Here is a 67,211-nt window from a genome sequence, read left to right on the forward strand (position 1 = left end):
GGCTGTGTGGCTCCTGCAGGGTGGAGGTGCTATGGGTGTGTGATACTGTGAAATAGATATTTGGTCTTCACCCTGTTTCCTGGCATAACTCTTAAAATCCTTAAAATCTCCAAAGTGATGTCCTTTGATATATGATTGACTGACAGCTGGCAGTCCCTATGTAGCTTCTGGATGGGGGCTGGTCACCAAAGCAGAATTAAAGGGTTGGAACTTTCAGCCTCAGCCCCCAACCTCCAGGGAGGGAAGAGGTACTGAAGGTTAAGTTGATCACCAGTGTCCAGTGGTTTAATCAACCGTGCCTATGTAATGAAGCTTCCCTAAAAACCCAAAAGGGCAGGGTTTGGAGAGCTTCCAGATAGCTGAACATGTGGAGGCTTACAGGAAGGTAAACAAGAGTGCATCCTGTGCCCAGAGGGTGGCGCACCACAGCTCCATGTGGACATCACTCCCAGGCTCTGGACCCTTTCAGACCTCACCCTATGTATGTCTTCATGGCTGGTTATTTGTATCCTTTATAATATTCCCTGTAGTAAACTGGTAAGTGTGTTTCCTTGAGTTCTGTGAGCTGCTCTAGCAAACTAGTTGAACCCAAACGCAAGAAGGGGGTCATGTGCAGCACAATTTATAGCTGGTCAGTAAGAAATACAGGAAAAACCACTTGGGACTTAACAATTGGCATCAGAAGTGGAGGCAATGACTGGGCACCATGGCACATGCCTGTAATCCCAGCACTTTCAGAGGCGAGGCAGAAGGATCCCTTGAGGCCAAGGGTTCAAAACCAGCCTGTGCAACATAGCGAGACCCTGTCTCTATTTAAAAAAAAAAAAAAAGGCATTTTTTTAAAGAAGTAGAGTACAGTCTTGGGGAATGAGCCCTCAACCTATGAGACCTGGCACTATTTCCAATTAGATAGCGTCAGAATTGAATTGGAGGCCACCCAGCTGGTGTCCACTATAGAGCTGATTGCTTGCCTGGTGTGTGGGGGTTTTCCCACACACACACGTTTGGTCACAGAAGTCTTCTGTGTTGATTGTTTTTGAGTGAGAAAATAGAAACACTTTGAATGTGTTTTCCCCTCCCATGGTGGGAAACAAAATTCTGGTTAGTAAGCTTTCCCAAGTGAAGCATCCACATCATCTTGGCTTCCTCCTCCACAATGGTGCCTTCCCTTCCCTGGGGCACAGAGAACAGTGTGGCCCTGTTGTACTTCCAGCTGGCCTCCATTACGGAGAGTTAAGGGCACTCACCCCCTGCACTGGGGCCCAGCTGGCGGTATGATTCTCCAGCACCAGGCTTCCCTTTGCTCAGCATATCCACATGACTGGGCATTTGGACCTGTGCAGCACCTCCCTCAGTGTAGAAAAAGGCACCTCAGAAGTGGGAATAACCTGATGTGGAAAAATACTGATATGAAACCGGAAGCTCTTAGGCTAATTTCTCCCTCTTCCTTCTTCCTCAAGTCCAGGCCATGCCTGATTTGCATGCTAACCAGAAGCCTTGGCCAACCCTGCCCCTGGGAAAATTAGGAGGGGCAGAGAGCCCTGTGTGTGTGCAGAAAAGCCTGCAACTACAGCCAGCTAGATGCTGGGGCATTTGGCTTCAACTATGGTGTCTCTGTTCTCCCATCTGAGCCCCACAAGCTCTGCCTTTAGAAGCTTCCATGTGTTTCCCTATGGGAGAAATAGTGTTGACTGCTGCAAATAAGTCTGAAGGCCACCCTATGAACAAAGAAATAGGACAGCTCTAATGTCCCTTATAAAACCTATCTCAAAAATTAGGAAAGAAGTGGGAACAGGAGTGGAGCAGGGTGCAGTGGCTCACGCCTGTAATCCTAGCACTTTGGGAGGCTGAGGCAGGAGGACTGCTTGCCCAGGAGTTCAAGACCATGCACCTGTGGCCACGCTACTCAGGAGGCTGAGGCAGGAGGACTGCTTGAGCCTGGGAGGTCAAGGCTGCAGTGAGCTATGATGGTGCCACTGTACTCCAGCCTGGCAACCGAGCAAGACTCTGTCTCAGAGAAAAAAAAAAAAGGCTGGAGCAATTGCAAACTGGCCCACTCCCTGCTGGGAAGCAAAGAAAAACATTTGCTGGAAGTTGCATTCTGTTATTAAAAAGTAGCTGAGGCCAGGTGTGGTGGCTCACACCTGTAATCTCAGTACTTTGGGAGGCTGGGGCAGGAGGATCACTTGAGGCCAGGAGCTTGAGATCAGCCTGGGCAACATAGTGAGACCCCGTCTCTATTTTTTAAAAGATTTCAAAAATATATTTAAAAAACAGAAGACCAGCTGATATGCGTGATTTGTATTGTGGACAATATTGTCTCTCAAAAAGCAAAGGAAGCTGCAAGAGGAACTAATAAGTAAGCCTTAATTCTGACCAACAAAGAAGAATGGCTTGGTGATGTGGAAGTAACCAAATCTTGGGGGAAAGTAATAGCATACTCTAGAGGGAAATGCTGGTCTTAATGGACATCTCCCACCAGAAATCCAGGATGACAGATAAAGTCAGGAGGAAAGGTAGAGACGGTTCCATGACTTAAGACCCTAACATAGAGAACTGGCATTGCTAGAGCACCTATATGTGTCAGTATTGAGTGCCTTGCTCAAACATTTTATTTTTATTTAATGTGAGGAGGGGGATTTTGTGTTTTTTGGGCTTTGTTTTGTTTTTTTTTTTCTGAGACAGAGTCTCACTCTGTCACTCAGGCTAGAGTGCAGTGGTGCAATCTTGACTCACTGCAACCCCTGCCTCTTGGGTTCAAGCAATTTTTGTGCTTCAGCCTCCCAAGAAGCTGGGATTACAGGCATGCACCACCACAACTGGCTAATGTTTTTGTTTATTTGTTTTTAGACAGAGTCTCATTCTGTCACCAGGCTGGAGTGCAGTGGCATGATCTCGGCTCACTGCAACCTCCGCCTCCGGGTTCAAGCAATTTTCCTGCCTCAGCCTCCTGAGTAGCTGGGATTACAGGCGCATGCTATCATGCCGGACTAATTTTTGTATTTTTAGTAGAGACGTGGTTTCACCATGTTGATCAGGCTGGTCTCGAACTCCTGACCTCATGATCTGCCCGCCTCGGCCTCCCAAAGTGCTAGGATTACAGGCGTGAGCCACCGCACCTAGCACCTGGCTGATGTTTTGTACTTTTAGTAGAGATGGGGTTTCACCATGTTGGCCGGGCTGGTCTCAAACTCCTGGAACTCAGGTAACCCACCCACCTTGGCCTCCCAAAGTGCTGGGATTACAGGTGTGAGCCACTGCACCCGGCTGTTTTTGTTTTGTTATTTGAGACAGGATCTCCCCCTGTTGCCCAGGCTGGAGTGTAGTGGCACAATCACAGCTCACTGCCGCCTTGACCTCCCAGGCTCAAGTGATCCTCCCACCTCAACCTTCAAACAACATTTTAGAGGCATTTTCTGCACTTACAGATGAGGCTATATACAGGTTCAGAGGCCAAGTCATGGAATTTAGGGAGCTGGGAATCAAACCCAAGTCAGTGTCACTCTAAACCTCATGTTCTTTGATATGACACTTCTTCCATTCAGAAGTAGTGATGGTGAGGCCAGGTGCAGTGGCTCACACATGTAATCCCAGCACTTTGGGAGGCCGAGGTGGGCGGATCACAAGGTAAGGAGATCGAGACCATGCTGGCTAACACGGTGAAACCTATCTCTACTAAAAATACAAAAAAAAAATTAGCCAGGCATGGTGGCACACGCCTGTAGTCCCAGCTACTCGGGAGGCTGAGGCAGGAGAATCACTTGAACCTAGGAGGCGGAGTTGCAGTGAGCCAAGATTGTGCCACTGCACTCCAGCCTGGATGACAGTGTGAGCCTCTGTCTCAAAAAAAAAAAAAAAAAAAAATTAGCCAGGCGTGGTGGTGGGCACCTGTAATCTCATCTACTCGGGAGGCTGAGGCAGAAGAATCGCTTGAACCTGGGAGGCACAGGTTTCAGTGAGCCAAGATGGCACCACCGCACTCCAGCCTGGGCAAGAGTGTGAGACTGTGTCTCAAAAATAATAAATAAATAAATAAATGTAGTGGTGGTGGTATAGTAACCCTCCAAAGCTAAACACATTTTCTATAGCTTCTCATGTGAAATAAAAGGCTAAGCACCTGAGGAAACAGGTTATTACCTAGTGAGCTCAGAGTTTAGTAAAGTTTATAAAAACTGGAAACAGATGCCCACGACCAAGAAAAATATGTGAATTTTCTACGCACATAATGATATGAGAAAGAACAAAACATAGAATGAGCTACAATGGGCATTCCTCCCCACCCCACCACCAAATAGAAAAAAATACTAGGAACAACAAAAGTTGTGGTTATTGGAGCCATGGGTATTTACCTTTGTTGAGGGCTCACTGGTTGGAAGACAAGTGGCTGTGAATGAGCAGAGCCACTCAGCCCCAGGGCTCCCATTGAGAAGGAGCCTGTAATCCCAGCTACTCAGGAGGGTGAGGCAGGAGAATCGCTTGAACCCGGGAGGCAGAGGTTGCAGTGAGCTGAGATTGTGCCACTGCACTCTAGCCTGGGCAACAGAGCGAGACTGTCTCAAAAAAAAAAAAAAAAAAATAGACCGGGCACGGTGGCTCACGCCTGTAATCCCAGCATTTTGGGAGGCCGAGGCGGGCAGATCACAAGTTCAGGAGTTCAAGACCAGCCTAACCAACATGGTGAAACCCCTTCTCTACTAAAAATACAAAAATTAGCTGGGTGTGGTGGTGGGCGCCTGTAATCCCAGCTACTCTGGAGGCTGAGGCAGGAGAATCACTTGAAACTGGAAAGTGGAGGTTGCAGTGAGCCGAGATCACGCCACCACGCTCTAGCCTGGGCAACAGAGTGAGAATCTGTCTCAAAAAATAATAATAATTTTAAAAAATAAGTAAAAGGAAAAATTATTGATACCCCCTATAAATCTGCTCCTCTCTGTGTGCCCCACATCACTAAAGGACAATTCCATTCTTTTTTATGCCAAAACCCCCTCTTTTCTCACATCCTACATCTAATCCTCAGCAAGTCTTGTTACTTCTATCTTTAAATCTATCTAGAATTGCGATTACTTCCCACCACGTTTATCATCCACTAGCACCCAAGCCTCAGCCACTGTCTGTTGGACTACTAGTCTCCCTCCTTCCTTATAGGTCCTTGCATTCGATGGTCTTTACATAGCAGCTAAATGGATCCTTATTTGTTTGTTTGAGACGGTCTCGCTCTGTTGCCCAGGCCGGAGTACAGTGGTGCAATTTAGGCTCACTGCAATCTTCACCTCCTGGGCTCATGCAATTCTCTGACCTCAGACTCCTGAGTAGCTGGGAATACAGATGCATGCCACCACACCCAGCTAATCTTTGCATTTTTTGTAGAGAAGGGATTTTACCATGTTACCCAGGCTGGTCTCAAACTCATGGGCTCAAGCAATCCACCTGCCTCGGCCTCTCAAAGTGCTGGGATTACAGGCATGCAGCCCAAATGGATCCTTTTAAGACACGTTATACCCCAGCCTGGACAACACAGCAAGACCCTGTCTCAAAAAAAAAAAATCTAAAAGCTAAAAAAACTAGGCTGGGCAATGGACCTCACATTGAGAGGTCAATGTGGGCAGATCACTTGAGCGCAGAAGTTTGAGACCAGCCTGGGCAACATGGTGAAACTCGTCTCTACAAAAAAATGCAAAAATTAGCTGGGCCTGGTGGCAGGTACCTGTAGTCCTAGCTACTCAGGAGGCTAAGGTGGGATGATCGCTCGAGCCCAGGAGTTTGAGGTCGCAGTGAGCTATGACCACACCACTGCACACCACTTTGAGTAACAGAGTGAGAGCCCCTCTCAAAAAAAAAAAAAAAAAAAAAAAAAAGATACATTATGCAATTTTCACTCCACTGCTCAGAACTCTCTCACAGCTTTCCATCTTGATCAGAACAAAATCCAAAGTTATTACTTTATTCCACCTACTAACCTTCTTGCTGTTCCTCAAATATGCCAAACACTTGTATCAGAGCTTGGCCCTACTGTTCCCTCCACCTGGAACGCTCTTTCTCCAGATATTCCCCATGACTCACTCCCTTACTTTTTCAAGTCATTGTTTAATTGTTACTTCATCAGAGAGTCCTGCTTTGACTGATACCTAGAAAATCCTTGGCCGGGCGCGGTGGCTCAAGCCTGTAATCCCAGCACTTTGGGAGGCCGAGACGGACGGATCACAAGGTCAGGAGATCGAGACCATCCTGGCTAACACGGTGAAACCCCGTCTCTACTAAAAAATGCAAAAAAACTAGCCGGGCGGGTTGGCGGGCGCCTGTAGTCCCAGCTACTCGGGAGGCTGAGGTAGGAGAATGGCGTAAACCCGGGAGGCGGAGCTTGCAGTGAGCTGAGATCCGGCCACTGCACCCCAGCCTGGGCGACAGAGCAAGACTCCGTCTCAAAAAAAAAAAAAAAAAAGAAAGAAAAGAAAATCCTTGTCACTGTCTAATCCCTTACCTACTTAATTTTTCTCTGTAACACTTATTACCAACTGATATATATCTGTTGGAGTTTTGTCTGCAAGCAGCGGTGTTTAATGGAGTGGGCTCTCACTATTTATTGGTAAATAAATGGAATAAATTTGGGGTGCATCTGCTCTGGGCTAGGCATTGTGCTAGGGCTGGGTGTAGAAACAGATGATCATTAGGATGAAAATTAGTGAAACATGCAATGAAGAAGTTTTTTTTTTTTTTTTTGAGATGGTGTCTCACTCTGTTTTCCAGGCTGGAGCACAGTGGCGTGATCTCAGCTCACTGCAACCTCCGCCTCCCAGATTCAAATGATTCTCCTGCCTCAGCCTCCCTAGTAGCTGGGACTACAGTTGCCCACCACCACATCCAGCTAATTTTTATACTTTTAGTAGGGACAGGGTTTCACCATGTTGGCCAGGCTGGTCTCGAACTCCTGACCTCAAGTGATCCACCCGCCTTGGCCTCCCAAAGTGCTGAGATTATAGGTGTGAGTCACTGTGCCCAGCCTAACAAAGAGGTTTCTTAAGCCCAGATAGAGGAGGCTCTAGCAAATGACAAGCTATTTTGAGTTAGTTTAAAATCTCCAGGCTAACATGCATTAGGAATTGATGAATCTGACAGAGGGGCACACGGGAGCTCATTATACTATTCTCTCCACTCTTCTTTTTTTGAGACGGCGTCTGTCTGTCACCCAGCCTGGATGGAGCGCGGTGGCACGAACATGGCTCACAGCAGCCTCAACTTCCTGGGCTTGAGCAATCCTCCCACCTCAGCCTTCCAAGTAGCTAGGACTACAGGCACTCACCATCACATCTAGCTAACTTAAGTAGAGATGAGGTCTCCCTATGTTGCCAGGGTGATCTCAAACTCCTGAGCCCAAGTGATCCGCCTGCCTCAGCCTCCCAAAGTGAAAATCTTTGTATGTTTGAAATGTTCGCTAATAAAGGTCTTCTTTTTTTAATCTTTAGATAAATTACAGCTTAGACTCTTGTAACTAAAATAGCTCAACCCTTAGGGGTGCTTTTAGAGATGTTGTGGGGACTCGAAGAATCCATGCCAATTTTGGTGGCAATTTGTGAGCACTTTGAAAGGATAGACGTGATCAGTGGTAACCAGCACGGGTTTACTAAGTTAGAGTATACCAAGCTGAATTTCCTCCATTTTTAATTTTATTTTTAAATTTTTATTTATTTATTTAGAGACCTAGTTATGAGACTGGCTAAGTTTTATATTTTTTGAGACGGGGTTTCACCATGTTGCCAAGGCTGGTCTCGAACTCCTGGGCTCAAATGATCCACAAGCCTTGGCTTCCCAAAGTGCTGAGATTACAGGTGTGGGCCACCATGTCTGGCCTTAGTCCATTTTAAATAGGGTTAGGAATCTGACTTACCGGAGAAATGTAGTAGACAACATATCTGGATTTCAGCAAATTGTTTGGCAGAATCTTACGATATTTGTTTGAGAGGCCCACAGTAAGGTGGAAAGGGCTGCTTTGTTTTATATAAATTTAGGGGAAAGAGCTTCATCCTGGAGTCAACAGATTGGGTTTGAATCCTGGCTCTGCCCCTTCCTAGCTGTGTGTTTGGTTACTCCACCTCTCTGAGCCTTGATTTCTTCATCAGTAAAGGTAATATTCACCTCCTAGGGTTGTTGGGAGGGAGAATGAGAACTTCTAAAGTACTCGAACCTAGTGCCTGGGACACTATATTTGCAGGCAAGATGAAGGAGGGTGGGGAAGTAATAGGAAACAGACAGCCCAGATCGAGAGCCATAATAGTCTCTCTTTACTTAGTGCCAGTGCAGGCCTGTGATTCTGTTCTTAAAAACGTCTGGGGCAAGCTGCAGGAAAGATCCCAGATAGCCTATGTTCTACCATAAGCCTAAGGGAGGAGGACTCCAGGCATGGAGATTACTCATGGCACCTGCTAAGGAGAAACGCTACTGACCAGAGAGAGGTCCACTCATGTTCTCGATACTTGGTGAATTCCTGTCCTGACCTCACTGCCTCTAGAAGTGTTCAGGTGGAAACTGGAAGGTCTATAAGAGGCAATTTGGCAGGACACAGTGGCTCACGTCTGTAATCCAAGCATTTTGGAAGGCCAAAGTAGGAGGACCACTTAAGCCCAGGAGTTTAAGACCAGCCTAGGCAACGTAGCGAGATCCATCTCCACTAAAAATTTAAAAATTTGCCAGGTGTGGTGGTGTGCACCTGTAGTCCCAGCTACTCAGGAGAGTGAGAGAATCAGTGCACCCCGGAGTTCGAGGTTGCAGTGAGCCATGATCGCGCCACTGTACTCCAGGCCTGGGTGACAGAGACACTGTCTCAAAAACATAAATAAATAAAATAGGCCGTGTGCGGTGGCTCACGACTGTAATCCCAACGTTTCGGAAGGCGGAGGCCAGCGGATCACCTGAGGACAGGAGTTCGAGACCAGCCTGACCAACATGGTAAAACCCCAACTCTACTAAAAATACATAAATTAGCCGGGCTTGGTGGTGGGCACTGTAATCCCAGATACTCGGGAGGCTGCGGCAGGAGAATGGTTTGAATCCAAGAGGCAGAGGTTGCAGTGAGCCAAAAGCGCCTCACTGCATTCCAGTCTGAGACTAAAAAAAAGAGGCGATTTCCCACATCGGTGGAAATTTGAGCTGTTTAAACTCTGGATGCCTTTTTCAGTTCTAATATTCCAGATCTCCGTGGTGGATAAACACTTAATTTCCCTTCTCCTGCGCAGAGCTGCTGAGTCCTGGCCCGCTGGGAACCTATCACTTCTATAAAAGTCCGAGGTCCGGACTGTCTCTCCCGGAACCCTGAGGCTGATGAGACAGAGCGAGACAGGGGCCTGGGCCAAATGGAGTCTCCTCGCGGCCTCATGAAGGCCGCCAGAGGGCGCCCGGGACCGACCGCAAAAGCAACTTCCTTCCTCTTCCGCTAACTTCCCGGCAGCCCGCCGCTCAGGGTGGGGGCCCCGAGGGCTGGGGCCGTCGGCTTCCCCCTGGGGTTCCCCCGCTTCGGAGAAAGTCAAGCATTAGGCGCAGCCAAAGCCGAGCTGCAGCGGAAGCTCCCGGCCCAAGGTGGCGCTGGGTCAGCGGGTACCTTCTCGGCAGTCCCCTAGCCGGCCGAACTAGTGGCCTGTCGCCCCGCTAGTGGCCTGTCGCGCCTGGTGGCCGGTCGCCCCGCTCCCTGCCCTGAGTGAGCCTGTCCCCTCTCAGGGGCGCGCCCGAGTCGCTCCGGGTTGGCTGTGCCAGTCCAGAGTTAAACTTTCAGCCAATGAAAAAGGGCGCAAGGCGTGACGCACGGAAACGTCATGGGAATTCCCCCCTCCGGGGGGCCGAGAAGGGGCTTTCCCGGCCCCAAGCCCTGCTGGCCGGCGAGTTGTCGCGACCGGTCCCAGGTGGGTCGGGCGCGGAGAGAAGCCGCAACCAGAGCCGCCGCCACGGTGAGTGGCTGGATTCAGACCCCTGGGTGGCCGGGACAAGAGAAGAGCGGGAGGAGGGCCTTTAGCGGACAGCGCCGGGGGCTGGAGAGCAGCAGCGGCACACATCCGGAAAGGGCACGCAGGCAACGACACTCAGATCCACGTCGACATCCTTGTACAAAGACACACGGACCCGTACGTACACCTGTACCTGTGCTGGCGCACACACGGCAGCTTCCGTGCAGTCGCACTCGCACACACATGCACACGGAGACGTGCCCACCGGTGCACTGGTGCCTGCACCCACACCCTTCACGCACAAACTCAAGATACGCTCACTTGTGTCTATACATCAAGACAGGCGCTGACACACACCCACACTGAGAAGCTCGGGACTCACCTGTCTACACACATGCTCGCTTGCACACTCATGTTGACGCCATGGACACACAACATGCACCCAAGCACTAGAGCCGAAACACACTTGTGGAGCTGTGATGGAGACACACGCTTGTATTGGGTGGGGAGCGTGCAGAGGTCTCCCTGTCGCCTGCGTGCCCAGAGCCGGTGCGGTGTGGGACCAGCTGCTGTTGCGAGGTTTGGGAAAGAGAAAAGAGGAGCCGGAGGAGAAGACACTTTTCCCGCGGCCCCAGAATCGTGTTCTCGGGGCAGAACCCCGGGGCCTCCCACAGGAAAGAGCCCCCGCCTACAGGCTGTTCGAAGGGGAGGCCGTCAGACAGCAGGAATGTCCCCCCAAAAGCCCCCGGGGTTTATCAGCCGTGGCCTCCCTCCTGGCAGAAATTCCCAAGGTTGCTCCAGACCGGGGGAGGGGAGCGGGAGGCGGACTTGGCCCCAGACTGCCAACCTCCCCACGGCCGTGAGGGACCCTCCTGTTCCCTGCCCTGGAGGGAGGAGGGGGCTTAACCCCCACCGCGGCTCCCCGGATTCTCCTCTCCCTCTACCCGCTGAAAAGCAGCGGGAACCCGCAGACGGGTGAGGACCTCCCGCCCCTCCCGTCGTGAGGGCGGGGCCACTGGCGTCATTTCCAGGCCCGCCCCCTCCGGCCCCGCCTCCCCTTGGTATTTTCGGGACTTTCCTAAGCTGCTCTAACTTTCCTGCCCCTTCCCCGGCCAAGCCCAACTCCGGATCTCGCTCTCCACCGGATCTCACCCGCCACACCCGGACGGGCGGCTGGAGGAGGTCGGACCGTCCCCCAAATCTGGGCCCCCATCTCCCGCCCACCCCCATTTAGATCTGACCCCCTCCCCCACGCCACTCCTCCCAACTTTAGGCGGGCGCCTAAAATTCTGGGAAGCAGAACCTGGCCGGAGCCACTAGACAGAGCCGGGCCTAGCCCAGAGACATGGAGAGTTGCTACAACCCAGTGAGTCACGCTGCCTGCCCCTGACCCGGCCGGCCGCCCCCCGTGTCTGTCCACCTGTCTGCCCGAGCCCCCTCTGCTGCCATACACCTGCATGCTCGCAGATGCTCTCAGCCTACCAGTCTGTCCATCTGTCTACAACTCTGCCTCCAAAAGGAGCTTTCTCTTGGGCCTGAGGAGGAGGGGGAGTGACCACTGAGGACTTGGAGATGGGAGGTGGGGCCGTGGGGGGGGCGCTGAGAGTTGGATGCCACCCCCAGTCTGTCTCCAAACCAGGGTCTGGATGGCATTATTGAATATGATGATTTCAAATTGAACTCCTCCATTATGGAACCCAAGGAGCCAGCCCCAGAGACAGGTCAGTAAGTTCACTAACCTCCTCTAGTCCTAAAGGTAGGGGGAGGGAGAGCATGTGCCTTCTGCCTGGGGGAAGGGCTGGGAGATAGTGGCTCAGCAAGGTCTCCCTGTCCCCAGCTGATGGCCCCTACCTGGTGATCGTGGAACAGCCTAAGCAGGTGAGTAAGCAAAAGGGAGGGTATGGAATGGCTTCAGCTTTGGGGACAAATGGGGTAGTGGTAGCTGGCAGGCCATGGAGGAGCCATTGCCCAAGGAGGCCACAGGGGATTGGATGGTCACTGCTGCTGATCAGAGTGCTGTAGTTGTGGTTCAGAGCGGATACTACCAGGCACTGTGGTCACTGCTGGCCGGGGTGGTCTTCCCTGATCACAATGCTACTCTGCCCTTGGACCTTCAGAGAGGCTTCCGATTTCGATATGGCTGTGAAGGCCCCTCCCACGGAGGACTGCCCGGTGCCTCCAGTGAGAAGGGCCGAAAGACCTATCCCACTGTCAAGGTGAGCCAGGATGGTGCTGGAGGGTTGGCTAAGTGGACAGCACGCCCAAGGCACTGACAGTCCCTGCCTCTCCTAGATTTGTAACTACGAGGGACCAGCCAAGATCGAGGTAGACCTGGTAACACACAGTGACCCACCTCGTGCTCATGCCCACAGTCTGGTGGGCAAGCAATGCTCGGAGCTGGGGATCTGCGCCGTTTCTGTGGGGCCCAAGGACATGACTGCCCAGTAGGTGCCCTCTACCCCTGGCCCCCACTGATATGCCCCTCACTCTCTGCCAGTCCTAAGCCCCAGCCCACCTCCATGAGCTTAGCATCTGACCAAGGGGAGAGAGGTAGGTTGGCCCCAAACCCAAGGGCCCAAGTAGAAACTCCAGTGGCTTCCCTGAGGAAGTAGGGCTGAGCTGAGCCCTGACAATGGGAAAGGCACCTCAGGAAGAAAGAACTGCACGGCCAAAGGCCTCCGATTCTCCCGTCTCCTCAGATTTAACAACCTGGGTGTCCTGCACGTGACTAAGAAGAACATGATGGGAACTATGATACAAAAACTTCAGAGGCAGCGGCTCCGCTCTAGGCCCCAGGGCCTTACGGGTATGGGTGCGGTGGGGGGAGGGTCATGGGAGGTGCTCAAGGAAGGAGCAGGGAGGGAGAAGCCCAGGGGTCACACATGTACCCACTGCCCAGAGGCCGAGCAGCGGGAGCTGGAGCAGGAGGCCAAAGAACTGAAGAAGGTGATGGATCTGAGTATAGTGCGGCTGCGCTTCTCTGCCTTCCTTAGAGCCAGTGATGGCTCCTTCTCCCTGCCCCTGAAGCCAGTCATTTCCCAGCCCATCCATGACAGCAGTGAGTATCCTGACTACCTGGGGTGCCAGGCCTGGTGGCAGAGGTGGCACGAGGGGTGACCTTAAGCTGTGGAGTCAAACAGGCCCGGGTTTCAGAACCTGGCCCTGCCACATAGATGCTGAGTGATCCTGAGCAAGTCATTTCCTCCCCCTGAAGCTTCTATCTTTAGTAAATGCGAATATTGGGTGGTTCCTGCAGCTCCAGGGGTTGCTAAGATAAGGAATACAGAGCACCCAGCTCCTTAAATGTGGCCATGGCTATTGCATCATCTCAGCTAATCCATATCCCACCCCATAGAGTCTCCGGGGGCATCAAACCTGAAGATTTCTCGAATGGACAAGACAGCAGGCTCTGTGCGGGGTGGTGATGAAGTTTATCTGCTTTGTGACAAGGTGCAGAAAGGTGAGACTGGAGCCCAGGCTGGGCGCCAAGGACATCGAATATAAGACTGGGGCCAGGGAAGCTCTAGGATAAATGGCCCCGGAGATTCCACCGGGAGCTGCGGCCAAGCTTCCGTTTTCCTTGTAGATGACATTGAGGTTCGGTTCTATGAGGATGATGAGAATGGATGGCAGGCCTTTGGGGACTTCTCTCCCACAGATGTGCATAAACAGGTATCCAGGGCTAGGGCCCAGGCTGGGGGCTAAATTAGGCTAAGGACTCACTGACACCCTGTGTCTCCCTGTACCCCCCAGTATGCCATTGTGTTCCGGACACCCCCCTATCACAAGATGAAGATTGAGCGGCCCGTAACAGTGTTCCTGCAACTGAAACGCAAGCGAGGAGGGGACGTGTCTGATTCCAAACAGTTCACCTATTACCCTCTGGTGGAAGGTGGAGCTGGGCTGAGGACCCCAGGGGGATGGTGGGGGGCCAGGCTGGGCTAGAAGGTCCCAAGAGCTAGATGTGGGGATGCATGAGCCAAGTCAGGAGTGTGGAGGGTCTGAGGAGGTGCTTCCTAGGAGCCAGCCTGAGGGCTCTTCTGGGAAGGGCCCCTGAGGCATGACACAATAATTGGGCTCAATCTCATTTTCCTCTGCCCCCAGACAAGGAAGAGGTGCAGCGGAAGCGGAGGAAGGCCTTGCCCACCTTCTCCCAGCCCTTCGGGGGTGGCTCCCACATGGGTGGAGGCTCTGGAGGTGCAGCGGGGGGCTATGGAGGAGCTGGAGGAGGTGAGGGGGTGCTGATGGAGGGAGGGGTAAAGGCAAGAGAAGCTGTGGAGGAAAAAACCAGGGAGAGGCCAGGCGTGGTGGCTCACGCCTGTAATCCCAGTACTTTGGGAGGCCAAGGCAAGCGGATTACCTGAGATCAGGAGTTCGAGACCAGCCTGGCCAACAGGGTGAAACCTCATCTGTACTAAAAATACAAAAATTAGCTGGGCATGGTGGCAGGCGCCTGTAATCCCAGCTACTCGGGAAGCTGAGGCTGGAGAATCGCTTGAACCCGGGAAACAGAGGTTGCAGTGAGCCGAGATCGCACCACTGCACTCCAGGCTGGGCAATAAGAGCAAAACTCCATCTCAAAAAAAAAAAACAAAAACAAAAACAAAACTGGGAGAGTCCTGGCTGGTGCCCGCTTCCCACAGCCCTGCCTGTACCCACAGGTGGCAGCCTCGGTTTCTTCCCCTCCTCCCTGGCCTACAGCCCCTACCAGTCCGGCGCGGGCCCCATGGGCTGCTACCCGGGAGGCGGGGGCGGGGCGCAGATGGCCGCCTCGGTGCCCGGCAGGGACTCCGGAGAGGAAGCCGCGGAGCCGAGCGCCCCCTCCAGGACCCCCCAGTGCGAGCCGCAGGCCCCTGAGATGCTGCAGCGAGGTATGGCGTCCAGGGCACGGACGGTCGGGGCGCTGGGGCTGAGGACCCAGCTCTGACCCACGCCCTCTGTCGCCCCCAGCCCGAGAGTACAACGCGCGACTGTTTTGCCTGGCGCAGCGCAGCGCCCGGGCCCTACTCGACTACGGCGTCACCGCGGACGCGCGCGCGCTGCTGGCGGGACAGCGCCACCTGCTGACGGCGCAGGACGAGAACGGAGACACGTAGGCAACAGAGGGCCTGGCGGACGCGGCGCGGGGTGGGGTGGGGGCAGGAAAGGGACCGGCACAGAGCCGGGCTCTGCAGTTTTCGGACACACCAGGCTTCAAGTCCGGCCTCTCTGTTCACCAGCTCTGTTCAAGATGCTTGGTCTCTCCAAATTTCAGTTTTGTCGACCGTGCAAGGGGTACAGTTATAGCACTTACCTACCTCAAAAGGTGCTAGGAAACGTTAAGTGCAGGCACAGCGATGCCCTGGGCCACGTGCTGGGTTCCACGGGCCCCAGCGAGGGAGTCTATGAGGGCGGTGGGGCTTTGAGAGCGAAGGATGCTCTGAGTGGCTGGGCCAGACTCTCGCTCCCCAACCCCCAGACCGCTGCACCTGGCCATCATCCATGGGCAGACCAGTGTCATTGAGCAGATAGCCTATGTCATCCACCACGCCCAGGACCTCGGCGTCGTCAACCTCACCAACCACCTGCACCAGGTGCGGGGGCGCCTACTGGGGAGGTGGGAGGGGTTGGAAGGCAGGTGGGTCTCGGGTCTGGCTCACCCTGCTTTCATCCCCAGACGCCCCTGCACCTGGCGGTGATCACCAGGCAGACGAGTGTGGTGAGCTTTCTGCTGCGGGTGGGTGCAGACCCAGCTCTGCTGGATCGGCATGGAGACTCAGCCATGCATCTGGCGCTGCGGGCAGGCGCTGGTGCCCCTGAGCTGCTGCGTGCACTGCTTCAGAGTGGAGCTCCTGCTGTGCCCCAGCTGTTGCATATGCCTGACTTTGAGGGTGAGCTCCCCATCTCACCTGACTAGGGGGCAGGTGGGGACCAGGGAGGGTGTCTGACCAGTGTGCAGAATGGACTATGAGGTGTCAAGGTTGAATGGTCAGGGCTGGCCCAAGGACCGCCTTAAGGGTCATAGCTGCAGGTTGAGTATCCTGCATCCTTAGGATTGTATCCAGTACACCTGGCGGTCCGAGCCCGAAGCCCTGAGTGCCTGGATCTGCTGGTGGACAGTGGGGCTGAAGTGGAGGCCACAGAACGGCAAGGGGGGCGAACAGCCTTGCATCTAGCCACCGAGATGGAGGAACTGGGGTTGGTCACCCATCTGGTCACCAAGGTGGGACTGAGGATTGTGGAAGGAGTGGGACCAAGGGTGGTGGAGGGGCCAAAGACGGTGAAGCGGGGGCTGGCTAGGGGGACCATGCTGTGGTGTCAACCCTTGCCTCTCGCACCCCCAGCTCCGGGCCAACGTGAATGCTCGCACCTTTGCGGGAAACACACCCCTGCACCTGGCCGCTGGACTGGGGTACCCGACCCTCACCCGCCTCCTTCTGAAGGCTGGTCAGTCTCACCCTCAGGGGCACTTGAACAGGGTGAGGGGAAGGGAAAGAGGTGCCTCCCGGTCCTCCCACTTTGCAGTCCTTAATGTGGGCCCCCACCAAACCTCCCCATGACGGCCTCCCTCTCCCAGGTGCTGACATCCATGCTGAAAACGAGGAGCCCCTGTGCCCGCTGCCTTCACCCCCTACCTCTGATAGCGACTCGGACACTGAAGGGCCTGAGAAGGACACCCGAAGCAGCTTCCGGGGCCACACGCCTCTTGACCTCACTTGCAGCACCAAGGTGAGGCCAGCCTGGAACTAGAAGCGCTCTGAGTGACGGGGTCCAGAGTATCTGGACTTAAAGACACGGGCTTAAGGACGAGGTGGGAGGTAGTCAGAGCGGCGGCTGTCTCCCCAGGTGAAGACCTTGCTGATAAATGCCGCTCAGAATACCATGGAGCCACCCCTGACCCCGCCCAGCCCTGCAGGTGAGGAGCATCAAGCATCCCCAGCCCAATTCCTCAAACAGAAATTCTTCTCCTTCAGGACCCTCTGAAAGAGGCCTCCCTTTCTCTACCCTCAGCCCCATCCATCACCCCTCGTGGTCCTGTCTGTCGCTTACCTTGGGAGAAAGGCAGTGTTCAGGTGTCCATGTCCCCACCCAACTCTGGAGGTAAATGACATGTCTATGTGTCCCCCTCAGGGCCGGGACTGTCACTTGGTGATACAGCTCTGCAGAACCTGGAGCAGCTGCTAGACGGGCCAGAAGCCCAGGGCAGCTGGGCAGAGCTGGCAGAGCGTCTGGGGCTGCGCAGCCTGGTGGACACGTACCGACAGACGGCCTCGCCCAGCGGCAGCCTCCTGCGCAGTTATGAGGTGGGTTGGCCTTCGCCCTGCCCCCTCCCCATCCTCCTTTCCCGATCTGAGTCCAGGTGCCTCCTTGGCCCCAGGGCTTCCGAGCATACACCCTAACATGACTCAGACCTCATCCCGCTGTTTTTTTTCAGCTGGCTGGCGGAGACATGGCAGGTCTGCTGGAGGCCCTGTCTGATATGGGCCTAGAGGAGGGAGTGAGGCTGCTGAGGGGTCCAGAGACCCGAGACAAGCTGCCCAGCACAGGTAAAGGGGCATCCCTGGAAGGGGGATCTGGGCTTGGAGGGTGGGAGGCCTGAGTCCTTGACTATCCCATTCCTGTCCCCATTTACCCCCAGCAGAGGTGAAGGAAGACAGTGCATACGGGAGCCAGTCAGTGGAGCAGGAGGCAGAGAAGCTGGGCCCACCCCCTGAGCCGCCAGGAGGGCTCTGCCACGGGCACCCCCAGCCTCAGGTGCACTGACTTGCTGCCCGCCACCACCCCCCTTCCTGCACCCCCTGTACAGTGTCCCCACCTATTTCAAATCTTATTTAACACCCCACACCCACCCCTCAGTTGGGACAAATAAAGGATTCTCATGGGAAGGGGAGGACCCCTCCTTCCCAACTTATGGCAGCCCCTGATGTGACTCTTGTCCCTGGAACCAGCTACCCATCCTGCCCACACGCCAGGCATGGTGAGAAGAGAAGGATGAGGCCCAGCCAGCAAGTCCAGAGCAATTTTAATGGGGGTGGAGGCTGTACAAAGGGCAAGGCCCACTGAAGCGGGGAAAGCCAGGTCGTGCTGCCCCCGGCCCAGGTATGGGGCCTTGGCATGGACGCCCTTCCTCCACCTCCAGCAAGAGAGAGGGTGAGCCCTTGGGGAGGAAGGAGGGGAAACCAGCTCAGCCCCAAATCCTGGTCTCTGTCCAAGCCAGGCCCCAGGACAGAGGGGGGACTGCTGGTGTCAGGGTGGGGTGGTCTCAGCAGAAAGCAGAAATGGCATCAGGCCTCTCCCACACAAAAAAAAAGCATCAAAAGTTCAGGGGCGCTAGCCCCTCCCACCCCCGCCCACCCTGTACGAAAAAGTGCAAAACATTATCACAAAAAGGGGCTCTCGGACGTGCCCCTAGCCTAGGCTCCTGAGGCCCAGGCCCCAGCCCTGCCCTGCCCCGGACACCGCGTCCGGCGCGGTCGGGCCCTAGACCGGGAGGCCCTCGTGGGTGGCCCGAGGCCGGCCCGGGCTCAGGCAGGGCCATGTCATCCTGCAGGTGCCCAGCAGGCACCCCCCACCCCAAACCTCATCTCAGGGCTTCCGCCGCCCACTGCCTGCCCCTGGCCGAGGCTCTGAGCTGTGACGCTGAGCCCGGGGCTGGCTGGAGGGTTTGGACTGCAGGGAGGGACTGGAGTGAGAAGGAGGGAGTCCGTCCTCTGTGCTCCCGGCCTGGGCTAGTGCTGCCTCCACTGCATCCAGCTCCTCGCTGCCTGCCTTCAGCTTGACCCGAAGCAGCGCTGCATAGGTGCTATAGCGGGATTTCTGAGGCAGAGGGGCAGGAGCTGTGAAAGCCTGTTCTCTGCCTTCTGCCCACCCCCGCATCTGGGCCAGGGAGGGCTGCCAGCAGGGCAGGAGATGGCAGGTGCCCGGCCAGGACTGTGGGATGGTCCCATGCAGGCTGGTACCCTCTCTGGGCTCTCCTGGGACCATCATCTGTAACCTAATGTGTCTTGAGCCTTTACTAGAGCTGGGGAAATGGCACGCTTGACATACGCCTCACCTCGAAACCCCAGTGGGTGTCAAATGTTATCCTTCTTGCACAGAGGAGGAAACTGAGGCTTAGATTAAGCAACCTGCCCAAGGACCTCCAGCCGGTTCCACTCTTAGAGTTCATGCCCTTCACCCTAGTGTGGGCCTGCGTGTGTGGACAGAGGCGCAGGCAGGGAGGCTCACCTCAAACTCCAGGTAGGCCTCCTTCTGCCGCTGCTCTTCAGCCTCCTTGCCCCGGCCCTTCTTGCCCAGCTGGGCGGCTCGGTGCTCCCGCAGCTCACTTGCCATGGCCTTCAGCTTGGCCTCGTGGGTCCGCACCTGTTCCTCCTAGTGGCCAGGGGGAGGCATGGCCATGGTCACTCTGCCCTATATAGTGCCTCTGTGCAGATTTTTAAAAAGATGCCCCTTCCTTTGGACAAACAAACACTATGTTTGGGTTCCCAGCTGGCAAGTGGGACCCAGTGGGGGCTGGATTTCAGCCCCTGCTCACCCCTGTGGCCAGCATCCTGGTGCAGGGGACATCTCCACGATCATACACAGCAGCCTTGAGTGCAGTGGGCCTGAGCCTAACCCCCTCCATCCCACTGGCACCAGGTGGACAGAGCTGGGGCTACCTGGGAGAGGCGGGTGGCAGCGCTGGGCAGGAGAGGGCGGCTGAACTTCTTTTGGGAGCTAACAGCAGCTGGGAAGGGGGGCGCAGAGAACATAGCGGCTACTACATTGATGCGCGTGATCCAGGACTGCATCTGCTCCAGGCTCCTGGGGAGAAATCACAGCCCCTTGGGACCTGGGCCCAGGGTTTCTGTCCCAGGATGCCAGTCCTGGCTCAAGTGTGGCCTGAGAAGGAATGAAATCCAGAGACAGGGAGGGGAGCAGGATGGGAGGTGGGGGAAGGGGTCCAGGATGGGCAGGAGGAGGGCACTCACGGGGCCTGGAAGAGGAAGACCCGCCAGTCAGCTGTGCGCAGGTAGAAGACATGGGGCCTCTTGCTGTAGTCACTGGCACGAGTGGCCAGGGCATGGTGGATGCTGATGGCATTCTTGAGCTCCGTCTCTGAAAGGGCCTTCCCAGGCTTGTACTCCTCCTGCAGGGGTGCCCATCTTATCCTGGCCCCAAAAGCAGCCTGGCCCAGCCCCACCTACTCCCACCCATCCATCACCCACCAGCCAACTCAGTCCCGGCCCCAGCCCCCTGGCCTGGCCCCACACCTTCTGCAGGTAGAGGATCATGCCCTTGAGGATCCCGTGGAAGCTCTTCCAGCCCCGCTTGCCCCGAGGTGCTGCAGAGAGAAAAGACAGGTCAGGGGACCCTGGAACAGGCCCACTCCCATCCATCCCCCAGACGCCACCCCCCCCGCCACTCAGCCACGTACTCTTCCTGCAGTCAGGGTCTGCGTGCACCTTTCGCACCAGGGCCCCGTGCTTGTAGACAGCAGCCCCAGGCTCGGGAGTCAGGTCCAGGAAAGGGCTGGAGCCGCTGCCACTGCCCCCGCTGATCCGCTTGATGACCTTGGGGTTGGGGTCGGCCAACTCAGACAGAGAGCGTCTCAGCTCCTCCTCGTCTCTGCAGGTGTGATCACCTCAGAGGGGGCTGGCCGTGGAGCCGTGACCCCCGCTTCAGTTCTGGCCTCTGCCTGCCCTGGAAAAGCTCCCCCAGTGTTTGTGGCTTGGGGGGCTCAACCTGAGGGTCCTGTCATGTCTCCAGCCTCAGATCACACCTCCCCAATGTGTGGTTCTGCCCCCTCAGAGCAGGGCACTTCCCTCAGAGTTCCCCAGCCTCGAGCTACCACTGTCCCTTCCTCCTATCAAGTAGGGCCAGCACTATCCTCTCCATTGCTGCACACCCGCAGCCCTCACACCCTTCTCCACCAGGACATCCCCAGGTCTGCCTCTGCTAGCTCAACCACATCCAGCCCCGGGCTTTGCTCATGGCTTGTGGCTAAATGGTAGCAGATGGAAGAAGTAGCTTCCTAGTGCCACCCCCACCCCAACCCCATACATCCTGGTCTACAGGCTCAGTCAAAGAAAAAATCGGATTCTATCTTGTCACTCCCTTGCTCAAGAACCTGCAGTAGCTCCCTGTTGCCTCTCATATGGAGCCTATACTGCATCTCCCCCAACACTGTTTTTCTCCATCCCAGCCAGGCCTGCCTTCATTGGTTCCCCACCCCATACTCATTTCAGCCACCACACCTTTGCCTCCCAAATTCCAACTTCCCCTTTCCTCTTCCCAAATGCTGCCCCAACTTCATGGCCCCAGTCTCAACCCTCCAAAAGCCTTCCCCAATCACCCCCTGTACCCTAATCCTGAGCTGTGCCTCCCCTGAGATCTCCAGTGACTGGGAACTCCCAGCTAACTGGGCAGTGAGGGAGTCTCAGTGGATAAAAGCAAATGTGAGTGATCTATGAACTGTGAAAATAAGACCTCTACCCTCAGACTGGGGACCCCAAGGCCCAAACTGGATTTCTTCCCTCAGACTAGGCTCTTCCAAGACATACTTATGAGTCTCTATGTTTCTGTTTTCTTTTCTTTTTTTTCTTTTTTTTCTTTTTTTTTTTTTTGAGACAGAGTCTCGCTCTGTCACCCAGGCTGGAGTGCTGTGGCGCAATCTCGGCTCACTGCAAGTTCTGCCTCCCGGGTTCACACCATTCTCCTGCCTCCGCCTCCAGAGTAGCTGGGACTACAGGTGCCTGCCACCATGCCCGGCTAATTTTTTTGTATTTTTAGTAGAGACGGGGTTTCACCGTGTTAGCCAGGATGGTGTCGATCTCCTGACCTCGTGATCCTCCAGCTTCGGCCTCCCAAAGTGCTGGGATTACAGGCGTGAGCCACCGCGCCCGACCTTTTTTTTTTTTTTTTTTTTTTGAGACGGAGTCTTGCTCTGTTGCCCAGGCTGGAGTGCAGTGGTGCAATCTCGGCTCACTACAAGCTCCGCCTCCCGGGTTCACACCATTCTCCTGCCTCAGCCTCCTGAGTAACTGGGACTACAGGTGCCCGCCACCACGCCCGGCTAATTTTTTGTGTTTGCAGTAGAGACAGGGTTTCATCATGTTAGCTAGGATGGTCTCAATCTCCTGACCTCGTGATCCACCTGCCTTGGCCTCCCAAAGTGCTAGGATTACAGGCATGAGCCACCGCGCACGGCTGAGTCTCTATGTTTCTATTGGAGGCTGCCAAGAACAGACAGCATGGTTACTTGTTTTGTTCTGTGACATCTGGGCTCCCTAGGACCTGAGAGGGCCTCTTGTGCTGCTGGTCAAGGCCCTGCTTCCAGAGGCTTCTGCTTTTCCACTAGGGTTGCCAGGGGACCTCCCTTTGATGTTTCAGCACCTCTCTTCCCACCCCAACCCACTTGTCATAACAACCCAGCTAGAGACAAGATACAGAACCCCAAATTCAGGCAGACATCTCCAAAGAAGGAAGTGAGGCAGCCTCACTGCCTCTCATGGCCTCTCACTCTCCTCCCCTGCCCCACCCAGGGCCCACCCCAGCTCTCTCAGCCTCCCCAGGCAGCCCCTTCCCCATGCCCCATCTTAGCCCCACCACGCAGCCCCGGGACTCACATGGCCCACTGCAGCTTCTCATTCTTGATGGAGCTGTACAAGGCCTGGGGGGTGGGGGAAACAAATTAGGGGGTTGTGGGTCAGTACCCCAGTGTCAGAGCTTAGAGCCTTCCCCTCTCACTTGGGAGATGAGCCAGAACTAAGGGCAAAGGGCAGCAGGATATAATGACCAAGAACACAGGCTCCAGAATGGAGACCCAGGCCCGGCTCCACCACCTGAGCTGCATGACTTTGGGCAAGTATCCATGGAGAGGAACAAACGTAGTAACATGTGGGCACAGGCAGTTAGCACAGGGCATCCCGGCACAAGGCTGACGCACAGTAAATGGTTGTTGCTATTATTATCTTTATTGTTGTTAAGGGGCTGTCCTGCTCAGATCCTGGGCTGGAGAAGCACAGCCCTGGAGGGAATGGGGAAAAGCAGCCCAAGAAATTCCCCTTCCCCCAACCATGCGCTCTGGCCTGTTTCCACAGGATGAGCCCACACATAGCATATGGGGAAACTGCGACCCCAGGATAGAGGACTCGCCCTCTCAGCACCTTTCTTCACTAATAGAGAGCACACTATCATGGCTCCCAACACCAAGACAAGCTGAGGCCTCCCCCTAACCCTGACAGCCCCAACAAGCCAAATGCCAGGGTGGTCCAGCGCCCTGCCCATGTGCACACTTTCTCACCAGAGAGCAAACACTCATCTAAAAAGCAGTGGTTTTAGCTTCCAATTCCTGCATAGCCCAAACTCTGTGTGATGTGAACCAGCCACTTCCCCTCTATCCAGCTGGCCTGGGGACATTTGGGGGTTCCGGGGTGGTCAGAAGAGAGAACAGGCTCCAGAAGTGGCATGGGGTCCCCTCTTCTCTGGAGTGGCCTGGAACATGGGTCCACGCCAGCGCCTCCAACTGTGGGGGTACTTCCGTCAGCCTGTCCGTGAGTGGGTGTGTCCCCAGCATGTGCATGTTGGGCTAAGTGTGTGGCGTGTGATGCTGCCTGCATGTGAGCTGGGTGCAGTGGTGACGTTGGCAACTTCCCTGTGATGGGACACAGCCTCCCCTTCACTCCTCCCAACAAACCAGTCTCTGACTCTCTCACTGCCCACGGCCATGCCCAGCCACACGGCAAACCAGGCATCCCAACTGGGCACACACTGTTCACACCCTTGTCTGGGGATGGGTGTACCCCACAGCCTCCAACCCCCGCTCCACCGCCCCCAGCACAACCAAGGCAAATCAACACATAGACCTTCCAGCACACACCCAGTCAAAACCCAGCATGGCTCAGACCCTTAATCCTCACTCACCAACTCTCTGGCCAGAAAGCGGAAGCGTCCACCAACATCCAACCTGCAATCCTTGCCTCCAGCCTTCTAGTTCACCCCTGCCCTGTCTCAGGACCCCTTCGGCGCACCACCACACCTCCTTCGAGGGCCCCGAACCCCATCGGTGGGCCGCAAGTCATATTCAATCTAGAAAACCCTCTTCGGTTTGTGAGGCCCACCTTGGTCCCAGGGTCTGTGCCCTCCCTGCCCCCCAGCCCGTGCCCACCTCTGGCTGCCCCTGACCTCTGTCCCTACCAGCCTACCAGGCTCTGCCCGCGGTTCGCGCCGCCCTCGGTGCCTCCCTCAAGCCTCCCCCTCAGTCGCCCCCCAGCCTGGCGTGGGCCGCGGCCCCAACGCCCTCACCGCCTTTTTCTTCTTGCGGCTCTGCAGGCGGCTGACCACCAGGTCGGTGTAGAGCACCGGCTTGAGGCTGCGCGAGCGCTGCGGCCAGCCGTAGCACAGGGTCTCCGCGCCGCGGTGGGTGCGCCCGTAGCGCACGGAGCACAGCGAGCGCGAGCGCAGCCGCCCGGCGCTGCTGTGGATGCTGTTGACGCCGATCATGCTGGCCCGGCCGGCGCGCCGAGGCCCCCGGCCATGCCCCCGCCCGCCCTCGGCCCCCGGGCCGCCCGGACGGCCCGCGGACCGCTCCCCCGACAGCCAGCGCGAGCGGCGCGGCCTGGCCCGAGCCGGCCCGGCTCTCAGGGACGCACGGAGTGCGCGGCGGTGGCGGCGCTGTCTGCTCTGCGGCTGGGCTACAGCGGGAGGGGGGCACCGACGGGAAGGGGAGGGCGAGGGCGGGGGGCGGGGATCGCATGAAATGGAGGCGCCGGATCGCGAAGGGGGCCCTCCCCGCGCGGCCACTGGGAGGAGCCTGGGGAGGCCAGCGTGGGTGGCAGCTCCGGGGAGGCTGGGAGCGCCGCTATGCCTGGGGCTGTGACGCTGGGCGGACCCAGCAGGGTCTGGAACTCCCTTCTGGCTCGTCTGGGTTGGGGTGGTGGGAGGCGAGAGGCCGGACCGCTTCCCTGCGGCCCTTTTCCACTGAGCCAAGAGGGACCCCGAGGGAGGACCAAGGCAGGGAAGGAGCAGCCCCGACTTCATGCAGCTCACCCGCAGATACCCCCCATATATAGATCCCAAGTCACGTAACACACCTCGATTCTGACGTACACCCCAACAAACCAGACGCACCAGTTCACGGTCACCCCAACTCGCAGACACTACCCATTCAAATGGACACTTCAAAACTTACAATCTTTAGCTCACAAACATACACCCCCTACTCAGAGGCATATGGCATACCTCAGACACGGCCAATTCGAAGATGTACACCCCACCACACATAAACATCCAGCCTACACCCCAACTCAGACACACACTCTAAATCGTAAGCCCTAAAACACAAACACACCAAGCCATACAAACCCTTGATTCACGACGCCCGGGCACACAGATGCAACTCAACTCAAGCATACACCCCAGCTCACCATGGACTTTCCCTCTCGGATACACCCCAAACTCAGAAGCCCAGCACCCCAAGCTCACAGACACGCCCTGGGACACTCCTGTGCTGTTACATGTATGTAGTGGCGCAGAGACACCTTTGTCCAAGCCTGGGGGTTTCTTCAAGTGAGTCCAGGCCTCCCTGGATAAACTACCACCACATCAGGGAGAAGAGTGAACCCATTGGACGAGCCGTTCCCTTCTCCCACCGGTACCAGCCCCTACGTATCTGACCCCTCAGTTGTGGGTCATGGAGCTGGCGCCTGGGAACGGGGCCTGCTCACAGGGAGCCAGAAAGCAGTTTCTAGCTCCAGCTTTGCGCTAACTCGCTGCCAGACCTTGGAAAAGCTTAGTCCATCTCAGTCCCCTCTCCCTCTGGGTCCCTGCAGCGCAGCAGCACCAGGAGGGTCTTTTTGGCTGTCCACGCGGCGGGGGAGCAGTGTGGAGTGTACCCCCACCCAATCCCGGCCCTGTGCAGGGACCCCCGCAACTCCCGCCTTCCACCCCAGCACACACTGGAGGAGGGGAACTGATGAAGGCAAATGCAGGGGCCTGGGCCGCCTGCTCGCGTGTTTTCCAGAACCGGGTCCCCTCCCCCGCCGCGCGCAGCCGCGACCGCACGCATGTGCGCCATGTTCCGGGAGAGCCTGCGCGTGGGGCCGGGGGAGGGGGTGGTCCCCAGGCTGAGTCACGAGAGCCCAGGCTCCCGCGGCAGTAGCGGGGGCGGCAAGCCCCAGCCCTGCCCTCCCTTGGACTCCGGACTCTGTCGCCGACTGGGTCCTCCATCCTTCCCCTCCAGCAACTTCTACCCTGCCCCGCCCCCCACCTTGAGCAGCTCCCTAGGGAAGTCGCCGCCGTCATTGAGGCCCTCCAGGTTCCCGATGAAGTCCCCGCAGGTCATGCGCTTCCCGATGTTCTAAGGGAGGCAACAGAAGCCTGTGAGTTTGGAGGGCCCTTGGCCTCCCAGGTCCTGAATGTCTGGCCAGGGGTTTGTTTTCTGGCTCCTGCCCGCCCGGCCCCCACTCACGTGGCCGTGGAGATCGGTGTTGAGCAGCATGAGCGCACAGGTCAGAGTGTGGGCGCCGTCTAGGGGAGAGCTGACTTTCAGCCTTGGCTGCCTCCCAGGGACCCTTCCCACAGCCATATTCCCCAACCTCCCAGTTCATCTCCACCTGCTTTGGCCGGCAACCTCCTACCTCCTGAACTCCATTAGTGAACCCTCCCTACAAAGAGCTCCTCTTCCAACAGATCCCTCAGCAAGGACCTAGCCCTCTTCTCAGGATCCGTCCCTGGCTCCCTCAGGTACTGAGGGCTGCCCACTAGTTGCCCCAACGTTCCCTTGCCTCTAAGCCTGGACCACAAGAAAGTGAACCACAGCACAGTCCTGTAGACCAGGGCAGTCAAACAGAAACCCCACTCCAGCCAAGCACTGGCCTGCACAGGCATGCAAACTCCTGCCTCTTCACAGCACACTCAACCCTAGCAATATGCCTGCCCACATGTATAGTTCCACATACATGCAGCCATGACAGCACTGTCTGCACACATGCAAGTTCACATGCCTACACATATGTATATCTATTCCCTGCTGTACACACACTCATGCTCTTGTACACACACACAGGGCCCAGCCCATTTTGCCTCTGTGGCCAGCTAAGAACCCCCCTGCTCTCGGAACTCCTCACCCTCTGAGGACAGGGCTTCAGGATTGCACTGGAAGTATCGCTGGGAGAAGTGGGCCAGCACGCGCTCTCGTTCCTGGGTCTCACCCATTAAGGCCAGCTCCTTCAGAAACACCCTGGGGAAGGGGCAAGAGAGGGCTGCCTAGCAACCAGGAGTTTCTGGCCTCTGTCTCTGGGGTGACAGGTGGCTTTGAGAGTAGAGCAGCTGGGGTGGGAAGGGGAGGAAAGAAAGGGGATGAGGGTATGCACCCTGACCATTCACCCATCACCCCTACCCAAGGTCCCTTTACCAGGCAGCTCTGGACCTTGGTCATGCCCAGCCAGCTTGGGAAGGGTGAGGTCAGGACAGCTTGTGGGGGACAGAGGGGCTCAGAGGAGGCATCCTGGGGCCCTAACATGAAGCCTGGAGAGTGGGGGCTGTCCTCCAAAGGGTCAACACCCACCTGAGAGCTTGGTCCAGAGTCATGCCCGTGAAGACAAAGAACTTGAGGTACTCCCCAGCCACCAGTTTGCTGAAGTCATTGCTGTGGGCAGGATAGAGAGACAGGTAGGGTCTCAAGGGGAAGCGCAGGGGGTCAGGTGGGGATTACCCAATGACCTGGGGACATTAGATGGAGAGCTGCCTTCAGGATGCACTCCCTCTGCCCCCATCCTCAGTCCCAGCCTAGTGGCTTTACTTCTTGCCAAGGTGCCGGGCCACATCAGCCTTCCTGAAGCCGTCTAGTCGGTACAGTCTCTTGGCCAGGCGCTGTGCAGCCTCCAGGTCTGCTTTCTGCCCATTGGACAAGGTGTCTGTGCTTCCCAGGGCCAGCCGCTCTGTGCTGTCCAGCTCTGAGTCTGAGTCGGACACCAGCTGGCTCAGGGGTGGTTCGCTGCCGGGATAGAACACCAGCTCAGGCTGGGGCAGGGTCCTTAGGAGCCATCCAGACCCTCCTTCTGCCTCCAGGCGCAGAAGGTGGAGAAGGGGAGGGAGTGGAGGGACATGGGAAAGCATTCTTCTTTTTCCCTGGGAAGGAGATTAGATTCTCTCCATCAGCCTACTCTATCATTACCACCTCTCTGTGGAAGTCCTGCCTTAAATCTAACCCACATCCATCTTGCTGCTGTGGGAGTTCTGGTTGCTTCCCCAAGCTCCCAGGGGCCTACATTTGCTATTAGATGTAGATTATCTGTTCCCACCTTGGCCCTACACAGAAAATAGTCCTTTGTCTCTTAGACTATGGACAAAGGTGGAATAGATGGGCTACTACGGAGGAACTGTGGAGGGTCAGGGAAAGATTTGAGGGCAGCAGGGATACTGGTCCGAAGGCTTTCCCCCTCCTGCCTTTTAGGGAGAGGAGCCTGTCCTTGGTGCTCCCCCCTCTACCCACACAGAAGCAGGCTCTGGAGTTAGGGGGTTAAGGGTCAGGGTGCGCACCCTCATTCCCTTTCTCTCCTCCCCTTCCCACCCCAGCTGCTCTACTCGCAAAGCCACCTGTCACCCTAGAGACAGAGGCCGGAAACTCCTGGTTGCTAGGCAACCCTGTCTCCCTGGCCACCCCCTCCTGTTGCCATGGCTTCCATGACTGAGAGGGTAGCTGGCAGAGGGGAGAGCAGAAAGGTTAGACTGTGAAAGGACTTCCTGGAGCTGGACGAGAGATGCCTGATTGGGCAGGGGCGACATGGGAGGGAGGCAGTGGGAGAGGCTGGTGGCTGCATCTTTGGTGAAGCTTCCAGGCTGGGTGGGGGTAAGGTCACAAGAATTCTGAACAGGCTAAAGACTCTGCAAAGGGAAGAAAGAGCCCTCCAGGAGAGCAAGAAGGGTATTCTCCAGGGATCCTTCAATGCTGAATCATGCTTTCTCAAGCCACTGGACTTGAGACCAAGAGAGGCGCTGTGAGGGACTCCCCCTCACAGCTAATGGCAGTAGTCCTCCAAATGGGAAAACAGGATCTGCATCCCCTAACCACCCCTACTCAGGGGTCAGGAATATAAACTAATCCTCACACTCAGGATCTGTCCCTTACAGCAGCTGTTTCTGGAGCCCTGGGGGCCTCAAGTCTGAGGGACAAAAGGAATTACTTACCTCCCAAGGGGTGCTGCACCCAGCCCAAGGCTGTCCTCTGAGTGGCAGGGACTAGGGGGCTCCCTCCCTGGGGCCAGCTTGGCTCTGGCCTCTGCCTCCTCCTCCTCCCCTCTCTGTGTCCAAGGACCATCAGCAGCAGAGCTGGTACCAGAATCCGGTTCAAGAGGGGCAAGTGGGGCGGGAGCTGGTGGGTCAGGCCGGGGGGCAGGGGGTTGGGGAGGCAGCTCAAAGGTGAAGAAGGGGCTCTGGGTTGGGCCAGGTGAGGCCAAGGCCTCCAGCGAGGCGAGGCTGGTATAGGAGGTGCCTTTGGCCCGGTGTGACTCCAGGATGGCTTCAAACACACAACTGAAAGAGTCAGGCCCATCAGCCGAGGGGCTGGTCCCAGGTAGAAAGGGCACAGGTGACTTGAGAGGCATCCGGCTCCCTGGCCTGCAGGGGCAGGGAGAATCTCTGATTAGGGGCCCAGATTACAGGGCTCGGGCAGAATTTCACTGAACTCTCACACTGACTCTGCTTAGGGGATTATCATCTCCTTTTCACTGGCTCCTGCCCACTAACAAAAAAGAGCCTCCAGGGTAGGGGACCAAGCTATTCAGTGCCCCCTGAGGCACACCAGCCCTACCAGTCCCCAGCACCCAGTCCCCTCCCTCCCTGCTAATCTCCCTTTCTCCTCATTTTCCCTGATCCGCTTCCCTCCTGCCATCCCATTTCTATTTCTGGCAACATCTTAGGAGAAGATGAGGCTCCAAGCGACACTGGGGTGTGAGACGGAAAGGAATGTCCCCACACTCCCCACTCTCCCACCAGGATCCGGACTCATGCTCCTGTGATCCTGGGCTTGACTGCGGCCTTTGGCCTCTCACCCTGCCCCCTGTTCTGCTTGAACCCCTGGCCTCTTTGCTTCCCACATCCCCAGTGTTCTGCCAAGCCTCAGGCCACCATGCCCACACCCATCTCTATCCCAAGCCCTTTGAGCCCCGCTCTGCCTGTATGCCAATGGGAAGCCACTTCCTTCTCCCACTCCCCCACTCACCGGGCCCCGTCAGAGGCCTCAAACACCTCGTCATCCACATCTTCTTCCCCGCCTGCCTCATCCTCGTCCTCATCCTCATTGCCACTGCCGAGGCTGGGATGAGGGTCAGGGCGTAGGCCGGGCCGTGGGGCAGGTGGGTGGGCAGTGCCTGGTGGACCCTCAGAGCTGGGCTGACTTTCAATGGCCGAGTCAGCCTCCTCCCGCTCAGCCAGCACCTCATCGATGTCAGTCTCGCGGTAGCACCTCAGGGGCACCGTGTCCAGGTCTGTCTCTGAGTACTTGGCCGCTTGCCCCACAGCCACCCCAGAGCCCTGCCTTGAGCCCACCCCAGGTGGAGATGGGGGGGCCTGCTCTGGGGGCTTAGCACCTGTAGTGTGCATAGGCATCCAGGTCAGGAGGTTATCCACGTCAGCTCCCTGTCCTAATTCTGCTGTAGGAGCTCTGCCCACTGCCTCATATTGGCAGGAAGTTCTCTCACTGTCTAGCCACCATTCCTCCTGCTACAAACTTAGCTTGTTCCTGGTGCCAGTGGAGCTCATTTAAAATCAAGTTCTTGTCAAATGGCTTTGAGGAACTGGGGGAAGACCAGTCTTTTTCTTTCTCTCTTTCTCTCTCTCTCTCTTTCTTTCTTTTTTGAGACAGGGTCTCACTGTGTCACGCTGAAGTGCAGTGGTGCAATTATAACTCACTGCAGCCTTGATCGCCTGGACTCAAGGGATCCTCCCAACCCAGCGTCCCCAGTAGTTGGGACTATAAGTGCACACCACTACATCCAGCTAATTAAATTTTTTGTAGAGACTCGCTATGTTGCCCAGGCTGGTCTTGGATTGCTGGCTTTGAGCAATCCTCCTGCCTTGGCCTCCCAAAATGCTGGGGCCACTGAGCCCTGCTGAGCCTCTTTTCTACTCCATGGAATGCCCCTCAATATCCTGCCGTCCCCTCCCTCCATTACTCAGCTTCCTCCAGGTGTCCCACCCAGTCCCTATCCTCCAGCCTCCCATCATAGCGCAGATGGAAAGATTGAGGCCTGGGGAGACATTGGCTGACTCAAGAGCCAATTCCAAGGATTAGGGGAAGTTTGAAGGAGGGCTCCCTACTGAGTCTCAGCTGCTGTGGGGAAGGTCCTGCCCTGTTCTCTCTGCCTCAGTCCCAGGCCTTACCTGAGCTGGGGGGGTCCAAGGAGCCATAGAAGAATTCCCATTTGGCTCGAGCGATTCTCTGGGCATGAGAGGAAACTTCCCGGGGGGAGGACCAGGTATCCCCCTGAGCCAAGGAGGGAGACACAGGCACCCAGAGATAAAACCAGACATACAAGGACACAAGAATATGGGACAGAAACAGAAATTAAAACATGCAGGGACAGAGATGGAGGTGCAGAGACACAGAGACAAACACAGAGGGCAAGAGAGAGGCAGATTTAGGACAGATTAAAGGATTCAGAGTGAACAGCAGACAAGCCCATGTCTGATAGGAGGTTAAGCCTTGCCCCTACACTGGGGGCCCCGGGAGCCCAGGGGAAGTTGCATACCTGGTTCAGGAATCCAGTGTCAGCAGGTCCTCTGAAGAGTGTGGCCAGGCGCTCAGGGGGGCCCCCAAGCCCATTGGGGAGAGAGGAGTAAAGGCCATCTGCTCCAACCTGGGGTGGGGCTGGCGGCCCATGTACAAGGTTCCGGCTGCCAGGTAGGGCGGAGCCTCCTCTGGCGGGGAGTGGGTCTGATGTGGATGCTTCCAGCCGTAACTTCCGGTTGGAGCCAGGCCCAAGGGCTGGGGTGGGCCTGGGAGGAGAAACCCCCCCCAGATCCCAGCTCCGACTCAAGCCCCCGGGAGCAGGTAGCCCATTCAGTGGCCTCACACTGGCCTTCTCCACAAAGCGGAAGATGACCACAGAGCTCTGGGCCCCGGGTGGGGGCTGCCCAGTGGGTGAAGAGGGTGCCCAGGGTGAGGGAGCAACACGGGGTGAGGGGGGGCCACGCAGAGGTGTACAGGGTGCTGTCACACGTCCCAGTTCCCGGCCTCGAGGACCTGGACCTGCCACTCGCCGTAGCAAGGAGCCTGTGCTGCCATACATGCTGGCTGGGGGGCTCTGGGGCACTGGGCCTTCGGGGAGCCAGCGGCGTGGGCATCGTGGTGGGGAGATGGCACAGTCGCCTTCCGAGCAGAAGCGCATGGCACCCTGGGCCATGCTGGGGCCGGGGGTCAGGCTGGGGGGGCAGGGATGGCGAGGCCAGGCGGGGAGTAAGGGGGCTGCATGCTCTTCAGACAGGCCTGTAAAAGAGGAAGGGGAGCATGGGGTGAACTGCCAAGGAGTTAGATGGACAGGACAGCAGAGATAGGGAAGGGAAGGTTGGCTGGGACCTCTGAGTACCAGGGGCCTAGCTCATCCTGGTAATATGGGATCACTGATCCCACGCCTGGGGGCTACTTCCATAGAGGCCTGAGGAGAAAAGAGTTATACACCCGGTGGGCCCCTGGCTCCTTTCCTTCTGCCTGGGGCCCTGAGCATCACCCTGGGAGGACAGAGGAAGCAACTTCAGAAGTTGAGTGAGCCCGGAGTTCTTATGGCACTTTGGAGCTACTTCTGGAATGGGGGAAGTTGGTACTCCACCCTTTGGAGAAGGGGTGTCAGCCAGCTGTCACCATCATACCACCCTGTGACCCCTATAGTCTCTCTTATGGAGGCTTCTCACTCAGGGAAGGGAAACTCAGGCCTCCTGGAAGGAGAGGGAAGAAGAACAGGGGTTATATAGGGATGCTGAAGGGCTGAGAGGCACAGCATGGAAGTGGGGAGAAAGGCCTGAGCAGAGGGTCCTACCCCCAATATATACATACTGAATGGGAAAGGGACATTCTTCTTCTTCTTCTTCTTCTTTTTTTTTTTTTTTCGAGATAGAGTTTCACCCCTGTGACCAGGCTGGAGTGGAATGGTGCTATCTCGGCTCACTGCAACCTCTGCCTCCCAGGTTCAAGTGATTCTCTTGCCTCAGACTCCCGAATAGCTGGGATTACAGGCACCCACCACTACGCCTGGCTAATTTTTGTATTTTTAGTAGAGACAGAGTTTCACCATGTTGTCCAGGCTGGTTTTGAACTCCTGACGTCAGGAGATCCACCTGCCTCCGCCTCCCAAAGTGCTGGGATTATAGGCGTGAGCCACCGCACCCGGCCAGGGACATTCTTTCCTTCATACAGGTACAGACAGGCACACACATACACAGACACACATGCACACACACACATACATAAGGACAAATATGTCAGTACACAGTTAAACACATTCATAGGCAACACCCTCTGGCACACACAGACACAGACACACACACACTGCTCAAAGACACACCCTCATGCACTCTCATAGTCATAACAAATATGTGTGTAATGAAAAGGCACATGCTTGTTTTACACACACACCATCATCAAACAGGAAGACACAAAGAGGTACCCAAATATATACACAGGCTGTCATTCTCCAGTGCACACAGAGGTCCAGGTGTATCAGACACTCACAGAGACCTACTGCTCACAGTCACATACACATACAGATGTACACATACAGATGTACACACTCAAGCAGGGACACACACCCTCCCCTCCCCCCCACCTACTAGGGTCTCTTGAGGGGAATCTGCATCATATTCCTCTCCTCTCCCTCTCTCCCCAGGGGTAAGACAGATCCCATCCGGGAGAGACCAGAACCAGGTAAAGGGGCCTCTGGTGGCAATGCAGGGGAGGGGCAGAGGTCAGGAGTAGCAACCCTGCCAGGCAGGTTCTGGAAGCTCAACGGGGTCCCAGCGCATACCCGGCGCAGCCCCAACTCAATGCCACCTCAGTACTCACCGCTGCTCGCCCAGAGCTGGGACCGAGGAGAGACAGAGGAGAGGCTGGGCCCAGCTGAGCTGTGAAGGCAGCGCAGCTCCCGTTTGCTCCAGGCCCGCCCGCCTCTCAGTCCCTCCCCCTACCCCCTACGCGCCGCTCAGGCAACGCTAATCCCCCCCAACCCCCGCCCTCTCCCAGGGCCCGGAGCCCCGGAGGCTGCCAGCCCCCTTGGTCGCTAGGTCCCCGCTGGGCTCTCCCGCCAACCTAAGACCCGCCCCAGACAAGGAGGAGGGCGCATGGAACCCCTGGTTCTATTCCCCAGACCCTGACGTGCCCCACCCCACTTGTGTCCACGTCTGTCTCGCCCACCGCCCCTTGAGCCACACGTAAGGCCCGGCTGCACACGCGTGTCCCGCTCCAGACCCCACGCGTGTCCCTAGGAGGCTGCCACATGACCTGTTACATGCCACACGCGCTCCCGCCCCCACGAGCACGCGGCCGCGCCAAGCACACGGTATGGGTGTAGACTGGACCCGCCCCCTAAATCCAGGAGACCATCAACTATGGAAAGGAGATCTAGGGAACACCGTCTTGAACCCGCCAGGGGTTTTGAGTCTCGGACCCAGGAGACCCAACCGTGACCACCCCCCCAGGATGCAGCAGGGGGATGTTAAATCAGATTTCAGGAAGAACTTCCTTGCTGCCTGAGTTAGGTGTCGTCACGCCTGCCCAGGGGTAAGAGATGACCTAGGGACTGGAAGACGTGGGCGACAGGCAACCCTTGTGCCCTTGGCCAGGGTAGAAGGGGACCCTGCTATTTTAAGAAAGAGCCGCTCGAGTTACTATGGCAACTACTCTCTTTGGGAGGGCCAGGGAGGGCAGATGGTGACCTCGGAAGGAAGAAGGGGTCTGTTCGGGCAGTCAGGGGGCGCGAGGACGTGCGAGGCGGGGGCGCGCGGGGCTCACCGCGGGGAGGGGCGGCGCGGACTCCGCGTGGTGCTGAAGGGGACAGCGCCAGATTTGTCGCACTGCGCAGGCGCAGAGGCGCGAACAAAGAGGGGAGGGGGACGAGGCGCGCGGCCGGAGGTGGTGCGCGCTCACGTGGCTCTATCTTTGCAGGGGTCAGTCCTCCCAGCTACCCCCTCCCTAAGCAGGCTGAGGAAGAAGAGGTAGCAAGCCCTCACCTAACTTGACCCCTTTTTTGTCCTTCCGCGCCACTGGCTTCTCCCTTCTCGCTGCCTTGCGGGGTGGGGAAACGTGGAAGGAATTCTGGGAAAACCAGATGTCTGGGTTCTCTATTCCCGTCTGGCTTCATTCTGGACAAGGCGCTTCCTCTCCGGGGCCTCGGTTTCCCCATCTTTAAAATGGAGAGATAGCATAGACCTGCCCACCTTTCAGAGGTGCCCGAAGCCCTGACGAGATAACAGATGAGAAGTGGTTTTCATTGTGATGAGCCAGCTGAAGCGGTTGCACCGAAGGAACGCCAGACCGTCAGCGGTGCAGCGGCCCTCGCGTCCTTCACATCCCCCCATACTCATCCCGTGGATGATGGGGGAAGGCACTACCCCTGGGGTCCCCCGGAGCGGATCCTGGGACTGGGACGTGGGGACGCGGTGAGAGGCAGTCTTGAAGCCGAGTCCAGAGGTCTGGGGCGTCACTGCCCCAGGGCGGACCCAGCCTCAGACCCTACAACTAAACCCAAGGCCAGCCGAGAAGCACTACTCCTGGCGGGCTGAGCTGAGCTCTCCTTCTTCTCAGGACTCTGGACCTTTGGAGGAAATGAAAGGGACCCAGTTGGACATATAGTCTTTATTTGCGCCCCCTACGTCTCTCTTCCCCCGGCAGAAACGCGGCCCAAACTGTTACGAAGTGGAAGAGGCTGGATAGCTCTTCACAATTAATCAGGAATGGGAGGTTTGAGCAGGTTTACTTGATGAGGGAAAAATTATAGCCTCGCCCATTCATTCATTATTTCAACAATTACTTATTGAACACCTGTTACGTGGCAGACAGTAAGAGCCTGGATAGTTTCTCTCCGTTTTTCAAAGTCGCTAAACGCGACCAGAGGGCAGAGGCGAGGCCGGTAACCTAGGAGTCCTGGCTCCGCCCCCTCCGCGTTTGGCCTTGCCTGCTCCTTCCATCATCACTTCACTCAGAGGCGGCTACTGGCCCAAGAGGACGACAGAAGCCAGTCTCTGATGCCCACCGCATTCTCCAGCTTCGGGCCTCAAGCTCTGTAGCTGAGAAGGCGAGGCCTAATGTTACACCACCGGTCTGTTCCGCCTGTGTTTTGGGGTGTACCCGAAAAACTTTCAGATTGGATCCTCGGTGACACGGCACTCGATTGAATAGGTCTATCTCTACAGCCCAAGGAGGCGGGTTTGGCACGGCCACTCCAAGGCCAAAGCGAGGAAATCTTACTGCGCACGCGCAATATACAGCCGATGGAGCCACCGATGGAGCCGTCCGGAGGGGAGCAAGAGCCCGGGGCCGTCAGGTACCGAGTACCGGAGGGGCCGAGAGAGGGAAGACGAACCTGCGGGAGGGTATCCGAGCCGGGGCTGGGTCTGGGGGCCGCTCTTGGGAACTGGGGCGCAGGAGCATAACGGAGGTGGACTCGCAGGTAATAGTGGCCTCGGGACGCCGGTGCCAACGCCCCTTTACTCGCAGGCTCCTGGACCTGCCCTGGGAAGATGTGCTGCTCCCACACGTCCTGAACCGGGTCCCGCTGTGCCAGCTGCTCCGGCTGCAGCGCGTTAGCCGGGCCTTCCGGGCGCTGGTGCAGCTTCACCTGGCCGGGCTGCGTCGCTTCGATGCAGCGCAGGTGAGCCGGGGGCTGAAGCCCCGCCCCTGCCTGGGTACCGCCCCGCCTCTAGCCCAGCCCCCAGCCCCGCAGTATACCCTTCTGGACCCCCTTGGGCCGCCGGGGCTGCCCGGGGAGGGATCCACGCAGCAGGGAGTACTCCCAAAGGGCAAGTACTGGGTAGCGACTCAGAGGGAGAGTGAGGTCTCTCCTGGGAGAGCAGGAGGCTGCCAGAAAAGAACTCAGGGGCGCATAGGCGGCTGAGGAGTGCAGGACGGGCTGAGAGTTGGGGTGCCTCCCCGCCCGCAGGTGGGTCTGCAGATCCCGCGGGCCGCATTGGCCCGGCTGCTGCGGGACGCCGAGGGGCTGCAGGAGCTGGCGCTGGCGCCGTGTCACGAATGGTTGTCAGACGAGGACCTGGTGCCGGTGCTGGCGCGTAATCCGCAGCTGCGGAGTGTGGCGCTGGGCGGTTGCGGGCAACTGAGTCGTCGGGCGCTTGGGGCGCTGGCCGAGGGCTGCCCACGCCTGCAGCGCCTGTCGCTCGCGCACTGTGACTGGGTGGACGGGCTGGCGCTGCGCGGCCTCGCTGACCGCTGCCCGGCCCTGGAGGAGCTGGATCTCACCGCCTGCCGCCAGCTCAAGGACGAGGCCATCGTGTACCTGGCGCAGAGGCGCGGCGCTGGCCTCCGCAGCCTCTCTCTGGCCGTCAACGCCAACGTGGGGGACGCCGCGGTTCAAGAGTTGGCTCGGAACTGCCCAGAACTCCAGCACCTTGACCTCACCGGCTGCCTCCGCGTCGGAAGCGACGGTGTCAGGTGCCTGGGCCTGATGGGGCGGGAGGAGGGCAGTCACTTAGCCTCTGCTGGTATGGGGCGGGCTGTAGTTGTTAAAAGCTCGGACTGAGGCTTCTGAATCTTCCTGCAAACCACAGCACCCCCATTCTGAACAGAAAGGGCCTCTAGGGTTGCCTAGGCCAGAGAGCCCATAGTTTAAAAACTTTTTTGAACCAATATTTACACATTGGGAGATTTCACATAGAAAGTCGACTTCTGGCTTTTCTTCAACAAGCGGGAAACCTTGCAATCCTAGGTGGAGCTGAGGGCCGAGTTCCCCTCCTTAAATGAGACGGGAAGTCTCCAGCTCACTGGAAGCCAATCCAGGTGCCTCCCTTGTGTAGGGACGGAAAAAGTATGCCCCTGCCCCGAGCTGGAGGGAGACTGGGATTTTGCCAGAGCCAGTCCGAGGCTGAGTGAGCCCGGGCTCCCACCTTACCCCACCAAGGGTGTGGTGGCTTCATGCCCCTAGCCTCACCCTGCTCCTCCCTCAGGACATTGGCCGAGTACTGCCCCGCGCTGCGCTCGCTGCGGGTGCGGCACTGCCACCATGTGGCGGAGTCCAGCCTGAGCCGCTTGCGGAAGCGCGGCGTGGACATCGACGTGGAGCCGCCGCTGCACCAGGCCCTGGTGCTGCTGCAGGATATGGCTGGCTTCGCACCTTTTGTCAACCTGCAGGTCTGACGCGCCTGCCAATCGGAGCACAGCTGGACTGTGTGGCTGGGGCCTGACACTGAGCTGTAGGGAACCTGAACTGTGGGGACCTCTGGTGAGAGGCCAGTGCCCTGCCCCACCCTGGAGCTTCAAATAAAGAGCTTTTTACCCCCTCTTGCCTGGTGCTGCCCTGTTGAAGATAGGGGATTCGAAGTTGGGGAGGAAAAGTCAGACAGGCATAGTATCCCAGTCTTGAGGCAGAAATGACCAGAATGCACTCACACCTTCCTTGGGCCACCTTTACTGTGCCCATGGAGGCAGCTCCGAGAGTAGGTTAACACTATGGAGCAAAGAAATAGAGAAGGGGGACAGGAGTTAGGGGGCCCCTGTGTAGGGGTATAGGGCTCCTGCATCCCTCTGGGATCTGAGCCTAGAAGGCTCGGGCAGAGTCCGGCGAGTGCCTCAATGGAAGCGGTACTTTCTGGCCGGCTTGAGGTTGATGTATGTGGCTTTCATCTCCTCGGCCTCAGGGTTCCGCACGTCTTTGAATCGCTCCCCTTTGGTGCTCACTACCTGGTTGTCGATGTATCGGATCAGCTTCTTGGGGGCCTGTCAGGCAATCAGGCAGTGAGTGGCAGAAGCCAGGAGCCAGTCCCACCCATTCCACATCCCCAGCAACCCTTAACTCTCTCACCTCCTTGGGAGCCATGGGCCGGTGAACCTTCTGATCCTCTGCGCTATCCACCATCATATACCTGTCAAAAACTGGCTGGGTGAAGCTCCTGTCACCCTGGGAAGACCCTCTAGGGCCCAGCCCAGCCCAGGCCAGCTCAGACTCACTTCTGCAGGATGAAGGACTTCAGCTCATCCTTTTGGGGGCCTCTGAGGCGTCTGGGCAGGTCCTGCAGAGAGGGGAGGCCTGGTCTAGGCCCAAGGGCACCAGCAGGGGAAACAGATGGGGATAGGCAGGGGTTGGGGCTTAACTCCAAGGTGGAATGTAGCTGAGGCTACATGGTAGAGGGTGCTGGGAGAAGATACCTGGTTGGGGCCCTCCCAGGCTGCAGGCCCCTCTTCCTTCCCCTCTACCAGCATCTGCACAGCTTCTTCCAAGTCCCCCCGAGCTTTGGCCAGCACCCACTGGGCCTGCTCCACTGAACAGGTAGGGAACACCTCCAGGAGTACATCCACCCCTGGCAGAAGCTCCTCCTCAGCTCCAGTTGCCTAAGGGTACAAACATTAACAAGAGGCAATACTTCCCCCTTTCCAGCCCCCTGGGTCCCTCATCAGTACCCTTCTCTACCAGTACCTCATCTTGGGTGTCCGCAGCAGCAGCAGCAGCAGCAGCAGCAGCAGCAGCAGACCTAGTCTCTTCTTTGAGCATTTCGGGCCGCTGCAGGGGCTCTGGGGAGATAGGCACCTGACCTTGGACACCAGAGCTCTGTGGTTGCAGGTTCTCTTAAATAGGCAAAGAGAACATCAGGTTTGCCAAGGCTCTGGGGAGCAGGGAGTTGGGGGGAGGGGTAGCGGGGTTATGAATCACCCAGGTGCCTAGAGCTCCAGACTCACCTTTGTTCCTGGCATCGCTCAGCTGCCCTGAGAGCTTCTGCATCATGTCCCCTATTGTGCCCCTGAAAAGATGAGGGTGGTGAGAGGATGACTCTGCCCACCCCATAATCAGCCAGCCCCTTCCTCCTCCTGGCCCCAGCCAAAACCTACCTGGGGATGTGGGCGAAGCCAGGCACATAGGCCTCCATCATCTCAGTGAAGGCCTCCATATCGAAGTTCTCCTCTGATGGGCCCGAGGGGCCCAGGTCCTCCAGGACCCCAAGCACATAGGAGAAGATGACCTCATCCAAGCCACTGCAGGAAGGGAACAGGACAAGCCCTGGGTAGGATACTGGATGCCTCCAGCACCCCCACCTGTCCTGAGACTCCAGCCCTCAGCTTCATAGGTCTATAAGCTAGACCTTCATCCTTGAGGCCAGAGAGTATAACCCCCTCCCTCAGAGCTATGGTTTCCCATCTGCCCAACAAAGGTGACAGGGACAGGATGAGAAGTAAGGCCTTCAGCAAATCCTAATCAGCCCTCCTGCCATCTTTCCATCGGCCAGGACCTATAGTACTGCCTGGCAGCTCCAGCTCTGGGCACTGACATGAACCTTCTCGGGGAGCCGTCTCTACCTGAGGTCGGCCTCCGGGAGGTGCTTCTGGACAAAGGCAAGGAGCGCTGCACTGACGATCCTCTCCAGCTCCATGCTCTCTCTTCTGAAGGGACACAGACAGACAGGATGGCCAGGCCCTCTTCTGCCTTCCCCTACCCACTGGGCCCGGGGGCAGTGGCTCCTCCCTCCGGGCCTGCCATGGAGCCATCTGTTGATGCTGCCCTCTATTCCCCGAAGCAGAACCATGCCCCCTCCTCCGCCCATCTCACCTCCTCCAGCCTGAGACAGGACAGGGCACTGTGTCTGGAGACAGCCTCTAGAGGAGGTGCCCCCCACCTCTCCCCATCCCCCTACCCCATTCCCCAGCATCAGTCCCAGACCTTCTGGCAAGGTCTTGGGGTCACATGCCTCCTGGCTCAGGAATCCCATCACTGAGGGAGCCCCTTGGCTCCCAAGTCCAACCACAAGGGGCCCCATTGTCCAGCCCCTCAAGGAGCAGCCTCAGGACCAAGCACAGCCCTTCCCCCACCCAGAACAGGCCACCCACCCTCTGCACAAAGGGGCTTTTCTGGCTCTGGGGCCCAGATAGAAGGGGAAGCCTTTCATGGATTCTCTCCTCTCACCCAGTCCCTGCCCTTCCCGCAGCTTGGGGCTATCTGCAGAGCACTTTCCATCCTCCTCCCCAAGGCCTGTGGAGCCCACAGATCTGGCCCTTTCCCAACTCTCCAGCCTCTCCAGTCCCTCCTCGCTGGCTCGCTCCCGCCCCACCTTGCTGTCCCTCAGACTTGCTGAGCTTCCTTCTGTTTGTGTCCTGCAGGACCTCCATGGCTCGTCCAGTCACTCCTCAGGGCTCCGCTCAAATGTTACCTCCTCAGAGAGCCCTTCCCTGTCTAACCTACGGCAAATAAGTCTTCTCCATGCTCCTTAACCCTACATAGCACTTACTACCGTTAACAATATTTTGTGCTTATTTGCCTATTGTCTGTCTGCCCCCATAAAATGGAAGCTCCAAAGCAAGGTGGGGATGAGGGGGACACTGTCTTATTCATGAGTGTAACCCTAGCACCTAGTCAAATGCCCACACTGGCTAGGTGCTGAATACATACTTGTTGACATGCTCCATTCCCATCTACATGCTTTTGACTCCCAAAAGTCTGTTTGGGAGTCAGGAGCATGTGGGTGGTAATGAATGGCTCCAGACCCATAGGTCCAAATGGCAGCTCATCGTCTCACTCAGAAAGTTCAGAGGCACCACCAGTTCCACACACCTCACACTCATGATAGACTACCGATCTGCACACATCCCCCCTCCAAACACACATCTGCTTCATCAGCTGACACCACTCAGCTGCCAAAGCTGAAACCTGGGGATTACCCTTGATTTTGCCTTCTTTCACCCCTACCAGTCAATCACCAAGTCTGTCAATTCTACTTCCTTCTTTCCTTCTCCGCATGCTATCCACTTCTCCCTATCTTGAGTCTGGCTTCTGCTCCAAAATCTCCACCAAAATTTTTTCTTTTTCTTTTTCTTTTTTGAGACAGGGTCTGGCTCTGTCACCCAGGCTGGAGTACAGTGGCATGATCTCGGCTCACTGCAACCTCCATCTCCCTGGCTCAAGCCATCCTCCTGCCTTAGCTTCCGGAGTAGCTGGGACTACAGGGGTACACCACCTACTATTTTTTGTTGTTGTTGTTGTTTGTTTTAGTAGAGATGCAGTTTTGCCATGTTTTGAGTCCAGGGTTCAAGACCCAGGCTGGTCTCGAACTCCTGGACTTAAAGTCCAGCCTTGGCCTCCCAAAGTGCTGGGATTACAGCCATGAGTCACCCCGTGCCCGGCCTCAAAATTTAGACTGAGGTTGTCAGTTACTTTTTCCAGGTTTTGGTCTAATTAGGTTGAACCATATGAGCTTACCAATTTTGTCTGGTTTTGATCTACAAAAAAAGAGGGGGCAATTTCTCATGGTTTCACCTATTTGCCCTTTCAGCAGCTCCAACTTTGGTTTCTGAGACACCATTCTTTCCTGGTTTCCTTCTACCTCTCTGGCCATTTCGTGGAAGGCCCTTTCTCTGTCCCCTTCTCTGCTGCCCTCTAAATGTGGGAGTTCCTCACATGCAAAGCTGCTGCTTCTTCTCACTGCAGCACTCTCTCTCTCTGGAAGATCTCATCTGGGCCCACATCTTTAAGTACCAATGCCATGTCATCAATTCCCAAATGTCTAGTCCTCTAGTCCAGTCTCCTCTGAGCCACAGGCTTGGACATCTACCTCCCTAACACTGCCACATGTGTTTTACAGGCATCTCACGCTTAGCGTGTCCCAGACGTTCTCTCAAATGCTTTACTCCTCCAAGGCCATCCTCAGTAAATGCATGTCCAGGCACTGGGCTGTTCCTGCCACAAATATGGGAATTATCCTTGACACCATCCTACCCCTTGCTTTCCCTCATCCAATCAGTCACCAAGCCCTAATCATTATCTCTTGCCACATCTATTTCTCTCCATCTCTACTCCCACTCTTCTCCATTTTTTGCCTGCAAGGGCTTCCTAACCCTTCTCCCCACTCCATCTTTCCCCCAACAACCTATTGTCCACACCACAGCTGTGTGATCTTTACAAAAAAATCGTATCTTTTTCTGCTTAAAATCTATCAATGCCTTCCTGCTACCCTTCAGGGAAGTCCAGAATCTTTTCATGGCTTTCCACTGCAGGCCTTACCTTGTCTGTATCTCTCTCCAGCTTCACCATGCATCATATCTTTCTGGATCATCTCCCTCCCTCCACCCTGGCTTTTTTTTTTTTTTCTGAGACAGAGTCTCGCTCTGTCGCCCAGGCTGGAGTGCGGTGGCGCAATCTCGGCTCACTGCAAGTTTCGCCTCCCGGGTTCACGCCATTCTCCTGCCTCAGCCTCCCGAGTAGCTGGGACTACAGGCGCCCGACACCACGCCCGGCTAATTTTTTGTATTTTTAGTAGAGACGGGGTTTCACCATGTTAGCCAGGATGGTCTCCATCTTCTGACCTTGTGATCCACCTGCCTCGGCCTCCCAAAGTGCTGGGATTACAGGTGTGAGCCACCGCGCCAGGCCGCTTTTTTTGTTTGTTTGTTTGTTTGTCTTGTTTTGTTTTTGAGACAATGCCTCACCCTGTCGCCCAGGCTGGAGTGCAGTAGCGCCATCTTGGCTCACTGTAACCTCTACCGCCTGGGTTCAAGAGATTCTCCTGCCTCAGCCTCCCGAGTAACTGGGATTACAGACATGTGCCACCACACCTGGCTAATTTTTTAGCCAGGTATTTCTAGTATTTCTAGTAGAGACAGTGTTTCACCATGTTGACCAGGTAGGTCTCAAACTCCTGACCTGAGGTGATCCACCCGCCTTGGCCTCTCAAAGTGTTGGGATTACAGGTGTGACAAAGCACCTGGCCCCACCCTGGCTTTCTTTCAGTTTGCCTCAAGCTCTTTCATGGCAAGGTAGTGTGCCTTCTGAGCCTTCTGCCCCATCATCTGAGCGAGACGATGAGCTGCCACTTGGACCTATGGGTCTGGAGCCATTCATTACCACCCACACGCTCCTGACTCCTAAACAGACTTTTGGGAGTCAAAAGCATGTAGATGGGAATGGAACATGTCAACAAGTATGTATGGAGCACCTATCCAGTGCGCGCATTTTTCTAGGTGCTAGGGCTACACAAACTATTTCTTCTGCCTGGGTATCCTTCTGCCTCCACCTCTTCACTTATTGTCACTCTGTCTGATCTTTTGGGTCTCATTTCAAAATTCCCTTCCTTGGCTGGACACGGTACCTCATACCTGTCCAGCCTCACAAATTCCAGCACTTTGGGAGGCTGAGGCAGGAGGATCGTTTGAGCTCAGGAGTTTAAGACCAGCCTGGGCAACACAGCAAGACTCCATCTCTCTTTTTGGGGAAAAATATTTTTAGGCTGGGCACAGTGGCTCATGCCTCTAATCCCAGCACTTTGCGAGGCCGAGTGGGTCAGATCATGAGGTCAGGAGATCAAGACCATCTTGGCTAACACAGTGAAACCCCGTCTCTACTAAAAATACAAAAATTAGCCAGGCGTGGTGGCATGCGCCTATAGTCCCAGCTACTCAGGAGGCTGAGGCAGGAGAATGGGGTGAACCTGGGGGGCGGAGGTTGCAGTGAGCTGAGATGGCGCCACTACACTCCAGCCTGGACAACAGAGCAAGACTTCGTCCCCCAACACCCCCCCCAAAAAAAAATGAAAAAAATTTTTTTTTTTTGAGACAGAGTCTCCCTCTGTTACCCAGGCTGGAGTGCAGTGGCCGGATCTCAGCTCACTGCAAGCTCCGCCTCCCGGGTTTACGCCATTCTCCTACCTCAGCCTCCTGAGTAGCTGGGACTACAGGCGCCCGCCACCGCGCCCGGCTAGTTTTTTTTTTTTGTATTTTTTTAGTAGAGACGGAGTTTCACTGTGTTAGCCAGGATGGTCTCGATCTCCTGACCTTGTGATCCGCCCGTCTCGGCCTCCCAAAGTGCTGGGATTACAGGCTTGAGCCACCGCGCCCAGCCTGTAAGAAAAATATTTTTAAATAAAAATAATTCCCTTCCTCAAGGGACACTACCCCTGACCTAGAACTGGTTTGGTCCCTGCCATATTACACTCTCTATGCAGGCTATGTTTTCTGACTAGCAGCACCTTTCACAGCCATAATTATTATTTGGACAACGTTTAATGTTTCTTCCAGTTGTCTCATGAAGCAGGGACTACACACTGGGCTGACATTCACCAATGTATACTCAGCATCTCTCATGAAGTGAGCACTCAATAAACAGTTACACCTCAATTTACCTATAAAGAAATGAAGTTCAGTGTGTTTAATGACTTGCCCAGAGTCACCTGGCTTGACTGCAGTAGACAGATTTAAATCCAGGTCACCTAGTTCAGCATCTATTCCAGGGGCTACTCTGGGGAAGGGAGGATATCAAGACTTTCAAGTTGGGACAGGGCTATCTTCTATGCTCACAGTTGCCTGGTCCCCTGAGTGGTAACAGAGTTGCTCATAGCACAGGGGTTACTTTGGAAAGCAGGACTCCCAGCCTACAAGGGGGATGCATGCCACCTGCTCCAGAGCCCTCATGGGCCCTGAGGAAGAGCAGAATGGCTCAGCCCAGGCATACTAGATCCCATCATGCAGCTCCCTCAGGGTAGAGCCACCTCAAGGGACCTACCTCCTCGACCTGGGTTACATCACCCTTGAATCCTGGGCTGTCAGTTGCATGGTAGCCTCTGCTGGGACAAAGGCCCATGGCTGCTGCATGAAAGCCCAGTTTCTTTCTTTCTTTTTTTTTTTCTGAGATGGAGTCTTTCTCTGTCACCCAGGCTGGAGTGCAATGGCACGATCTCAGGTTCACGCCATTCTCCTGCCTTAGCCTCCCGAGTAGCTGGGACTACAGGCGCCAGCTAATTTGTTGTATTTTTAGTAGAGACGGGGTTTCACTGTGTTAGCCAGGATGGTCTCGATCTCCTGACCTTGTGATCCACCCGCCTCTGCCTCCCAAAGTGCTGGGATTACAGGCATGAGCCACCGCGCCCGGCTTCATTTTTTTTTTTTTTTTTTTTTGAGACGCAGTTTCGCTCTTGTTGCCCAGGCTGGAGTACAATGGTGTGAACCTGGGAGGTTCAAGCAATTCTCCTGCCTCAGCCTCCTGAGTAGCTGGGATTACAGGCGCCCACCACAAGGCCCAGCTAATTTTTTGTATTTTTAGTAGAGATGGGTTTTCACCATGTTGGTCAGGCTAGTCTTGAACTCCTGACCTCAGGTGATCTTCCCACCTCAGCCTCCGAAAGTGCTGGGATTACAGGCGTGAGCTACCACACCCAGCTGAAAGCCCAGTTTCTTTTTTTTCTTTCCTTTTTTTTTTTTTTTTTTTTTTTTTTTGAGACAGAGAGGTTCACTCTTGTTGCCCAGACTAGAGTGCAATGGCGTGATCTCTGCTCACCGCAACCTACGCCTCCTGGGTTCAAGTGATTTTCCTGCCTCAGCCTCCTGAGTAGCTGGGATTACTGGCATGCACCACCATGCTTGGCTAATTTTGTATTTTTAGTAGAGACGGGGTTTCTCCATGTTGGTCAGGCTGGTCTCAAACTCCCGACCTCCGGTGATCTGCCCGCCTCGGCCTCCCAAAGTGCTGGAATTACAGGTATGAGCCACCAGGCCCGGCCTGAAAGCCCAGTTTCTAGGGAAGAAGCTTCTCAGGGATGTGTCTCATGCTTCTGGGTTTTTAGCCAAGGCCTGGGGGCCAGGGAATTTTTAGGAAACTCTTCCCTGTCTCCAAATAAAAAGACTTGCTCCCCTAAGCTTTTCTCTAGTTTGTCTTCCAAGGGAACATCCTCCCTCCCTCCTCCTGTTCTTGGTCCACCCAAACTTCACCCAGGCTTCTAAGCTCTTTTACCCTTCCCCATTCTCGCTAGCCTTCCTCAGCACATCCTTCCTACTCAGGGGCTCCTATAATACTTCTCCCAGCATAGCCCCTGCGTTGGGGAAGACCTGGTCTGCCAGACTGGTTTCCTAATTAGCACCTAAGCAGCCAGCCTTCTCCAGGGTAAGAACATGATTTCCATGAGACATTTCAAATTCCAGATGTAGCCCACAGAATCCCATTACTTCTAGGGGGCCCCAAATTAGGGATCATAGGTTGATGGTGTCTACTAAATGTGACTGTCATCCTGTCATGAGTCCTGCCTAAATGCCTCTGATGATGGTAATATTAGCATTTATTGCCTCTGCTTACTAGGCATTGTCCTAAGCACTTTTACATGTATTAACTTACCTAATCCTTACAATAACTCTAAACGTAGATATGTTTTATTTTATTTTATTTGTTTGTTTGTTTTGTTTATTTGAGACGGAGTCTCGCTCTGCCATCCAGGCTGGAGTGCAGTGGCGTGATCTCGTCTCACTGCAACCTCCACCTCCCTGGTTAAGCAATGCCCCTGCCTCAGCCTCCCGAGTAGCTGGGATTACAGTCCCATGCCACCATGCCTGGCTAATTTTTTTGGTATTTTTTAGTAGAGACGGGGTTTCACCATGTTGGCCAGACTGGTCTCGACCCCCTGACCTCAGGCAATCCGCCCACCTCGGCCTCCCAAAGTGCTGGGATTACAGGCATGAGCCACTGCGCCTGGCAGTATTATCCCCATTTTACCCGAAAGAAAATGAAGGCACTGTGAGGTTAAGTAACTTGCCCAAGGTCACAGGGCAAGTTAATGGCAGATTTACACCCAGGCTGTCTGGCTGCAGAACCCTCACTGTTAACCACCGCACTACCTCATCTCTCACGATGCAAACTGTGTGGCCCCATCCTATATTCAGAACTTCCTCTCCTGCCTCGCTGGCTATATTGCTTATTTCAGAATCTTTGCTCACACCATTCTCCCAGCTCAGAGCATCTTTGCCTCTGCCTCTCCAAATCTCATTCTGCAGGACTCACTTCCTTTCTGCAGCCAACCCTAACTGCCCCATCTTCACTGCTCCCAGCTGACCTGGGAGCTTCCCAAGAGAAGCACAGGCCTGGACCCTCCAGATGCTAGGTAGAGACACTGTGGACAAATTTAAGTGAGACTGGGGTAAGAAGTACTATGGTACTCCCTTGGGGTGGGGAGGTGCTTAAAGTGGAGGGAGAGCAGGCCATGTGGGAGGAGGAATCCTGGGAGCTAGTGTGAAAGGAGTCCTAGCGAACTTCTCAGGGAGGCACCAAGGGGTCTAGCATGGAGGTCTTCAATGCTTCTCCCAGCCCCTGTGAAGCCCGGTTCTTGAGGCCCTGGACCCATAACGCAGGCCCCAGAGGATATAATTGTCCCCTGATTCCCGAGTCAGACCTTAGAGGCATCAAGGACATTGAGGAGAACAAGGGATCCCTACATCCAAAGTCAGGCGGGAACACAAACAGGGAGGGCGAGCACAGGAAGTGGGACCGCGATGAGGGACGACCCCTGAAGCAGCAGCTCCCTAAACCCGCTAGCGGGACACCCGTAAGCGTCCAGAATAGTGCGCCCGAGGGCACGGGGATGCGGCTGTGGCCTTGCAGGACACATGACGAGGCAGGCCTGAGGTAACTGGTTGTTCCTTGATACAGGCCACGGCGAGAATCAGAGATGGGGGTCCGGTGGGCCCCGGGGGGGTACCGTGGGGGAACACACTGGACGGGTACCCTGGGTCAGCGCTCTCCGCGACTCTCCTAGCCCTGGGCCGGGGGCCGGAGGGGAAATCACCTGCTCCGTCGGGCGCCGCCGGCGACTTGTCCCGCGCGGTGCAGCTCTCATCCCCCAGCCCCACCAACGAGATCAAAGGCGGGGCCCAGAGCGGTTCCCTTCCAGAGGCGCCGTGGCGGCCATGTTTGAGAAGGGCATATTGCCCACAACAGGGCGGAGCTTCTGATCTAATTCTCAAGCGTCCCAGGGCTATCGACGGGCTCCCGCGGCGGCCAGTTTTGTTGCGCGTAAGGAGGCGTTAGAAGTGAAGGTCTTAGGCCGGGCGCGGTGGCTCAAGCCTGTAATCCCAGCACTTTGGGAGGCCGAGGCGGGTGGATCACGAGGTCAGGAGATCGAGACTATCCTGGCTAACATGGTGAAACCCCGTCTCTACTAAAAATACAAAAAAACTAGCCGGGCGTGGTGGCGGGCGCCTGTAGTCTCAGCTACTTGGGAGGCTGAGGCGGGAGAATGGCGTGAACCCAGGAGGCGGAGCTTGCAGTGAGCCGAGATCACGCCACTGCACTCCAGCCTGGGAGCACAGCAAGACTCCGTCTCAACAAAAAAAAAAAAAAAAAAAAAAAGAAGTGAAGGTCTTGAGAGGGGGTGGAGTCGAAGTGGGTAGGACTGCATCCCCGCCTTGTTCCTTCTCATCCATCAGAGACCTTTCTCTTTCTCCTCTCTCTCTCCCTTTCTTCTTTTTCTTCTTCTTCTTTCTTCTTCTTCTTTTTCTTCTTCTTTCTTCTTTTTTTCTTCTTTCTTCCTCTTTTTCTTTCTTCTTTCCTCTTTTTCTTTCTCCTTCTTTCTTTCTTCTTTCTTCTTCTTCTTCTTTTTTCTTTCTTCTTTCCCCTTTCTTCTTCTTTCTCCTTTCTTCTTTCTTCTTCTTCGGAGGGAGGCTCGCACTGTCGCCCGGGCTGGAGTGCAGTGGTGGGATGTCGGCTCACTGTAACCTCCGCCTCCCAGGTTCAAGAGATTCTCCTGCCTCAGCCTCCCTAGTAGCTGGGATTACAGCCAGGCTGGTCTCGAACTCCTGACCTTGTGATTCGCCTGCCTCGCCCTCCCAAAGTGCTGAGGATTACAGGCATGAGCCACCCTGCCTGGCCTCTTTTCTTTTTTTCTTTGTTTTCCTTTCTTTCCTTCTCTTTCCTTTCCTTCCTTCCTTCTCGTTCTTTTTTTTTTTTTTTTTTTTTTTCTTGCTGTTACAGCCCCGGGCTGGAGTGCAGGTTCATGAGCGCGAACATGGCTCATTGCAGCCTCGACCTCCTGGGTTCAAGTGATCCTCCCATCTCAGCCTCCGGAGTAGCTGGAACCACAAGAGCATGCCACTACACCCAGCTAATTTTTTTTTTTTTTTTTTAAGAAACGGAGTTTTTGCCACGTGGCCCAGGCAAGTCTCTTAGGTGCTGACTTCCCCACCCTGTCTGTACCTTTTGCATTCCCTTAACAGCAGTGTCTCCCCCAGATTGGGGTGGGCTACAGGTCTGGGTCTTCGGAGGGTGGAGTCTGGGATTTTGGACGTGGTCTGGGGGAGGTTGGGTGGTAGCAGGTGCCAGGGTGAGGATCCATCTGAGCCCTGGTCATGAACAGCCTGTAGACCATGCCTATCCCTGGGGCCTTCATCCCGATGTTGGCAGGGCTGCTTGTCTAGAACAGGACAGCTGAACTCCAGGGCCCAACAAGACCTCAGCTTCCTCTTTCTGTTCCTGCTGCCACAGATTCCCGGTGCTGCCCTGTGGGGAAGCCCCACAGCCCTCCCCTCTTGGGAACCCTGAAATGGGTCACGAGGGGAAGATTCCCATTCAAGGATAAGCTTTCCCATCTCCCATCAGCAGGAATGAGCCCTTTTTAGTGCTAGTTCCCTTGTAGGGTGCTGGGGACCTGGAAGCTGTCCCTGCTTTCAGGGAGCTCACAGTCCAAGAGAGAAGTCCCATCTTTCCTCTCCCCTAGGGATTGAGGCAGTGCCCAGATACTATGCTGCAGTGGCTCAGACCTGTAATTCTAGCACTTTGCAAGTCTGAGGTGGGAGGATCGCTTGAGCCCAGGAATTTGAGACCAGCCTTGAAGACGCGAAACCTTGTCTCTACAAAAAAAAATTTTTAAATAAAAAATTATCTGGGCCTGGTCATGCATGCCAGTAGTCCCAGCTACTCCAGAGGCTGAGGTGAGAGGATCATTTGAGCCCCAGAGGTCAAGGCTTCAGTAAGCCGTGATCTGCGCTCCAGCCTGAGTGACAAAGCAAAACCCTGTCTCAAAAAAAAAAAAAAAAAAAAAAAAGAAGAAGAAGAAGAAGAAGAAACTATGGAGAAAACGACGGGATGACTGCTTATTGCTTTCTCTTCCACCTCTGGTCCTCACAACAGTCTCTTTCCTCTTCTGGCCTCAGAGACAGCAAGATGCTCGCTGCCTGGGGGAGGTAGCAGGGAAAGGAGGGGCACATTCGGCGTCGCTTTGCCCATAAAAACACTGCCACTCCAGCCTGGTGATACTAGGGTTAATGAGTTGTGGGGTGACAGCGACTTTGAACTCTGGCCGGGCAGGCCCCTAGGAAGGGGGTGATGGGCAGCCCACAGCCCCAGGCCTCTGCCTGTCCTCCAGAGACCAGCCATCCCTTTCCTCCCCCGTCCCCTTTCCTGCTTCCCTCTGTCTGTTGCACAATACTGATGACTCTTCTCTCCCTACCACCCTCCATTCCCGGAACTTTCAAGTTTCCTCAGTAGAGCTGCCCTGAGTTCTGGCCCAAGACCCCTGCAAGCCATCTCTGACTGTGTGTGTCTTCCCCTCTCCCCTATCCCCTGTTTGTTGGATGGCAGCTGTGTGTGACCAGGTATCAGAAAGAACTTCCTGAGCTTTCACAGCAGGAGGATGGAAAACACTTCTTAGGGGGAGTCTCTCCTTTCCCAACTCAAACTCTGGGGAGTCCCAGCTCTGTGCAGCAGGAGTCAAGTTCTAGGGGGCCGAGGACACAAAGTGGGCTGAGGAGAGAGACCCCCACAGACACAAGGACACACACATACTGTAAGGTAGGGGCTCCTAGGATCCCTGCCCTGAGGGCTTCTGAAACTAGCTGGACCTTCAGCCCCTGATTTTCTTTCCCCTCAGGTCTCAGTCTCTCCCTCCCCAAAATGGGAACAGATTCCCCACTGCCCTTTGGGTGCTGCTTGAAGCCACACAGAGCTAAAGGAGGCAGAGGGATGCCTCTTCCCCGCCATTCCTTCCAGTGAATTTTGCAGCTGGTGTTTGGGTGCCTGGATCGCCTTAACTGGTGGGAAAAGCTAGAAACCTACGCTGAAGCTTCCCCTAGCACATCATTCCCCATCATCCTGCTTCAAAATGAGAAACTGGACTTGAATTTGTCATAAAGGGCAGATTTTTCAGGCAGAGTAGAGAGAGAACCCAGCGGGCTGGTCTCAAGGGGTGTGAAGAACCCAGTTAGAGACCAAGGTGAGGAAGGGGAGGCTTCAAAGAATGGCGGGGGCGGGGTCCCGCTCTGGCTTGAGGTTAGAAAGGGCTCTCTGGGCAGGGTTCCTGGCCCTCCCACACCTTCCTCCTTTCTCAGAACAGCCAGCATGAGGCGGGGGCGGGAGGGGGGGGGGCGGCGGAGGCCTTATTTAAGGAGCACCGGCTGAGAACATCGTTGCAGATCCAGCCCCAGGAGCCAAAGAGAGGAGATTTCGTGGGTAAGTGGCGGTCCCTTTCTCTGGATTCCAGCAGGGGTGGGGATGGGGTGCCCCTGAGGCGCAGGCTTGACTTTCCCTCTCTGGGATAGGCGGCAGCTTTGCCATGTGAGTGAGGGGAGCACCCAGCCCTCAGCTGAACTCTCCAGAAAATGAAAATGTGCTTTAGGGAACTCTTTCTCCTCTACTCCTCTATCCCAGGTACTTTAAACCTTTATTCAGGGTTTTGGGGAGATTTCTGGGGAGCTAGGACTCCTGGGCTAGGCTTCTATCTTGGGGATCTGTATCTTGGGGACTCCCTTTAGCTCAGAAAGCCCCTTGGTTTGCAGAGAGATGCCCTTCTCAGTGTGCGTGTTCTGGCTCTTTCCCCAGCCCCTCACCCCTGCAGCCCCACATCAGGCCCCACCAGGAACACATCTGGGCAGGAAGCCACAGGACTGAGTATGCAGTACCGAGGCCTGGGGATGAATCCCTGCCATGGCCCTGAGCCCCCTCCCCTCATAACCTACTCCAATTCCTGTTGGAATTTATGGAACTCCTGTCCATTTCCTTAGCTGTGGGCCCCCATTTTCAGCTCCAAGCTCAGACCCTCCCTGGAATAGGAGATCTCTTGCTATCACAGGTTCCTTATGTGGAGCAGGCACATACCACCATGCCCGATCTGGGCCTCAACTTACTCATCCTGGGAACGGAAGACAATTCACAGAAGAAAACATGCAAGGGCAGCATCCAGGCTGAAAGAACTTTGGCCACCTGGCACTGAGAACTGAATTCCATAGGCTGTGAGCTCTAGCAGATGCCCTATGGACTCAGTTCTGGTGCCCGGCAGTGCTACACCATCAATTCCAAGGCCGTGGAGCAGCTGATGGTTCAGGTTCCCCAACTTCCCAGCCCGGTGTTTCTGCAGGCCCACATCTTGCCCACTGGCCAAACCTTTAAATAACTTTGACCCGGGCTACTATTATGCTCAAAGACATCAGGGGCTCTCCCAAATATCTTTACGCTGCCAGAAAGTCTTCTATAGTATGGCCTTCACTTAACTTTCACACCTGATCTTTCATCGCCTCCTGCTCATAACCTGCCACCAGTGAACTCCTGCTGCTCCGGCTCCATACTTCTCATGCTGGTCCCTCCTCAGTGCTTCTGGGGACACCTCTTGCCCGTCACTGTCTGTTGGAATCCTAGTCATTCTTCAAAACCTCTCTCAGATGCCTCTTCTTTTTTCCTTTTTTATTTTTTTGAGATGGAGTCTCGTTCTGTGGCGCAGGCTGCTGGAGTGCAGTGGTGCAATATCGGCTCACTGCAACCTCCACCTCCCAGGTTTAAGTGATTCTCCTGCCTCAGCCTCCCCGAGTAGCTGAGATTACAGGCATGTGCCAACACCCTGTCTCTACAAAAAATTAAAAACAAGGCTGGGCACGGTGGCTCACGCCTGTAATCCCTGTACTTTGGGAGGCCAAGGCGGGCCTGACTTGAGGTCAGGAGTTTGAGACCAGCCCGACCAACATGGTGAAACCCCGTCACTATTAAAAATACAAAAATTGGCTGGGTGCAGTGGCTTACGCCTGTAATCCCAACACTTTGGGAAGCCAAGGCAGGTGGATTACCTGAAGTCAGGAGTTCAAGACCAGCCTGGCCAGCATAGCAAAACCCAGTCTACTAAAAATACAAAAATTAGCCAGGCATGGTGGTGTGGGCCTGTAATCTCAGCTACTGGGGAGGCTGAGGCAGGAGAATTGCTTGAACCTGGGAGGTGGAGGTTGCAGTGAGCCGAGATTGCACCTCCGCACTCCAGCCTGGGTGACAGAGACACTGTCTCAAAAAAATAGGCTGAACTCAGTGGCTCACGCCTGAATCCCCGCACCTTGAGAAGCCGAGGTGGGCAGATCACTTGAGATCAGGAGTTCAAGGCCAGCCTGGCCAACACGGTGAAACCCCATGTCTACTGGAAATACAAAAATTAGCTGGGCATGGTAGTGGGCACCTGTAATCCCACCTATTCAGGAGGCTGAGGTGGAAGAATTGCTTGAATCCAGGAGATGGAGGTTGCAGCGAGCTGAGATGGCACCACTGCACTCCAGCCTGGGCGACAGAGTGAGACTCTGTCTTTTTTTTTTTTTTTTTTTTTGAGACGGAGTCTCGCTCTGTCGCCCAGGCTGGAGTGCAGTGGCCAGATCTCAGCTCACTACAAGCTCCGCCTCCCGGGTTCACGCCATTCTCCTGCCTCAGCCTCCCGAGTAGCTGGAACTACAGGCGCCCGCCACCTCGCCCGGCTGGTTTTTTGTACTTTTTAGTAGAGACGGGGTTTCACCGTGTTAGCCAGGATGGTCTCGATCTCCTGACCTTGTGATTCGCCCGTCTCGGCCTCCCAAAGTGCTGGGATTACAGGCTTGAGCCACCGCGCCCGGCCAGACTCTGTCTTAATAAAATAAATAAATAACAAATTAGCTGGGCACAGTGGTACACATCTGTGATCCCAGCAACTCAGGAGTCTGAGGTGGGAGGATCACTTATGCCCAGGAGGTCGAGGCTGCAGAGCTATATCAAATCACTGCAGTCTAGCCTGGGCAACAGAGCAAGACCCAGTCTCTAAAAAAATAAAAAAAAAAAGGGCCGGGCATGGTGGCTCACACCTCTAATCCCAGCACTTTGGGAGGCCGCGGTGGGCAGATCACCTGAGGTCGGGAATTCGAGACCAGCCTGACCAACATGGAGAAACCCCATTTCTACTAAAAATACAAAAATTAGCCAGGCGTGGTGGCGCATGCCTGTAATCCCAGCTACTCGGGAGGCTGAGGCAGGAGAATTGTTTGAATCTGGGAGGCAGAGGTTGCGGTAAGCCGAGATCACACCATTGCATACTGGCCTAGGCAACAAGAACGAAACTCCGTCTCAAGAAAAAAAAAATACTATATATGTATGTCACTATGTCACTGACATTATTTATTTATTTAGAGAGATTTATAGAGTTTTGCTATGTTGCCCAGGCTTGGCCTCCTTGATTCAAGGGGTTCTCCTGCCTCAGCCTCACAGTAGCTGGAGTACATGCGAGCACCACAGTGCTTGGTCTCTATTATCTTTACAATGAAAGATAAGAAAGGGCTGGGCATCAGCACTTTAAGAGGCTGAGGTGGGCGGATCACGAGGTCAGGAGATGGAGACCATCCTGGCTAACATGGTGAAACCCCGTCTCTACTAAAAATACAAAAAATTAGCCGGGCATGGTGGCGGGCACCCATGGTCCTAGCTACTTGGGAGGCTGACAGGAGAATGGCGTGAACCCGGGAGGCAGAGCTTGCAGTAAGCCGAGATTGCGCCCTTGCACTCCAGCCTGGGCAACAGAGCTAGACTCTGTATCAAAAAAAAAAAAGAGAGAGAGAGAGAGAGAGAGAGAGAGAAAAAGAAAGGGCTGGTTATGATCTTATCCCCATGGCTGAGCATAATCTATAGTTCTTATTCAAATCTTGCTACTTGTCCCAGTAATGTCCTTCGTAACAGGTTTTATTTTGGTTCAGGATCCAATCCAGGATTATGCATTGCATTTAGTTTTCATGCCTTTTTAGCCTCCTTTGAATCTGAGACATTTTCTGAAGTTCACATAGTCTTTTTTTTGAGACAGGGCCTCACTTTGTCACTCAGGCTGGAGTGCAGTGGCATGATCACAGCTCACTGCTGCCTGTACCTGCCAGGCTCAAGCAATTCTCCCACCTCAGCCTCACAAGTAGTTGGGACCACAGGTGCACACCACCATGCCCGGCTAATTTTTGTATTGTTTGTAGAGATGAGGTTTTTCTATGTTTCCTAGGCTGTCCTCAAACTCTGGGGTTCAAGCGATCCACCCATGTAGGCCTCCTAAAGTGATAAAATTACAGGTTTGAGCCACTGCGCTGGGCTGGTGTCCATAGTCATTTATGACATTGCCATTTTTGAACAATACAGACAAGTGGGATCATCTCGCTTAGGTTTTTTTTGTTTGTTTGTTTGTTTTTTGTTTTTTTTTTTTTTTGAGACGGAGTCTCGCTCTGTCACCCAGGCTGGAGTGCAGTGGCCGGATCTCAGCTCACTGCAAGCTCCGCCTCCCGGGTTCACACCATTCTCCTGCCTCAGCCTCCCGAGTAGCTGGGACTACAGGCGCCCGCCGCCACGCCCGGCTAAGTTTTTGTATTTTTAGTAGAGACGGGGTTTCACCGTGTTAGCCAGGATGGTCTCGATCTCCTGACCTCGTGATCCGCCCGTCTCGGCCTCCCAAAGTGCTGGGATTACAGGCTTGAGCCACCGCGCCCGGCCTCTCGCTTAGGTTTATCTGAGGTTTCCTCATGACTGCATTACTGCTGAACTGATGTTGTGTTGTTTAACATAGAAAGCTTATGATGTTGACTTGTCCCCTTTAATGATAATGTCAACTTGTTTCATCCTGCTGAACCCACAGTTGGAATCACCCCAAAAGCCTTAGCAGGGGAGTTTCCTCATGGGAGTGCCCCAAACCTTTTCCAGATGGGGCCAGTTGGGATTCCAAAGAAAGTAGCACTTAGCATTAAATAAACACCAGGGTGATCAGTCCAAAGCATTTATTTATTTATTTAGACAGGGTCCTGCTCGCTCTGTTGCCCAGGATGGAGTGCAGTGACATAATCATAGTTCACTGCAACCTCAATCTCTTGGGCTCAAGCAATCCTCCCACCTCAGTCTCCCAAGTAGCTGGGACTACAGGGGCACACCCCCACGCCCAGCTAATTTTTTTTTTTTTTTTTTTAAGTAGAGATTGGTCTTGCTATGTTGCCCAGGCTGGTCTCGAACTACTGACCTCATGCCATCCTCCTACCCCAGCCTCCCGAAGAGCTAGGATCACAGATGGGAGCTGCCATGGTCAGCCAGTCCAAAGCGTTTATTAGGGAACTTTACATATGGAGTGCTACAGCAATCCTCACGACAGACAGCAAGAGGAAAGGGGTGATCCTCCTAGGTATATCCAAGCAAAGTGGTCAGGGGATAGAGTTTATGTGAGTGTTTAAGGCATTTGGCGCAGGGCTGGGGCTTGTTTCTTTCAGTGTTTTGGCAACAACCTAGGTACTTTTATCAGTGCCAGGAAATGTTCAAGACCACAGTGTGGGTTCAAGCCTTCAGGATAAAACATGTTGGGTCACAGAGGGGTGAAAAGGACTCTGTGATCTTTGGGTTCAAGACACAGAAATAGGGGACAGACACTGGGGGACCCTAAGCTTTGATAACTTAGTTAAGGTGGTATATACCAGTTTTCCCTATTATACGACTAGCTTACTCTTTTTTGCTTTGTAACTAATAAATATCTTATTGGAACATATTTTGAAACTAAACTAAATATCCTGTTTTTATTCAAATTTGTACTCATTAGTTTTATAATCCATGAGTAACCTGAATCAACTTAGTATCACCTGAATCAATATTTGGAACATATTTTATAACTTTCACTCCTTAGGGCTTTTGCACTCACCATACCCTCTGCCTGGCTTCACTCTCACCCTTCTCTGCATGGCTAACTTTGCATTCTTTAGATCTCAGTTTAAATGTCACCTCCTCAAAGAGGCCATCCCTAATTATCTTATTCTAAAGTAAGTTCTGACACTTAATTATTAAATAAAAAATAAAAATAGAACAGGCATGATGGCTTACACCTGTAATCCCACCACTTTGGGAGACCGAGGCAGGTGGATCACCTGAGGTCAGCAGTTTGAGACCAGCCTGGCCAACATGGTGAAACCCTGTCTCTACTAAAAATAACAAAAATTAGCTGGGCATGGTGGCACACACCTATAATCTCAGCTACTTGGGAGGCTGTGGCAGGAGAATCGCTTGAACCCGGGAGGTGGAGGTTGCAGTGAACTGAGATTGCCCCACTGCACTCCCGCCTGGGTGACGGAGTGAGACTCTGTCTCAAAAAATAAAATAAAATAAAATAAAAATAAAAATAAAGGCCAGGCCCAGTGGCTCACACCTGTAATCCCAGCACTTTGGGAGGCCAAGGTGGGCAGATCACGAGGTCAGGAGAGTGAGACCATCCTGGCTAACAACGGTGAAAACCCGTCTCTACTAAAAATACAAAAACAAAATTAGCCGGGCGTGGTGGCGGGCGCCTGTAGTCCCAGCTACTTGGGAGGCTGAGGCTGGAGAATGGTGTGAACCCGGAAGGCGGAGCGTGCAGTGAGCTGAGATGGCGCCACTGCAGTCCAGCCTGGGCGACAGAGGGAGACTCCATAAATAAATAAATAAATAAATAAATAAATAAATAAATAAAATAAAATGTGACAGGCAAAACAGTGCAACTCTTCTTATATAATTAATACTATGTGTGGCCAGGCGTGGTGGCTCACGCCTGTAATCCCAGCACTTTGGGAAGGTGAGGCAGGTGGATCACTTGAGGTTAGCAGTTCAAGACCAGCCTGACCAACATGGTGAAACCCCATCTCCACTAAAAATACAAAAAAATTAGCCAGGCATGGTGGCGTGTGCCTCTAATCCCAGCTACTTAGGAGGCTGAAGCAGGAGAATTGCTTGGACCCAGGAGGCAGAGGTTGCAGTGAGCTGAGATCGCGCCACTGCACTCCAGCAGCCTGGGTGACAAGAGTGAAACTCTGTCTAAAATAGATATAACACATATAAAATACATTTTGTGCGTAGAAAAATAGTAGATCGGACCTCAATGATCATTAAGGGGTGCGGGAAATCAGAAAAGACTGTAACTTCCTGTATCACATATTTCTGTATTGCAAACTATGTTTAAAACAAACACTGGCCAGGCGTGGTGGCTCACGCCTGTAATCCCAGCACTTTGGGAGGCCGAGGCAGGCAGATCACAAGATCACGAGTTCAAGACCAGCCTGGCCAAGATGGTGAAACCCTGTCTATACTAAAAATACAAAAAAATTTGCTGGGCGTGGTGGCACGCGCCTGTAATCCCAGCTACTTGGGAGGCTGAGGCAGGAGAATCGCTTGAACCGGGAGGTGGAGGTTGCAGTGAGCTGCGATCATGCCACTGGACTGCAGCCTGGGCGACAGAGTGAGACTCTGTTTCCAAAAAAAAAGAAAAAAAAAAAAAAAGACACAAAGCAAATTTGACTCTGAGCTCCTTGGAAACCAGGACCAAAAGAAAAGTATGAGCAGTAATGAGATCCTTAGTGCTTAAAAGATAAAAGCAAACCACTGATCAGGAGAAACACCTTTTCCAAGGGCTGAGGTTTGAGAGAATTTCTCCAAGAAGTTCATAAATACAGCAGTGCCCAATCAGCTGGCCTACAGCTTCAATAACTCACCTGTGTATACCCAGGTAACTATCGGTCAGCTACAAATGGAAGTTCAGTAAAAGAAATTCCACAAGGGACCAAATTTCTACAGCTGGGCCTCAGATCTGGCTAGATCCTAGTTAAAATTGGCTATGTGGCCTAACACTCCAGCAAACTCCTAGAATAATGCAAATCTCAGCCTATTAAGAATTAATGATTATTAGCAAGAATTGGGAGACAAGAAGAGACATTCATCTTAACTTCCAATTAGGCTGGGTTACTTACTTTTACGCCTCTTTTACTGATGAAGAAACTGAGCGAGAGCCTTAAGTTACACAGGTGGAAAATGTCAGAGCCAGCCCTAAACCCAGGTCTTAGACATCTGTTCCCTAGTCATGCCTACCACACTTCAAAAATAGAGCTTATGCCCTCAGCATCTCGGTGGGTGGTGGGCCAAAGGACTACGGAGTTAGAAGGTGCTGGCGTGCACACTTGGAGGCAGATGGTGAAGAGGGGACTTGGGCCCAGCGATCAGGCACATGCTTTCTCCAGAGGTCCAGTTCAACTTCATGCCCCTCCACCCTACCTTCTTGTACCCCAGGGTGGGTGGTGAGACTCCCATTAAACAGATAAACAGATGGAGAAACACCACCCCAAAACATAACAATGATCTCGCAGTGCATACTTGACTTCGCTCATTTATTCACTTTTTTTTTTTTTTTTTTTTTTGAGACAGGGTTTCAGTCACCCAGGCTGGAGTGCAGTGGCGCGTTCACGGCTTCTTGCAGCCTCCCGGGCTCAGGTAATCCTCTTATCTCCGCCTCCCGAGTAGGTGGGACTACAGGCGCGTGCCACCACACCCGGCTAATTTTTGTATTTTTTTGTAGAGACAGGGTTTCGCCATGATGCCCAGGCTGGTCTCCAACTCCTGGGCTCAAGCGATCCGCCCACCTCGGCCTTCCACAGTGCTGGGATTCCAGGCGTGAGCCACCGCGCCCGGCCTATTTACTTTTCTACTAAGCTGGGGATCACCGTCGCCCCTCGGCTTGGCAAGAAGGGCGGGGGTAGGGGAGCGGTGGGAAAGGAGGGTGGGCTTTGACTCTGATAAGAGGTAAAAGAGGAAGGGAAAGTTGGGGCTTACTGCAGCGCAGGCTCCTTAGGAGAAGGTGGGGAGGAGGAAGAAGAGAGGTCCAGGCCCTTCTTCCATCCCACGTCCTCCACTTCCCAAGGTGCAAGAGGGAAAGAGGTACAGAACACCCAGAGGTGTCCTTGATTCCGTCCTGCCTGTGCCCTTCCCCCACAGTCCAGCAATAAGCCGAGAGAAACAAGTGCAGGAAGCGGGCAGGCAATCATGTGAAAGGCCAAAAAGACAGGTGAGCGGCGCGCCAGCCTCCCGCGCGCAGGTGAGAGCTCCTTTCTGCCTGGCGGGGGAGGCAGACACAGGGAAGAGCCGCGCGCGCGTGCACGCGGGCCGGTGGCAAGGCCTTGCAGCGCCTTCAGCTCACGCCCTTGCTCTTCCTGGGGCGGCCGCGCTCCGCGGCTTCCTGGGCTGCGCCTCTGTTGCCGCTGTCGCCGCTGTCGCCGCTGTCGGGCCGCCGCCGCACACGCCACTCCACGCGGCGGTCGCGCTCGCTCACGCGCGGCGTCGCCCGCAACAGGAACTGGCCGCGGCGCTGGGTGACGCGCACGTCGGCGCGGGGGTAGGTGCCGTACGCGCGCCGCAGCTCCTGGCGCACGAAGTCCGGAAGCTGTAGGGGCTGGCCCTGCGCGCGTTCCACGCGTCCCCAGCGTAGCTCGGGTTGCAGGCTCCCGCCCTCAGGCCACGGTTCCCAGCTCTCGGCCGCTGGCGCGGGCGCCTGCAGCGACAGTCCTGAGCTGCCGGCGGCGGGGCAGGGCCGGCGCGGGGCCGCGGGGTAGGCCGGAGGGCAGGCCCACCAGGCGGCGCGGCCTCGGGTGGCGCGGCGGGGCAGTAGAAACGATGGTATTCCCGAGGGGCCGCCCACTCGCCCGCGTGCAGGCTCCTTGGCCGGCTGCGGAAGCTGTGGGCCTGGATTGGGGGCAGTAGCAGAGGGGCGGCCAGGTAGGTGCAGGTGAGCGGCCGCGGCGGCGGCCAGACGCCCTGCCTGGGCGGCAGCCAGCTGTAAGCGTACATAGTCGGCCCCCCAGGCGGCTGCTGTTCTTACTGGGGGCTCCTCCGGATCCAGACCTGCGGCAGAGGGAGGGGTGTGCGGACAGATTTTCTACTTAACCGCCTCCTGTCCCTGTGGCCCGGTTCCGCAGGACGCCGGTTCATGGGTTTGGGGGAACTCATCCCGAATCGGACATTCAGCTCCCCACCTCGCCTCTTGTCCCAAGGTCGGGCAGAGCCCCACGCTCCCGGCAGACAATAAGGAGCCTTTTCAAGCCCTCGGCCCGAATGCTCTTCCCAGTGACTCCCCGCTCACTTGTCTCCTTCAGCCTTGGGGAGCCAGCGGGATCCAGAGCGGGGCTCCTCTCCGCACTTTGTAGCTGAGTTGCTCTGCTCCATGCCCTGCCTCAGCCACTCCTCCTGGTTACCAGGCGAAAGCAAACACCTTGAGCTGGCCAGGAGCCACCAGCGTCTGTCTACACCTGGGTGAACCGTACTGGTACTGGTCGTAGTGGCCCCAACCTAGAGGCAGAGGCCTGAGGTCAAGAATGCCCTCCCTACAGTATCACTGATGGCTTTCTACAACCTCCTAGCACCTGCAGGTGGATTGGGTTACCCTCACATTTGAGTGAAACTCCTGCACACCAGACACTGAATCAAGTTTTCTGGGAGCATCTAACTGCAAGTTATGTCAACTCGGGGAAGGGGGTGCTGATATTATCTCTGCTTTCCATAGCAAAAAAGCTGCTTGCCTCAGAGTTGGTGTCCAGTGTATTCAGTGAGTGGAGCTTATGTAGGTTAAATAACTCATCCCAACTCACACAGCTGGCTATAGTAAGGGCAAAATTCTACCCCGAGTCTCAAGACTCATGCTCACAATGCTGGTCTTATTGCCCACCTATGCTGGGGCTTCTGGCAGACTGCCTCAAAGTCCTCCCACTCTAGAATGTTAGATAGGCACTTGGTTTTGTTTGTTTGTTTGTTTGTTTTTTAGATGGGGTCTTGCTCTGTTGCCTAGGCTGGAGTGCAGTGGCGTGATCTCAGCTCACTGCAGCCACCGTCTACCAGGTTCAAGCGATTCTACCACCTCAGCCTCCCAATCCCAAGTAGCTGGGATTACAAGTGCACCACCACCCCCCGCTAATTTTTGTATTTTTAGTAGTCAGGTTTTCACCATGTTGGCCAGGCTGGTCCTGAACTGACCTCAAGTAATCCACCCTCCTTGGCCTCCCAAAGTGCTGGGATTACGGGTGTGAGCCATCATGCCCGGCTACTTTAAATTATTTTCTTTCTTTTTCTTTTTCTTTTTTTTTTTTTGAGACAGAATTTTGCTCTGTCGCCCAGGCTGGAGTGCAGTGGCACGATCTTGGCTCACTGCAAACTCCGCCTCCCAGGTTCAAGCGATTCTTCTGCCTCAGCCTCCCAAGTAGCTGGGACTACATGTGTGCGCCACAACACCTGGCTAAGTTTTGTATTTTTTAGTAGAGATGGGGTTTCACCATATTGGCCAGGCTGGTCTTGAACTCCCAACTCCGTGATCCGCCCACCTTGGCCTCCCAAAGTTTTGGGATTACAGGCATGAGCTATTGCACCCGGCCTACTTTAAATTCTTAATAGCTATATGAAGTGCATAGTGATGTCATTCTCTCTTAGTAGATAAGGAACCAGAGGCTCAGAGAAGTTCGGCCACTGTCCCAGGTTCCTACAGCCTGTAAGTACCACAGTGGCATTTGAACCCAGTCCAACTGATGTCAAAGCCCAGAAGCCATTTTAATGAAGCCAAGAAGATTGCTTCATCCAGATGGGGTGAGCCCTGTCTGAGTTCCGGTCCCTTCTGGTGTGGGTCACAACCCCTGCACCTCTTCCTTTTCCAGTAGGGAGAGTGGTAGTTATGAATGATTAAAACTGAAACCCTCTGCCAGCTGCAGGGCTGCCATGTTGCCACACTTTCCTTCCCCATCTCCTGTTGACTGAAGCAGCATCAGCAGCAGCCCTGACAGAAAGGTTCTTCTGGGTTCTCAGTATCCCTCAAAACTCAGCTACCCTCTGGTGGTGGCCACCCTTTGGTGACTCACCCTGGTGATGTCACGCTATTTGTGACTGAGCCACTGCTCCAAGTCTTAATTTGGGCCAGTCCTTTTGAGAGAAGGTGCTGGAGCTGGGCAGTGGATGGAAAAAGGGGGCCTAGTTAGGGTTTCATTTGGACTCTAACACTGTCATAGAACCCCAAAGTCAGGCTGGTGAACCTGATGCACAGCTAAGGCCAAGCAGTGGGAGACAGAGAAAGGTTTATTTGATTTGGCCAGTCAGAAGGCGGGAGAGCAAATCTCTCAAATCCCTCTTAACAGAAAGAAGCAGCAGGGTGGCTTACACCTGTAATCCTAGCACTTTTGGAGGATGAGGCAGGCAGATTGCTTGAGCTCAGGAGTTTGAGATCAGCCTGGGCAACATGGTGAAACCCTGGCTCTACAAAAAAAATAAATAAATAAAATAAAGCAGGAATGGCATGTGCCTGTAGTTCCAGTTACTTGGGGCGCTGAGGCAGAAGGATCGCTTGAACCCAGGAGATCAAGCCTGCAGTGAGCTGTGTTCACACCATTGCACACCAGCCTGGGTGACAGACTGAGCGCCTGTCTCAAAAAGCAGCAGGGAGTTTTTATGCGACTAAGGAGTGACGGAGGTGGCATTTCAGGGAACCCAGGGTAAATGTCTGTGTTTCTTCAGTCTCAGATAACCCTTTGAGCCACCAGACTTGTGGGCATCAGCAACTGGTCACAATGTCCTTCAAGGCATTCATTCCTTCTGCAATTTTTTTTTTTTTTTTTTTTTTTTGAGACGGAGTTTTGCTCTTTTTGCCCAGGCTGGAGTGCAATGGTGGGATTTCAGCTCACTGCAACTTCCGCTTCCTGGGTTCAAGACATTCTCTTACCTCAGCCTCCCAAGTAGCTGGGATTACAGGCATGCACCACCATGGCCGGCTAATTTTTTGTATTTTTAGTAGAGACAGGGTTTCACCATATTGGTCAGCTGGTCTTGAACTCCCGACCTTGGGTGATTCACCCGCCTCGGCCTACCAAAGTGCTGGGATTACAGGTGTGAGCCACTGCGCCCGGCCTGCAATTTTTTTTCATGACCCCGAAGTTATCTCCTCCTGCTTGACCAAGAAACAGCACATCAGCAGTTTATATTGTGGGAACAAGGAATATTGGGCAAAAAGTGAGTGGTTAGCATGTGCAAGCAAGCATGGGCCTGATCAGAATTTTTTTTTTTCTTTTTGACAAGCTCTCATTCTGTCACCCAGGCTGGAGTGCAGTGGCATGACCAGGGCTCACCGCAACCTTGACTGGGCTCAAGTGATCCTCCTACCTCAGCCTCCTGAGTAACTGGGATCATAGGTGTGCACCACCACACTCGACTAATTTTTGTAGAGATGAAATCCCACTATGTTACGCAGGCTGGTCTTGAACTCCTGGGCTCAGGTGATCATCCTGCCTTGGCCTTCCAAAGTACTGGAATTACAGGTTTGAGCCACCATGCCTGGCCTGTGATCAGAATTCTCATTTTTTTAGTCACTAAAAATGCTGGGGGGCACTCCACTCTCCGTTATGTGATTAGTTCACATTGCGTGCCTGTATCAAAATATATGTACCCCACAAATATATACAAAAAACTTTACTTTTTTTTTTCTTTTCTTTTCTTTTTTTTTTTTTCTGAGACGGAGTCTCGCTCTGTCACCCAGGCTGGAGTGCAGTGGCTGGATCTCAGCTCACTGCAAGCTCCGCCTCCCGGGTTCACGCCATTCTCCTGCCTCAGCCTCCTGAGTAGCTGGAACTACAGGCGCCCGCCACCTCACCCGGCTAGATTTTTGTATTTTTTAGTAGAGACGGGGTTTCACCGTGTTAGCCAGGATGGTCTCGATCTCCTGACCTCATGATCCGCCCGTCTTGGCCTCCCAAAGTGCTGGGATTACAGGCTTGAGCCACCGCGCCTGGCCTTTTTTTTCCTTTTAAATGGAGTCTCGCTCTGTTGTCAGGCTGAAGGGCAGTGGTGCGATCTCGGCTCACTGCAACCTCCGTCTCCAGGGTTCAAGCGATTCTCCTGCCTCAGCCCCCCCGAGTAGCTGGGATTACAGGCGCGCGCCACCACGCCCGGCTAATTTTTGTATTTTTATTAGAGACAGGGTTTCACCATGTCGGCCATGCTGGTCTCGAACTCTTGACCTCAGGTGATCCACCCGCCTTGGCCTCCCAGTATTGGGATTACAGGCGTGAGCCACAGCGCCTGGCAAAATTTTAAGTATTGATTGCTCAGGAAAAAAAATTAAAATGCTGGGGTGCTGAAATCTCAAGGGCCCCATTACAACACTCCTTAGGAGCCTCGCCCTCTATCTGCTCTAAGGACTGGTCCCAGAATGAGAGAATTTAAAAGACATCCCACCACAAAGATGTTCATAATGTCACCCTGGAAACCTGTGAATATGTTATATTACGTGACAAGGGAGAATTTAGATTGCAGATGGCAGTAAGATTGCTAATGAGCTGACCTTAAGATAAGGAGATGATCCTGGGTTATCTGGGTGGACCCAATGTAATCAAAAGGGTCCTTAACTGTGGAATAGTGAGGTGGCAGAATCAGAGTCAGAGTGATACAGTGAGTGAAAGACTTGATCAGCCATCACTGGCTTTGAATACGGAAGAGGGTCATGAGCCAGGGAATGCGGGCAGCCTCTGGAAGCTGAAAAACAAGAAAGTGGATTCTCCCCTGGAACCTCTAGAAGGAATGTGGTCCTGCCAAGCCCTTGCCAGTGAGCCATTTCAGACTTCTGACCTCCAGGACCGTAAGAAAATAAACTTGTCTTGTTTTCAGCCACCAAGTTTGTCGTGATTTGTTACAGCATCAGTAGGAAACTAATACCTCTCCCTGCTCCTGTTTATAACTTTGTCTCTGTCCTAAAATCCCAGCACCCCGGAGTGTTCACGGCTATCCATGGACTGACCACACCCCAGCCTGGAGTTTAGTAGTGGGCCCATGGCACTGGCCAGGTTTTCCATCTCTTCTGGGTGGAGAGTGGGGCGCAAGCAAGACTAAGCTCAAGTGGAGCCTGGGAAGGAAGTTTTCAGGCAAAATGAGAAAAATAATGGCCAAACTGTGAGTTTCTCAGCATTTGTTCACCCTGATTCCAGTACCAACCCCCAGTATTTTGGAGTCCCACACCTTATCTATTCTCAGTAAAGTAGTTCTGGTGGAGTTGAGTCTATTCTATCCTTAGGTTTGGGTGATTTAGGGCTAAACCTTTCAGCACAGCCATCCATCTGGCCATAGTGATTGACTTGGGCTAGCCCTTGACGTGATATGGGCCAGTGCAAAGCAAGCCTAGGACTTTATTTTCTTGTTGGGTGGAGGGAATTTTTTGCTTTTCCCAGGACAGAAATCAGAAAGGGTCCTGGACTTAAGTTACACAGGCCAGTAAATTCCTTCTTTATTTAAGCTAGTTCAAATTGTCTATTGCTTGCACTAATGATACACCCCAGGGTATTTCCTACCCCCA

The 67,211-nt window shown here is 54.7% G+C and overlaps 4 protein-coding genes and 1 pseudogene across 13 annotated transcripts; 2 read left to right on the forward strand and 3 right to left on the reverse strand.

Annotated features, from left to right (window-relative positions):
- Positions 1-9,826: 9,826 nt before the first annotated feature.
- NFKB2 (nuclear factor kappa B subunit 2) lies at positions 9,827-17,825 on the forward strand. Of its 6 annotated transcripts, none has more exons than XM_025397805.1 (23): positions 9,827-9,932; positions 11,203-11,295; positions 11,569-11,650; positions 11,767-11,807; positions 12,047-12,145; positions 12,222-12,373; positions 12,629-12,735; positions 12,829-12,987; positions 13,285-13,389; positions 13,516-13,601; positions 13,683-13,821; positions 14,034-14,159; positions 14,591-14,800; positions 14,880-15,021; positions 15,388-15,502; positions 15,586-15,799; positions 15,962-16,131; positions 16,253-16,355; positions 16,486-16,637; positions 16,755-16,824; positions 17,040-17,212; positions 17,344-17,455; positions 17,551-17,820. In XM_025397805.1, exons 2-23 carry the CDS (start codon positions 11,275-11,277, stop codon positions 17,670-17,672), a joined length of 2,700 nt encoding a protein of 899 aa, XP_025253590.1. In that variant the 5' UTR covers positions 9,827-9,932; positions 11,203-11,274; the 3' UTR covers positions 17,673-17,820. The 6 variants fall into 6 exon arrangements, with proteins under 6 accessions (XP_025253590.1, XP_025253588.1, XP_025253587.1 ...); XM_025397803.1 differs by having other exon boundaries at positions 9,910-10,106; positions 17,548-17,820; XM_025397802.1 differs by lacking the exon at positions 9,827-9,932 and adding an exon at positions 10,912-11,111 and having other exon boundaries at positions 17,548-17,825.
- Positions 17,826-17,913: 88 nt separating this feature from the next.
- Positions 17,914-35,163, reverse strand: PSD (pleckstrin and Sec7 domain containing). Of its 2 annotated transcripts, none has more exons than XM_025397306.1 (18): positions 34,891-34,956; positions 33,946-34,004; positions 31,640-32,376; positions 31,272-31,374; positions 30,112-30,478; positions 29,079-29,507; positions 27,691-27,885; positions 27,457-27,537; positions 27,017-27,129; positions 26,359-26,417; positions 26,158-26,247; positions 22,517-22,560; positions 20,326-20,516; positions 20,162-20,232; positions 19,880-20,037; positions 19,568-19,712; positions 19,137-19,280; positions 17,914-18,725 (listed from the first exon to the last, which is right to left on the reverse strand). In XM_025397306.1, the coding sequence occupies exons 3-18, from the start codon at positions 32,291-32,293 to the stop codon at positions 18,495-18,497; spliced, it is 3,075 nt and encodes a 1,024-aa protein (XP_025253091.1). In that variant the 5' UTR covers positions 32,294-32,376; positions 33,946-34,004; positions 34,891-34,956; the 3' UTR covers positions 17,914-18,494. The 2 variants fall into 2 exon arrangements, with proteins under 2 accessions (XP_025253091.1, XP_025253090.1); XM_025397305.1 differs by lacking the exon at positions 34,891-34,956 and adding an exon at positions 35,109-35,163 and having other exon boundaries at positions 17,915-18,725.
- FBXL15 (F-box and leucine rich repeat protein 15) lies at positions 34,434-38,389 on the forward strand. 2 transcript variants are annotated; one of them, XM_025397308.1, is made up of 5 exons: positions 34,434-34,659; positions 36,291-36,421; positions 36,595-36,748; positions 37,037-37,542; positions 38,055-38,389. In XM_025397308.1, exons 2-5 carry the CDS (start codon positions 36,369-36,371, stop codon positions 38,242-38,244), a joined length of 903 nt encoding a protein of 300 aa, XP_025253093.1. In that variant the 5' UTR covers positions 34,434-34,659; positions 36,291-36,368; the 3' UTR covers positions 38,245-38,389. The 2 variants fall into 2 exon arrangements, with proteins under 2 accessions (XP_025253093.1, XP_025253092.1); XM_025397307.1 differs by lacking the exon at positions 34,434-34,659 and adding an exon at positions 35,043-35,537.
- Positions 38,390-38,499: 110 nt separating this feature from the next.
- CUEDC2 (CUE domain containing 2) lies at positions 38,500-48,826 on the reverse strand. 2 transcript variants are annotated; one of them, XM_025396951.1, is made up of 9 exons: positions 48,627-48,826; positions 40,396-40,476; positions 39,931-40,074; positions 39,781-39,842; positions 39,521-39,669; positions 39,253-39,435; positions 39,055-39,116; positions 38,909-38,969; positions 38,500-38,823 (listed from the first exon to the last, which is right to left on the reverse strand). In XM_025396951.1, the coding sequence occupies exons 2-9, from the start codon at positions 40,467-40,469 to the stop codon at positions 38,677-38,679; spliced, it is 882 nt and encodes a 293-aa protein (XP_025252736.1). In that variant the 5' UTR covers positions 40,470-40,476; positions 48,627-48,826; the 3' UTR covers positions 38,500-38,676. The 2 variants fall into 2 exon arrangements, with proteins under 2 accessions (XP_025252736.1, XP_025252735.1); XM_025396950.1 differs by having other exon boundaries at positions 40,396-40,479; positions 48,627-48,824.
- Positions 48,827-61,031: 12,205 nt separating this feature from the next.
- Positions 61,032-62,137, reverse strand: LOC112631859 (annotated as a pseudogene). Its single transcript, XR_003121211.1, has 2 exons — positions 61,980-62,137; positions 61,032-61,741 (listed from the first exon to the last, which is right to left on the reverse strand). The product of XR_003121211.1 is annotated as an uncharacterized LOC112631859 (transcript).
- Between the last annotated feature and the right edge of the window lie 5,074 nt (positions 62,138-67,211).

Source organism: Theropithecus gelada, chromosome 9 (assembly GCF_003255815.1).
Source record: "Theropithecus gelada isolate Dixy chromosome 9, Tgel_1.0, whole genome shotgun sequence".
Classification (NCBI taxonomy): domain Eukaryota; kingdom Metazoa; phylum Chordata; class Mammalia; order Primates; family Cercopithecidae; genus Theropithecus; species Theropithecus gelada.

Bases quoted from the DNA above. Each gene is read 5' to 3' on its own strand.
- NFKB2 (XM_025397800.1), top strand. From the start codon at position 11,882: ATGGAGGAGCCATTGCCCAAGGAGGCCACAGGGGATTGGATGGTCACT. The intron at 13,602-13,682 runs GTATCCAGGGCT...TGTACCCCCCAG, and splicing joins CCACAGATGTGCATAAACAG to TATGCCATTGTGTTCCGGAC. The intron at 17,456-17,547 runs GTAAAGGGGCAT...ATTTACCCCCAG, and splicing joins AGACAAGCTGCCCAGCACAG to CAGAGGTGAAGGAAGACAGT.
- PSD (XM_025397306.1), bottom strand. From the start codon at position 32,293: ATGGCCCAGGGTGCCATGCGCTTCTGCTCGGAAGGCGACTGTGCCATC. The intron at 27,886-29,078 runs GTAAGTAATTCC...CTATCCCGGCAG, and splicing joins GGTGCAGCACCCCTTGGGAG to CGAACCACCCCTGAGCCAGC. The intron at 18,726-19,136 runs GTGAGCCTCCCT...CCTCTGCCTCAG, and splicing joins AGGCCTACCTGGAGTTTGAG to AAATCCCGCTATAGCACCTA.
- FBXL15 (XM_025397307.1), top strand. From the start codon at position 35,352: ATGAGAAGTGGTTTTCATTGTGATGAGCCAGCTGAAGCGGTTGCACCG. The intron at 36,422-36,594 runs GTACCGAGTACC...CTTTACTCGCAG, and splicing joins CAAGAGCCCGGGGCCGTCAG to GCTCCTGGACCTGCCCTGGG. The intron at 36,749-37,036 runs GTGAGCCGGGGG...CCCCGCCCGCAG, and splicing joins GTCGCTTCGATGCAGCGCAG to GTGGGTCTGCAGATCCCGCG.
- CUEDC2 (XM_025396951.1), bottom strand. From the start codon at position 40,469: ATGGAGCTGGAGAGGATCGTCAGTGCAGCGCTCCTTGCCTTTGTCCAG. The intron at 39,436-39,520 runs GTACTGGTAGAG...TTGTACCCTTAG, and splicing joins CTGCGGACACCCAAGATGAG to GCAACTGGAGCTGAGGAGGA. The intron at 38,824-38,908 runs GTGAGAGAGTTA...ATTGCCTGACAG, and splicing joins GGCCCATGGCTCCCAAGGAG to GCCCCCAAGAAGCTGATCCG.